Source organism: Ruditapes philippinarum, unplaced genomic scaffold (genome assembly GCF_026571515.1).
Source record: "Ruditapes philippinarum isolate M1 unplaced genomic scaffold, ASM2657151v2 ctg428_1_1_1_1, whole genome shotgun sequence".
NCBI lineage: Eukaryota > Metazoa > Mollusca > Bivalvia > Venerida > Veneridae > Ruditapes > Ruditapes philippinarum.
In genome coordinates, this window is record NW_026864380.1 from 54,696 (window position 1) to 105,634 (window position 50,939).

At 31.7% G+C, this 50,939-nt stretch overlaps 1 protein-coding gene across 2 annotated transcripts; it reads left to right on the plus strand.

Annotated features, from left to right (window-relative positions):
• Positions 1-2,266: 2,266 nt before the first annotated feature.
• Positions 2,267-39,292, plus strand: LOC132725393 (daf-12-interacting protein 1-like). 2 transcript variants are annotated; one of them, XM_060710498.1, is made up of 5 exons: positions 2,267-3,089; positions 32,016-32,069; positions 32,363-32,468; positions 34,387-34,404; positions 37,419-39,292. In XM_060710498.1, exons 1-5 carry the CDS (start codon positions 3,042-3,044, stop codon positions 38,351-38,353), a joined length of 1,161 nt encoding a protein of 386 aa, XP_060566481.1. In that variant the 5' UTR covers positions 2,267-3,041; the 3' UTR covers positions 38,354-39,292. The 2 variants fall into 2 exon arrangements, with proteins under 2 accessions (XP_060566481.1, XP_060566482.1); XM_060710499.1 differs by lacking the exon at positions 34,387-34,404 and having other exon boundaries at positions 2,268-3,089.
• The last annotated feature ends 11,647 nt before the right edge of the window (positions 39,293-50,939 follow it).

Sequence of the window (50,939 nt, forward strand, 5' to 3'; positions counted from 1 at the left end):
TATTGTTATCAGATCATTCAGACAATGTTGTTAAATGAAGCATTGTCATATTTTCAATTAGCACATTTTTCGCTGGTCATTGTCACAGATTGTTAAATAAACGCACAATGCCTCGTAACCGTCTGGCGATTTTTATATCTTTACAATCTCGTCGGTTCTCGCGGAAGTCCGAAATTTGAGCAATTTGACGCCATATTCCTCTTTAAATCATAAAATCGGCGCGGTAAATATGTATAATAGCTTTACTGTTTTATTTCACTGTTCAATAGGAGAATTATTTACACATAAATAAATGCAAGCTGTAATTTTATTTATTTCTGAAATAAAATGGTATAAGTAATATTACGGTTAGTTATGTGCATGTTTACAACTTCACACCCTTTTTGTATCGTTTATTACTAAATCATTGGTCCCACATTATAGAAGTACAGTTCCTCTCATTCTTGTACTATTTAATTACTTTGTATGGCAACTTCTAAAGGTTCTAAATTAAACACCACTTACAAGTATTATGGTGGCAGATTGTCTTTTAAACAGTACTGCGTTCAGCTTTTCCACCGTTTTTAACATCTCCTAAATTCGAAATTTTCTTTTTCTTTATTTACTGAACTTTAGACTTTGCTTACGATTCCAGAATGATTTAAAAACATATTTTTACGTTAGATGTTCATATATTGGAAATCACTTCTTCAGACGTGTTCAAATAAGTTTTCTAAGCACCAAACTCTTAACGCCCGGATGCACGGACATGTCACATTTGATATAAACGACAAGAACATTTGAGCCGCGTCACGACAAAACCAACGTAATGCGTTTGCGACTAGCATGGATCCAGACCAGCCTGCGCATCCGCGCAGTCTGATCAGGATCCATGCTGTTCGCTTACAAACCCTATAACAAGTAGAGAAACTAATAGCGAACAGCATGGATCCTGATCAGACTGCGCGGATGCGTAGGCTGGTCTTGATCCATGCTGGTCGCAAACCCATTATGTTGGTTTTGTCGTGACGCGGCTCAATCATGTTTTAATCTCTTACTAAGTCACATTCTACAAAAAGAAATCACCGATCTTTCCGTGAATAATAAATTTAAAAAAAGTTTTGGTTTTAAAAAACGGGCTTTTTTCCCCCACGGGGGATGATTATTCAGGGAATATGATATGTAATTTTTAAAATTAATTAGGGAATCTCATTTTTGTAAATTTAGTGCATTTTAAAAAAATTTCATCTGTTTGGGAACAACAAATTCTTGAATATATTTTCTTACGTTTTTAAACCTTATATAATGAATCCTTAATGAATAATCATTAGAAACATACAAGAATCGCCGAATAATCATGTATATTTCTCAATATTACTATCGATATTTACATTTAAAACTATACACTGTATGTTAATCAGTATAAATTTAATAGAAAGTAGAATGATTCATCATCATCATCATCATCATCATCGTCATCGTCATCGTCATATCACCACCATCATCATCACCATAATCATCATCATCATAATCATCATCATCATCATCATCACCACCACAATCATCATCATTTTTATTATTATTATTATTATTATTTTCATTTTTATTATTAGTATTAGTATTAGTATTAGTATTAGTATTAGTATTATTAATGAATCTTGTGAACATGCATTCATATATATTACCTGAGACTTATATTACATATTATATTAAATATAAATTTAGCTCTGTGATATTACGTACAAAATCATCACTAAACAATGGGAAAAAAAACATCTAAAAGTTTTCTTCATTTACATAGCTTCAAGTTAATGATTTTGTTAATATTAAATGAAATCTTATTTATTTTTAACAACTAGAAACAAGTGTTTTATTTTACCTATATGTATATAACTAACCTTATGTATAAAGTAATAATACATTTGTATTAAGAAAGGGAAAACAGTATAAGATTTTTAGAAATAAGTGGCGGGTTATCATATAAATTCTTCATTTTCTCGACAAAAACTTCACCTGTTAAACTTTATTTTCATCTGAGATAATTTCATTACAATAACTCACTTGTATAAACGCATCTACTAACAACTTAGTAATACATTAACGTAAATTACCTTGCTACAAAAAAAACAACAACAGTTTAATAATACAAATGCGAACACTTTAAAACAGCCAGCCAAGTTAAATAAATCTCGGTTTACTGTAAAATGAAGAAAAAACATCGTCTTCCGTAACTGAACCGTCAACGCTGAAAAATATATCATAAACGTTTTCTACTTTAGTTTTACCTTCCTTCCGTTTTTTTAGGTATCGGAGAGGTTTACCGTATCGGTTAGTGTAATTTTCGGTGTTTCACCATTTCGTGCTAGCGTATCTTACAATCAACAGTTCGGTTTATTGGAGTGGACCGTAGAGTTTAAATTACAACTAGTGTATTAATTTGGATGTAAAAGTGTTTAGTGAAAATACAAGATTGAAATTAAATTTAAACTTTTCGCTAATAGGAAAAGAATATTTTGATATTTTGCAATAAATTGCGTACAATTTGCAAACGGATTTACTATACTTTTGAAAGAAAAAAGAGCAAAATTACTTTTACATTAATTTTTGTGAAATTTAGTGTGTTTTTTTTTCTTTCTTTCTTTTTATGCAAAAAGAGGATTTCTTTTTTTTCTGAAGTGTACAGTATCAAAACCCAGACCATAAATCTTTGCTTTGACGGCAGGCCTTGCTTTTTTTGACTCGAATACACAATTTTATGACATTTTTTGATATATTAGAAACGGTTTGCCATTAAACATGGCATTGCTATCATCGGACCTGACATAAATTACGGGCGTTTAGTTTTTTTCCAGTTAAAGCACATGCTTGAAACATGGATTGTATATGACAGGTGGATTTTTATAAAATAAAAAAATAAAAACTTTATTGAAAATATGTAACCGTGAAAATAAGTTTTATTACAAGTAAAAACTAATGTTTTTTGGAATAAATCCTTATTCAAATTTGTGAAAAATTTATGATTCAATAACAATAATTGGATACTTATCAAAGAAGACATCAACATGAAGTTTTACGGACCATTTACAATTTTACTTGGCCTGTTTACCCAGGTAAGCGCTTAAATAAGGTTATTTTATTTTGTGAAAGAATCTTGTAAAATCTATTTTCATGGGAGGCAAACAAAAGCTTTCAAAGCACTGTAGATATTGAGCCGTATATCTGCGGGAAACCAGCCGGGGAAATTTGAAATCGTTAAATTTGTTTTTGAATTACAGACGATTTGTTAGCATATCTGTTTCAATTTAGTAATTTAGTTAAAAACAAGAACCAATTTGTTCCCATCGTTGCCAAGAGATTTTTACGGTGAAAATGAATTAGTTATGTCAAAAGTTTTGTCGGAGTCTCAGATTTTTGTTTCGAGAGGTTTTTTAAGTTTCTGGATAGAGACAAGAAAGTTGAGAATGAAACTGAAATATCTGATGAATCTTGACTTATTGATTCTTTAATCGTTGAGAGAGAGAGCCTCGTTCTTGTTCAAGTATGATGGAAAATGTAAAGGCTTTCAGTTTCTTTTTTAATGTAAGATAAAAAAAATAAGGTAGCTACATTTATGTATATATATGAGTAAATTGTACATAATTAGATAACAGTTCAATGATGTATTTGTCTTGAATTTAAGTAATAACAGAATGATGAAGTTGATATTCGACAGCAGTAGGATATAGCACTTCTCTCGTGCAATAATATTTTTGTCGGGAAAAAATAATTGCAATATTGATATCAAACAGATACTTATGAATTGAAGCTGTATGCACCACGTTTGTACAGGTAGCTTTAATTCTAAAGTTGATATAACATCAAACCTTGAATAGTGCAACTATTATCTAACCGTGGTTCTGCACGAAATAGGCAATTATTTCCTATCTACGCGGTTGGTCTAATATTTGTCGTCTGCTGCGTTGAACAAGTGTAAGAATTGCATAAAATAATTAGATCGTATGTCGCCAAAGGTCACAGGCACGCTTAACCCGTGCATTGTTGTGCATAATAAGGAATCCAATTGTTACACTGATAATAAATATCTTAAAACATTTTCGTATTTAACCTATTTATCTTTAATAGTATCTAAATTTCAAACAGAAAATATGTCAGATCCATTGTTTTTGCCTACTATAATTACTTATATAAGATAGAATACATACATTGGCCTGCTTATATAAATAGTATATATTTCTCACCTTATTTGCCAGATGTCAAATAATTCAAATTTTTTAACCTAATATGATTAAGTGAAAATAATATGTGGCGTTAACAAAATGTATAATGTAATTTCATACTCCCAGCCTATCCTTTCCCATTCTTAAAGTCAATCTTAAGTTGATCGATATATTCAATTACACTATAAAGGACACTTCATCTGATTGCACTCAATTATTTCATTCACTTTTCACTCGACCGAAACTTACTACATTAGCTTATTCTTGTTTTGATACTAATCGCTAGTTAAAGCTACATACACGATTCACATGAAGTATATTTGTACATACAATATATTTTTCTGGATTTCTGTATGTCGAAACATAGGCAGATCTGATCATCAAATATATTGAATACGTTCGGTTAACAGAACAGTTTTTCAAAATGATTTCCTTCATTTTGGAGAAAATATAAAAGATTTGTTTAATAAATGGTTAAGACGGACGCTTTAAATAAAAATTTAGCGTTCGTCAGGCGGTGACAGAGTTAAAACAACCGTGGCATCTTTATCTGTTGGGATCAACGAAGACGGCAGATTCGTATTTGATATTTATGCTATTTTAAAGTAATCTCATTAATTTATGTAGTGTTATGTATGGTGTTGAATAAATAAAAAGATAAAAGAAACATAGGTGAAAGTCAATTAAGTGTGGCTTTAAAAAAATATGAATAATGCATCATCGTTTGTTTTAAGTTTGAGCGGTTGCAGAGACAAATCATATTTCACTCGTCGGTGTTACATCATTATGAACAAATTTTATTGAATCAATTATATATTAAATTATAAAAACTCAATTAATTCAAACAATAACCACAGCTTCTTCGACAGTAGCAGTATTACTGTCGTCGTTTTTATTAGTTTCATCAGTATCGTCGTCGTTATCGCCATCATCATCATCATCATCCTCATCATCATTATCATCATCATCATCATTATCTTCATCATCATCATCATCATTACCATCATCATCGTCGTCGTCATCGTCATTATTATTACCATGATCATCATCGTCATCATTTTATAATTATAAGTATTATCATCATCATTATCATCACCATCATTATCCTCTAAAGCGACAGCTATATGAACACCCGAATCATCAAAACTATCAGCAAAAACTTCACCAACATTACCGTCCCAATATCATGGATAATCGGTTTGAGAAGAACACCTTTCAAATTTTCAGTATTAACATTTGATGTCGTATTGAAATGTCATCATTTTGGAGAAAAAGTAAGGCCATAGTTTATGAAATGCCAGCGTATGTATCTGAATACATTTTCAGTTTACATCACACGCTCTCTCTTCTATTCAATATATTTAAAACATATGACATTCCTAGGCCTATAGATATGTTAATCAATGGGGATTATTCCCTTCAACTTTCAGGTGGGCATGAAAATGCACCATTTAAATTGCACGCTTCATCGCCCTCTATGTGTGTAAACCACGGATGTGCACTGAAAATGCATTTATTTTCTATACGTTTTAATTTTGAAAAATGCTTTCTCATTCAGAATAACTATGCAGGCTTGAAACATTACCAGTGTAAAAACTCAGTGAAATGAGCTTCATCAATTATACCTAAACACGCGTTAAGTCTAAAATAAATCTTTACATTACAGCCTCGTAAATTCATGTTTTGTTTTAATCTTAATTTTGGTCCAGCAGTGACACTTTAAAAAAATGATGCTGAATTCCTTGGAATTCCTTGGAATGATTGAATCTATGAAAGTAATGTTTTACAGTCAATACGAATACGAATACGAATTTTATTAAGCATAAAACAAAATACATTGCTTATAGCCAATTTACAATGATACACATGTGCAGTGAGAAAAATAGCAGTTAACAATTATACACAAGTTTTCTGAAGAATACAAGTTCATATGGGAACAAATAATACTTGTACTTATCAACAATATAGTTTTTCAGAAAAAATATCAGATTAAGATATACGTTTATGATTTGCCCAATACAAAGAAGGGATACAGTCAAATGCACTATTTTACTTAGTGTAGTATTAAATAGAGTGTAAAATTGTATAATATCAATATTAAGATAGCCACAAAGAAAATTATTTTGTTATCGTTTTATTCTACACATGTCCTTTTCATATTATTTATTTACATACAAGACTTTTTTGTCCAATTTCAAAACGTGAACAATTGATTTCATTTTATAATCATTGCCAATGAATTTCTACGCTGCGTTTCTTTTTTCTTTCTCTTTTTTTCAAAATTTTTCTTCTTCTTTTCTTTCAAACCAGTTGTATTAATATAGCACGAATGATCTCATGGTTACTGCAATAACAATTACATGTTTTTGTAAGTCGTGTTCAGAACATGCTGTGTTAGAATAATGTTTGGAACCACATGCATGCGTTCCTCCAAACAGATGATAACTTTTAAAATTGATTTTCAGTTGCAAACCAGAAATTGGGGTTTATTTATATATCCATACTTCCTGTTTATAATTGAAGGCTTCATGCATTAATTCATTGTTTTCATGTCATACAAAACCAGTTCTTCGTCTAATGGCAATTTCGTTTTATAAATTACCAAGAAAAAAACATTGCGAGTAATTGAATTTTCCTAAAGGCAATGAAATATTTGTCAACTGAACTCCGCATTAACAACTAGTTTATGAACATAAAACGAGTAAATACTTCTAAATTGATCCCCATTTTCGTTAATTACGACCGCCACCCTTTGTCTTCGTATTGTTACAAAAGTGCCGTGAGCATATTCAAGATGAAATTCGATCTATTTGCAAAACACCGCTTTGAAGTAGTCATTGACATGGTCAAATAAACACGTCCCTTGCAGAGAATTTCATTCACAGAAGCAAAAAAATGAGGGAATAAAATAAATTTACTACAATTTAGAAATGTTTGCCGCCGACGGGACACAATGGTAATAGCTTTTATTAATTTCCGTAACCAAATAAAACGAAGACGCTTTCTTTTATATTTATTTAGGTTTATGTCGTATTACGTATGTCTTATCATTTAATGAGGCAGTTAGATTCTTAAATTAGAAAACAGTATCAATAAGGTTGGATAAATTGAATTGTTTAGGTTACCGAGATTAGCTAAAAGCATCCTTCCTCGTAAATTAAGTTAATTTATCCATGTTTTAAAGGCCCATTGAGTTGAAAAATCAGGATTTACATCCACACAGCCACTTATAAAACGTTTGAGACGGTTTTCCTGTAAAACTACTCCATTACTTTCTGTAAAAATTCAAGGCTTTGTTAATGAATGTACATCAGCCCATTTATCTAATCTTGTTCCTTCAATTTGTTTTACAAAAACATTATATGTACTTTTAAGTGGAGAAACAGATACAAAAAGATGGAGCAAAACAACTACAAAATACTAGCACCTGAACAAGTCTTTTTTTCTTGTCTAAACGTCACACAAGCAAAAAAGAAAACAAAAAAGAGGAGAACTTTTCTCATGTATGTCATGCCTGGTCATGAAGAAAACTTTGGTATTTGAAGCAAAAATAACCGTAACTTTAAGATTATGAAGTATTTTAATTTGACCTAGACTTTGAATAAGACATCCTTTTTAGGTGATATATTTGGCACAATGCATACCTAGTTAATAAAATATGTGTTATTGTACACCATGTATCAGTTTTCACAGCAACATTTTCTTTCAATTACTTTGCTTTTATATAAAGAAGCAAAAACACGAACTTTGCTGCGCATGCTTGTGCATTTATGAGATATTCAACACAAAAATAAGGCCAACGATTGCTTACTTGTCCTCGTTACAGGTTCAAAATACCTCAATTTGTATTTGTGTAACATTCCCTAGCAAATAGCTATAATTGTTTACATATAATTGACAAAAAAAACTTCTTCTTTTCCTGAACACACCCAGTACACAACCCTTGGGCGTAAGATTTTGTTATGGGTACATCTATATTGGACTTAAGGTACATCTATATTGGACTTAAGGTAAACAGCACCTAACATTAATTTATTTTGACCGCCTGATATGGATCGTGGAGCGGTTGTAAAAACCCAGGTGTTTTATACAATTTCGTATATCTTTTCAAACACTGTTCGGTAATTATTTACTAACTACTTCTCATACACTTGTCAACGATCATATTTTCCACCATTTTACATAATTTAAAACAATTTTACCGCTTTTAACGACAATTTAACTTGCTTTAATTTTATATAGGTGGCTTTTTGTACTTTTTCTTCACCTTCAGAAGAACCCCGGATTTCATGTGGGGTATAATAATAATAACTGTGGAAAAAACTGATTTATTAATTGTATTTTAGAAACGTCAGGATAAAGCATAAATAAAACCGGATGCCTGTTAGTAAATCATTTTCGCCCATTTGGGTTTTATTATCATTTTCATTGAAAGCGACGTATCTAACATTTCAACAGTCAAATATTTTTCCTTTCGGGGGTAATTTTATTACAGTGAATTCGTTTTGAAGCTTATGATCATATCATATTAATAAAAACCACTAATATTTCGAATGAACTCTTGCCGAGCGTTAAATTAGTTAAGTATTAAATTAATATAAAATCCCACCAATTTTATGCTCGACACGACGCCGTCGTGTCGTCGGTAACATTAAAAAAAATATTTTTCTTTTTTTCTTTTCATTTTTAAAAGTTAATTATAACATCTTAATTTATCGATTTTAAGGATTGAAATTAAATGAGGCTATAATTCATAAAAAGCATATTTGGTCAACCACAGTAAAGTTAGGCTATGTCGGGTACATACATATTTATCATTTAAAAATATAAGGGCATAGCAGTATCTATACAGCATTGTATGTTGAGAAAAAAGCAGCAATGTAAATCTACTCTAATGTCCAAACATCACCGTGAGTAAGATAAAATTGTTATGGTTTACGGTGAAAGCTGCTTCGGTGTGCATAAACAAAACAAAAAACAGCACATATATACTCTAATGCAATGTTTTGACATTTATGTACATGTATATCACGTGGTTTTCTAACATTCTATATACTCAAGTCCATCTTTTATATTTTATTTTTATGTTAAAAAAACGGCGCAGCATTGATGTTGTCTTGGCTTCACATATTCAATATTTCCTGAAAACATGGCATGTTTAGGAGATGGTCTCCTGTCGAATGCGAACTTGGTATGCCAGTAGTAATTTCAGAGGCTTACTTATTCACTACCTTATGGCGTTTAGTTATATACGTATGTAGACAATGGTAGAAACAATCGTAGATCAATAGTAAATGACCCATTTTGAAAAAAAGATAACTTTGCTTTTAGTGTGTGTTTTTCTACAAACACTACTACACATCAGGGATCATAGACACAAATCGATCTAAAGTGAAGAAAAAAGAACAAACAAAAACACGGGATATATGTACGTGATGTGTCATAAAGCACCATGTTGCATGTCGGTATAGATTTGTGACACTGCACTGTTAAGACACATGCAATTTGATCTATATTACCCTCTGTAATGAGTCAAACTATTACTCAGTTTTCCAATCAATGTTATTAATTACGACGTGCTATCTTTACAGCAGCACCGTATATTTACTATACGGCAGAAGATTGCGTTATTTGGTCCCGCGTTATTTCCTGCATCCATCGTACATCGGCCTTACAAATCCTTGGCATCAATTTTTATTTTCAATTACGCGGGCAATTATAAATCTTGAAACAATTCGTACACTTACAAACATGTGTTCATTATGATTTTCTAAATGGCTATTCGTCACGATTTTACAGATAGAGAATTATCTCTGAGGCCATAATTTATATCGTGACTAGAGCTAGTTGGTCAATGAAAAGTGTAGGCACTGTTGCATTTGAGAGGTCAGCAGAATGTGTACCGAGTTCAAGTTCATAAATTATCAATGTGAAGCAAGCAGTGCATTGCATGACGGACAAGAAGTAAGAAAACTTGCGGCATTTATAGGAAGTATTTACATGTCGAGATAATAACGTCGAGATGAATTCAAGCCATTATAAAAAAAAATATACCAAAAAAGGTGTTTTTACATATAATTTCACAATTTGATTGATTGGTTGGGAATGTTAGTCTGTAGGTTAGCGTAAAAAATAGCGATCCTTTTTGCAACACTGACGAATCATCTTTCCAGAGAGTTTGTGAAACGAAGATAAAGATGTGCCATACACTACCAAAAACTTCACGTATTATCGCATTGCACCGCTCTAATCAAATACCTTTGATGTTTCCAATTTTCCAAATTGATAAAATGCATGGGTGATGTTTTCACATTTAATTCCCATTTATTATCATGTGGCTGTTTAGTGGTTTCTTGGCTACTGGTATTCTTAGACCAGACACAGTAATGATATAGGTATCTCAGATGATCACGTGACCGAAAGTCCTGTCTGGTCTACCGATAATATATGATATAAATATTTCTGTTACATCTTCCAATGTAAATGCATTATAGGCTAAATGAAAGGTATCATAAGTGTTTAGTTGCGCAATTGTAAGTAAATGAATATATGGGTGCACTATCATATTTACTAATTGATAAATGTAAGATATACCCCGAGATAATGGTTCAGTTATTTAGATACGATCAGTAACTTTTGCATGTTTCAGTCGAGGCCATTCACAAAGATAGTAAAAGAACTGTTCACAATGGCTGCATGAAACTTTCACTTCCTGAGACATATCGGCAAATGTCATTCCGTGTATAGTAAATACTCTGATACATTGAAAAAAAAGTCACTAACGGTTTTGAAATGTGCGATTATAATATATCAAATCTATTGATTGTAAATGCAGTTTATGATCAAAAGAAGTGCATATCATAAAAGTCAGCCTTAATGTCCTAAATCCCTTTATGTTTAAAACATCTAAGTTGTCTTTGTAAGGAAAATTAACGTATATCTTCAGCGGATCTTTGATAGTGTGCGTAATCGTTCAATGCATGTCGAACGATTTATTTTCTTAAAGTTAACAAAAACTTTTCGTAGTAAGATTTATCCTCTAAAAAGAAGTATTAGATTTGCCATAATCCCTGAAAATAATCAGGTAATCGTTAAAAAATTAAAATAACATGGACACCCGGAGAGCAAAATATTTTTGCTAATATCAAACGCTTTTTGCTGATCGGTGTAAACCATAAAAGACGGAAATTGTTTTTTGCACGACCTCGTAAAAATATATCAGATCATATTCACTTTCTCTCACCGCCTCAATAATGCAAGAATTGTCAATGTACACTTTCGTTTCCATGGCGGGAAAGTATTTAATGTTAAAGGTTTAAGAATTTGTTTGTTGTATTGAAGTTTAAACTACAAACAAACTTGACACAAGACTTTAAAGATTACGGAATGAGTAAAGAAAGAAACGCGAACCAGAAATCCTCTTTTGGGGACATCTATCTCTGAATTAAAGAAGGATAACTTTGTAAACCTCGCTCTGAATTGTCTGTCTGCAAAATCGAAATAGGCTTAGTAAAATAGAAAACATATTAATATATTTACGTGTCAATTATGCAACTTGTTGCTGTACGTCCAATATGTTCTTACTGAGAAGTCTGCACGTCTATGGATGTTATCATTTATTTGACAATTCTGTGGAATGGAATTTACTCGTGGCCAATGATATTTGCAAAATTTAACTTTACAACCTCAGTTTATTATATAATATACATTTTGCTAGCTCGACCGAAATAGTTGACTAAATGTATGCTATCAATGTCAAGTGCTTTGGTGCTCGCTTGATATTACATAACAAATGAAACTTTAAGACTGTTTTTGATACTGTTTTATCAATTACTGACCTTTAAGAAAACTTTGAACAGAAGAATGTTTGAAGCTAATGTATTTTTGTAGTCAGGGTGGTGCACTGTTAACACGATACTCGAGTATTTTATCCTTATGTCCAATAAATCAGCTATGCAATGCACTCTCTATGAAAAGCGGCTGATTTACGTTGGATCCCCTGTCAAATAATGTTAACCTGAATGAGAAAACCATATCAACGTACTGTGAGTGCCGGTTGACAAAATGAATTTATCATACCGTTTATGCAAATACAAATCTCTCCCAATCTCAGCGAGATTTAGAGAGGTAAGGTGTTTAGAAGAAGAGGATCATCTCGAGTGGTCAAGTTTAAAGCAAATAATGGGGCTGTCCAGTTGTATGCTTAATCTGTCTGGCATTTATAACATAGATTAGGATACAAAGATAACCAGTTTGTGTTAATATTATCTTGAGTTATTTCATTCAATTCTATTTGAAGTGCTAAACACTTTTTGATAGTTGTCCCGCGGTATAAGTTGTTGGCCTCCCATCATGCAATACGAGTAGCACAGGGCATACATGTTATTGCATTAACAGTCTTATTTTCGTATGTCTTTTTGGGGATAATGCACCATTATCAACCGAAGAACACATCTCTTCAGGAAGTTTATGTAATATATCCGCAAAATTATGTTAATAGATTTAGCGCCATTTTTAAAAGACTGATATACGGCAAAAGGCACAGCAGTTGTTTGGCATTTTACGACATTTAACGACATTGCTCTGCGTCGGGTTTACGGTTACCTATATCATCTTTAATTTGTCGGGCGAGACAGCATTTCTGTTATTTGATATAGCAATATTTCAACTCAAAACTAGCTTCTGAGGGGATAATTAATTTTGATTTACGGCATGCTTCGTCATTTGGAACTAACCTATGGGACGTTTCTTTTGTCCGAGGCTAATTGAATGTACCGGCTGGGACATTTAATAAGCATTTGGACATAAGGCTTCCATACAAATGCGCCCAGATAAGACAGTTATAAGACAAAAACATGTAATTTGCGATCATTAATCGATTAACTTAACAGGTGCCTTTTGGCCTTTGTTCGTCTCTTTCAAAAGACTTTTTGTCAAAATTTGTTATAATAATTAACTTACATTCCCCCCACGCGAGTAACGATACTGTAATATTTTCTCAATGAATTGTAGTACTATAAAAATGAAGGGACATAGATCACAGCAAAACAATGGATCAATGAGATTGTTATGAATGAAGAGAAAATTTATATTTTAGTACTTAAGTGGGACGTAGTTTAAAGACATTTGTCGATGATAGAGGGCAGGAGGGACAAATTCTTAAATATGTAATTATATTTGTATAAATGATATTAAAATTGGTATTTATTGGCCACCACTGGAACCTGGGGATGACTAAAATCATTTCATTTGCCAATTATTTACGTAAATGACTAAGATAGTTTTAACCCCTTCACCGTTTGATTAATTGCATTAGGTTATAGAATAAATTAATGATTAATTTGGCTGTTTAAAAAGGATTTTAGCCACCACGAGCTGGTTAATGATTTCGAACCCCTTCGAGTTTACAACAATAAGTTATAATGAAAATAAATATAAAAGGAAGCGTAAATTACTTTTTAAACACCGTGTCTTACAATACATTCGGTTAGTTTGTGCTCTTGGGGGTTAAAATGATTGTAACAATGTAATTGTTTGAATTCCAGAAATGGTTTCTCTACTGGAAGTATGTTTATACTGCATTTCTTAAACAGTTTCATACTTTTGAATTATCATTGTTTATTGACATACGTTGTACATCGTATAAAACGAAAAGAAAATGTCAAAATGACAATAAAAATAATGTAAATAAGTTGGTTAGATATTGTCTACGTTTTTTGACAAGTACAAATTAATCCTGTTTATGGATTTCAATAAAACGATTATTCATTGTGATAACGCAATTGGAATTTCTGATCTGTGTGGCAATCAAGAAAAAAAATCATGCATCTATTAAGAGCTTTATATTACATTAAGTCAATCGAAACATGTTTAAAGGTTTCAAATAAAAGATATTCGCCACGTGTTTGTAAAATCTTATTTCAATCCGTAAAAAATAAAGTCATGTAACGCATGGGTATTGAAAAATAAATTAATATCGTTTCCTTTTTAGAAATCGTTCATTAACTGAAGGCATGTTGAGCATTTGTATAAAAAGAAAATTTCGTTTGAATTTTTTAGAAACATTAACCTTTCTTGACTTTATTTTGTTTGATTTAATGAATAATGCAAAAAAAATGTACAATCCCTTTTTACTCTTGTAATTTTATAATAAATCGATATCAATTTTCGATTCTTAACAAGTATGTACGGGTGTCCGGCGTCTGGGTCATTGTGACCACCCTTAAGCAATGGTTTTCATTACCAATATGAACAAGCAAAAATGACATATTTTATCAGGGCGATAATGAAAACTACTTAATTAAAAACCTCATAAATGTTGAACAAGAACGTAACCTGTCATTGTAATAAAATAAAATCTTTACTCATGGTTAACCATCTTTTTTGTAATGTCATTTGTTGCTGACGGCGAACGCTATGTGTGAAACAATTTTAAGTGTGTCGCAAAGATGACATCTTGTTATTTCGTTTATTTATAGATTTATTTCGATATGTGAGCGCGACATTTAAAGCAACAGCGTACCATAAAAGTAACAACACATATAAAGTTTAAATATAAACAATATAAACAAATGTGTCAGTGGAAACCGTGTCATTTGTCTGTAAGTTTGGCTGAGCGGTAAAATGCCTGTCAATTTGTCAAACACTGTAACAGAACATCTGTGTATAACACACGTTGTTGGCGCACTTGAAATATTTACAGAATGCTATTTTTGTCATGACATCTTCATATCAACATATTCTACCCTTGTTCCCACTGTTGAATATGTCAGGTCAATTCAATATCACATTTATAGAAAGCAAACTATACTTATTGTGACAGGTACTATTTTATCACGCGGAATAAAATTTAGTATTATTGAGTGTTACTTGCCGGAAAGACATGGTCACAAATTGAAATTACAAAAAGGACACTTCCGGCTAGGACAAACTTACTGAGTATGATACAGAAAAAATGGCTAAATATATGAATAACCGACATAAATGAAATAAAATAGTTTATATTGAACAAGAAATTATAATTGTTTGGTTTCTATCATAGTACAATGGAGTATAATTAACAATGATCAAAATCACACAAATTAAGTCGATCTCATTGGCACTGTATGCCATTTCCAGCGGATGTAACTGAATTGAAAATACTTCTCCAATCTTACAGAAGTCTTTAATGAACATAAAATATACAATGTTTTCTTCACCTAGCAGAGAACATAAAAAACACAGTAAATCAAGTCAAGTCCCGGAGTCATTTTTTTAGATGTATAAACTGTGCACATTACATTCCCATTGTAGCATGCCTGTAATTAACTTTGTGATCTTTATTAGTGATTTTTTTCAACATCTGTCAATAGAACATCTGCTGCGAATGTTAGCGAAATTACATAGGCACGTTTACCTTTCAAAAAATGCAAAACACAATTTAGATACACCGCTAAAAGGCATAAGTTATTACCAAAAGAACAACACTGAATCAGACGATTTTTTTTATTTGCCTGATAAAATATTTACATAACAAACAGCAAGTAAGTACTCATTAGACAAATGACAAGAAATTCATTAAAATTGTATCATACAAATTCATTCTTCATAAACTGGTGAATATTCGTGGTACTTCGTTTTTCTCCGGGGCGTATAATATAAAGATTAAATAATCATCGAGTTGACGTGGAACAATAAATATCTGATCATTTTAATTGTCTTTCAAATTAATACTTTATAAATAAAGAGACACAACCTTTGATTGGAATTTTACGATTCAATTATGGAGGGATACCTTAAACTTCTCGTTAGCAGAGGATGCTATTTAGATTTGACTTGTGAACAAATAAAAAGTCAATATAAAAACATACACTTCATACCTTCGAGGTACATAGAAAAATAAATTACTCTTCTTGACATTTTTTAAATTGTATTCTTAGTAATGTTTGTTCTCAACAAATGTAAGCAATTAAATAAAGATAAAAGTGCTTAGGGAACAGCAATATTATTATAAACTAAAACACACAGAATGTCTTTTCTAATAGTATTGATGATAAGTTTTTTTTGGGAGGAAAACATGGCATAGGTATATTTTGACTTATTTCTACATTTGTTTTATGAACATCAACGTCAAAAGTGTAATATTAAGAACATGGCCTTCAACATTATAATATAAGAATCGCTCTGTTCATATGCCGAATCCTAATTTTGTACCATCTGCCGAACATATCAGTAAAATGTATGGGTTACTGGTTCAGATAAGGGGGCTAAATGGAAAGAAACAGACCTCTCGCAAAACAGAAGCATTTCTGTGTTCGATTTTTTTTCTGAACCAAACTAAATTAGTTTTGGAACTCGAGATAAGATTGTGGATCGGTTGTAAATTTTATGGCAAAATCTTTTGTGAAGTGCATATCAATTTATATTCTATGGTTTAATAGGCAAATTTATTGTAATGTTTCTGCAAGCGTTTAACAGAGGTTTGGAACACACAGTTCATTTACTCTTGAAATGAGTTCGCCCTTTGAAAGTGTGTGTTTTTATTTTGCAGAATAAATTCACTTTAAACAGGGCGTTAATTCTTTAAAGACTTAATTTGTTTAAATTGATCCAACCTTAAACAAAATTAAAGCCAACAAAGGTCTGTATTAAGCAATCCTTTTTGCTGACGTGACAATTCTTTTCGTTTTTATTCACCTGGTAAATTCTTTGGGTGTCTTGTTGTTATTTTGTTCTTTTCTGTTGGTTTTTTCTGTCTTTCTTACTTTTTTACTTTTCTTTCTTTCTTTTTTTAAGGAGGGACTGGGGTGAAGGGGGTATAATTATTATGCCTAGTAGACGCTTTATCCACAGTATTGATATTCCTATGTTACTGTGCTTGTAATAAAGTTGTTATCAAGAATAAAAACACGATATAACATGCGGGATTAGCTGCAAATTGACGGATAGCATAAGTACACAGAAGCCTGCCAGTCAATTGTTATTTGATGATTTTTTTTCTCTGAGATATAATTATCTTGATGGTTTGAAATATTTTTTGTACGAAAGCTGAAAAAAATGAAGAGCTATTACAGACGTAGCAGACTCACGAACAACATTAGTTAGATAACTCCAATCTGACATATGCATTACTTTGCCTGAATTTCTCAATATGTTCGATAATACTCCGTGTAATTAATATAGATACACGTGTTTTTGCTTTTGTTCTTGGAGAAGTTTTTTCATAGTATTTTCATACGAAGCACCGTTTCTCATCAATCAATTACTTGTCTGCTTCTAACATTTTCATTGCACTAATTGGGGGGTTTATGTAAAAGTCGTTACACAGTCCAGCGATATATAAAATGGCTGCTGGCACGCGCGCTGATGATGCGGTTCGTGACAGGTTATTGTCTTAGCTATCACTTGTTTCACAATTATGATTATTTATGAGCCATAATATTTACCCTTTCACCATTTGTTAAACTAATGAGAGATAATGAGTTGGGGGCGATTCACTAATCACGTGACACATAAATGATATTCATTCTGCTGCTAAAATATGATGGAACATATTTTTATGGTTTATATATTTAAACATTTTGAACATGTACGTACACGTGTCTATCAAGGTTTTAAATTATTTTGGCACCATAACTTTGTACAGTATTGTACGGGTTCAACGTTTTCATTTGTTTCTTTAATTTACACTACTTACACCTATACATTTATCAAAATTAGACACTTTCTTGACACCGATGTGATATATTATAAATACACAAGAAGATTTACATTTCATGAACAAATTTATTTGGTTAATATATAATACGACTATCTAACAACTCGCCCCACCAGGAATTCAATAAATCAGCCGTTAATCTATAATCCGTTAACCATTATGTCCAAACAAACCAGCTTCCAGCTGGATGGCAGACAAGTAACAAATAAACTGCTATTTTATAATAAATAAACGGGCCGCTTAAATCAACAAGAAAACGGAGCTTAACGTAACATTATGGAGAAAGTCTTTCAGCATTTTGGCGGCACCATAAAGTCAAGGAAATGATGTATGTGTACACAGTTTACATTTTGTATAAAAACACTGGGTTGTGAAATATGACAAATTGGTAGAAAAAACGGAGTAGTAACAAACATTAAAAGCAGATCTTTGATGGATGTTTGCGGTAATAAAACATTTAACAGCAGCATGTTTAGTGAGAACTATATTTTCCAGCGTTCGTTTTTTCATTCATTACAAGCATTTGGTTTCACTCATTCTGTTCTCTCCTTTTTGAATATTTATTGGATATGACTCGTAAGGCGTTCTGCATTATCATTTATTATTATAGTTTAAAACTAATTATCTTTAAAGAGGACTGCCACTGGAAAACTGGGAACAAAATTCAGATACATTCTATTTTTTTATTTTTAATATTTTTTCTTATTTTTAGATAGCGTTATTGAATAAGAAGAAGAGTTAAGAATTTAAAGAAAAGTTGAAGATTTAATAAATAAAAAATTAACATCAAACTTTATAAAACAAGTACATGTGTATTTATAATGCAAAAAAGATATATAATGTTTATCAATGACTTCTATAAATTGTAACTTTTACGTTACTTTAATAAACCTTGTCTGATCAAAGAACGATAGAATAATGGCGTTTTCTTGGAATTATAATTTCGGCTCTTACCAAAATATCATCCTTTAACAATAATTGCAAAAATATGACACCTTAATTACAGATTTATGATGGACTTTGCACGTGCTCGATTACAACGTCTGCTGTTTGATAAATATAGAAACATATATCCTAAGTGCAAAACAACGTAGAAACACTAAAACCCATAACTTCTCACAGATTTCCCTGCATTAACTGCCAATATGGTTTCAGTCAAAATAGAATTTCACTGACAAGTTATTTTTCGTTTTTCAAAAAATTGTGGAACTTTTAGCGTCTTTTGTTTTTGGCACTAAAAAAATTACTGACCAACATTGTCATAGTTTCAAATAATATTCGTTTCTTAAACTGTTTTTTTTTTTCGATGTTACTGTAGCGTTTGTCTGTCCCATATCAGCAAAGGCCGATCATTTTGACATCAATAAAGAGACTGGGTAAAGGCATTTCCCTGATATATTTGTTAAGAAACAAACATTTAAAGGCTATGACAACTCCTCGGGGTAGTTTATGTTCACCAACTGCCTACTAATCAGGTTCAGTCTCGGATCCGCGATTTATTTCGAACAACTGTCTAGTGTGGCGCCGCACAAACCTATCTGATAGATGCAAAAATCTACACACTCCGTGCATATAGAAACATGTGTACTTATCAATTACAGCTCGTGAAATTAATTTCGACAGGACTGTGACCTTGATTGACCTGTGTGATAATAAGTCGTAAAGATCAGCCCTGATAAAACCCAGCCTCAATGAGATCCATTGTCTGGACTTATACAAAGACTAAAAAACACTTTCAACTTTCCTAGACTTAACAGTTAAATTTAATTATCTCATAAGATGCAAAAATTTTAGTACCGATGTTTAGCTTAGATTTATTTCTTGTTTATGAACTGTTTATTTTTTCAAGATTTCAAATTTCAGTGACAGTTAATACCGGTAGGGCATTGTGAACGCTGTAAAAGAGAATTAATAAGTGTCAAAAAATTAAAATATTTCAGTAGATTACATTAATATAGATTATTTAGATACTTGGATACTGAATCTTGTGTTAAGCTATCTAGTTACGATAATTTACATTAGAATGTCTCACATCTAAACCGTTGCCTGTTGCTCTTTATTAGGAGTTTTAGTGTAAATTAATAGTTTATTCATAAATCAGCATCTTCTGTAATAATTTACGCATAAACGTATGACAGTAAAAGAACCACGAAGAGATATGCTGACAAAAAATAATGACAAATTTTACGAGTTTTTAATATGGCCCTGTAATCATGTATCTCAGGGAATTTTTATGCTGTACCATTTCAAATTATCTTTTAATAATTTGATTTTTGAAGTACTTGAAAGTCATATGATTTATCAGTCATATCACACCGTCGTATTAATTTGAAAGATTATTTGAGACATTACTGCAAGATTTGTCGATATACCGGCTTGTTTTATTGTTATTACTTCACCTCGTCCCTTTATCTTTCTTTTCATCTGTTTAGAGCAGTTATTCCTGAATGAATCAGAATTTATTTCACAACTGAATGTCGTCTGGTCACCTCTTGCCGCCATTATTGTTTACGACAACACTTTTTTGTGCTTTTTTAATTCTAGAGAGCGATCGCATGCGAGGTAACTCTATTGTTATAAAGCAGTTTATTGGGTTTTAAGTGCAATTGTTGTCGAAAATTCAACAGAGCAATCGATTAAGACTTCACCGAAATAAATGAAACAGTATGAGGTCTCGGCATTTGACTCGCATTGAATAGATATAAAAACGATATTGTAGTAAACTGTAGACAAGATTTCATCCAAATGTGATATCGTCATTTTACATTCAGTTTTAATGACCGAATTTAAACGACGCCATGCATGTTACTGGAACTTAAAACGAATCCAAGTATGCCAATCTTTTCGTTATTCTATGTATTTTATTTACCGAAACAGTACTTTCACCGGAAATGTTTCGTCATGTCAGAAATAAAGATAGATGGTCAATATAAAACAATTTCTAATGACGATCAAAAGGCTTGCTATATGATGATATTCTAATACCTAGCTTGCAGTTTGTCAAAATCTTTAAAATGTCACCGCCATACGAAACTTTAGTTCACATGTGAATAGAAATTTAGCACAGTGTGGTAGTACATATATGCCTCATTCTTCACCATACATCATCTTACAACATTCCGGCCGTATTAACATGCAGGGCATCACACATGCCGCAGTTCTCGCAACATAAATGTCAGAAAACTTTCAAGTTGTGCAAGTTACTTAGGAATGCATGAGAAGTCAACTGTTGAACTCTCATATTATCTAAATGATAAAAGTACATATCTGACGAAAATATTTAAAAATTTTAATGTAAATAAAACGAAATGGCATTTGTATTTTCTCACGGTTGTTATCCGAATGAGGCATGGCATGGCATATATGTGTACATTTTAATATCTGAATCCACCATTACAAGTGCTTTAAGCCAATCATGTGTCCACTGACCGCTTTCGACAGACGCTATAGACGCTATCTCTATTATGTGTAAAACATATGTATGCAGAAGTATCGTTGAAAGATTGACCCGTTGAATATTTTATTTCAAATTTTAAACCTGCGTTATATAAGATTTACAGAAGACATGTGAAACTTTAAAGTGTCTCCAGCCTAAAGTGATAGTGTCATTTAGTAATGTTTGTGGTCTGTCGCCTAATATCTTTTACCGTGTTTTGCTTTATATTCAGTCAAATTACATGTCTTTTAAAAATTGGATTTCTTTTTTGAATATTTTAATCTCCTTTTTGAAATCCGACGAAATTTGCAGCTATTACGTGCACCATGGCGCTGAATTTAGCGGTAACACAAGCTTCTTTTGCTCATATTAAAAAGAAAACGCGCGGGTGTTAATAATTTCTTTCTTTCTGAAACTTGAGTCAGTTTTGTTCATATCAGAAATGCTTCTTTGAGATTGGGTCTTTTCTTTACAAAACTTGGGCACACCGTCGAAGGCCCCCCGCAGTGAAGAATATTATAATATGTATGTCCTCATGAAACACTTAGATGCCGTCCCAGCATGAAATTACGCTACTTTTAGAGAGTTTAAATATTTTCCAATTGTTGTCAAAAATTAGAAATATGATCTTGAATATTTTCAACCTTCTTGAACGTGTCAATAAAAACAGATTAACGTGTTTATATTGTAAAAGCCGCGGTGAGAGATTTATCTGTAACCCGCCAGGGGTCGAGTCAACGCATGCGCTGTCACTCAGATAAAGATAAATTGGAACAAATTTGTACTAGAAGAGCTAAAATGGCGCTGTTTGGAGGACCTTTGCTACTTGACGCGGCTTAACTGCATGTTAATATGCAAATAACATAGTCTGAAGGTCTACGTTAATATGAGTGACTGATTAAATAACATGTTACAGTGCTATTTACTTCGTTCACACCCCTGTGAATAACGATATATATTTTTAAGGATTGCGATGATTAAATTTTGAGAATAAAAATATAAGTAATCGAATAAAAAACATGTCCCCAATTAACTCTTTATACAACAGTGCTTACAAAATCATACTAGAAGCTGTCTTGAGTTCCGTTAATTGTATAAATAATTTTTATAAATTTAAAAAGTAATCAACAAAATTTTTGCAAACGTTCTATAATATTATAGCAGTACATTGTAATACTCAAAATTTTACCGTTTTCTTAACATACTATTGTTAGATAAATAAAAACGTGAAATCAAATTAGTATCTACTCAGAATATAGGAAAGATTTAATCTCTAGAAGAGGGATGCAAGAGAAATAATCCAACAGTTGGCATCAACTCAAAAAGATTTACAATAGAAATATGACAAGGCTATTAGAGAATAATATAGGGTGGGGTTAACCATCGTCATGGGAGATAATAACATTTAATTTTACATCACGATAAATTATTCTACTCGGGCCTCTGAGATATTATTTTGATTAATATTATAAATGCGCGTTCAGTGGTGTTCCGTTTTCATCTTACGAGAAAGAGTCGCCAATAATTTCATTGGTCGATTTCAAAAATGACTAGAATCGATAAAGAAAGACCAAAGCGCCAAAATTAAAATTGATGCACGCTCGGTTTAGTGGACGGTAGTGGTAATTGCAAGCTACCGTCCACATACTTTTTTAAGAGTCGCTGCTTTTGATTGGACGAGTTATCAAGATATATCGGTCTATCAATACGTGAAATAGATATGTTAATGTGCTTATTATGAAATTATATTTTAATACTCAGAAAATATCAGCTAGTCGTCAATATTTATTTTCTCACGTGAAATGATAATGTAATATATGTTGAATTAGATTAACAATTAGCCTCTAAATTGAATTTCCTAAGTCATGCGGCAATTTACACGTACATGCGAAGACGTCTTGGCGAGGTTTTCATATTTAGAGCATGATTATTGTGTATTTTGAAATAAGAATAGTTTTACATGCCATAAAACATAGATTAAACCATTTTCTTTCTTCTTATCGTAATAACAAGATTTGCCAGCCTGGTCCCATACAGCGAGATCATCTCCCGGATCTGTATCATGAAATGTTAATATGTGCCTTCTCATTTAAAACAGCTAGTTGGGGGTCTTCACTTCTCTTTACTTTCCTCTAACATATTGTTATTTAGACAATATTCTCTCGTCTGTCAATTTAAAGATATATTTACCCAGCCCCTCTGCCGTTATGTATTTAATTTCAAAGTCAGGACATTGTATTGTACACGTCTGGAATTAATGACCGGGTGTTTTCAATTAGAGCAGACGTAAAAAAATTCATGTCATCAAATTATAATGTCAATTTAGCAAAAGGAATGAAAAAAAATAATCGAAGTAGGAATTCATTAAACTCTAGTCGACCTAGTTTGTTAGATTTCATACGTAATTATGAAAAGTTTACAGAGGGTCGTATTTGATTAAAAACGAATGTTATTGTGTGTGTATAGTAGATTAAAAGATTTTTGAAACGATTCGAACATTAATACATTGATTTTGTACGTAAAACGTCTTCGTACATTTGTCGTTTGTATCTTTTTTATTGTGTTGATTTTTCAGAATTATTTTTTTAAAATAATATGGGTTAAGTGGAAAAGATGTTGCGCATCCAACTTTCTTCCTAAAAGATCAATTTGTTGTACATTACTTTTTTCCAAAATAATGAAAAGTTTGAAAATAGTTACGTACTTTTCCATTTGAAATATTTGATATTCCATGTTGTAAAACATAGAAAAAAATCAAAATTACGGTACAACTTCTTCTAAATACAACATGGTTTGTGCTTATTTCTTAACAAATCGATTGAGCTTTAAATATTTATTTTGACTCATTATCATATTCCATTGCATTCCTTTTTACTTAGTTTCCCAATGAAATGTCAATTCAAATGACAGACAAACTTCTGTTTTAACCTTTCTACTTATATTTTGATCAGAAGGAATTTTGATATGCTTTTAATATTTTCATTACCAAAATATGCAAGGGCAATGATTATTAGTAATATTCTGATACGAAGAAGAAATAATGGTATGAAAGACAAAGATGAATATTTAAAGTGTAAAATCATGTTATATAAGAAATACCGTATTACTATTAAATTCTGTTTATGCAGATGAGGAAGCCTGGGAAAATTCAAAGTCGATCCGTAAGGTTAAAGAACGATGTGGTTAATTTACCTTTATTGTATAATATTCACTAACTTATAGAAACCTTTCACATGGAATCACTTCAAACGATATTTTTCAGTAAATTGTTTAAATAATTGCTCCAAAAATAGATTACTCCGCCCAACATTTGTGTCAGAGTTATTCTAAACTAATTATTCTAAGCGTTTTGTTTCTATACAGAATTTGAGATGAAATATCTTTTCTTTTTTAAAGATTCATCTTGCCACACTTAGTATTTAGGCACAGGTGTTTTTTCCTATTACTTTTTCTTAAATGTGTTGTAAGTTGATATATTTACTTACACTCAAAACATTCTGTATAGGGAGTGATTATCACGGTAATGAAATCTTACAGGACAGAAAACATCGATTCAATGTGTCAGTGAATAATGAAACGAACGAAACGAACGAAAAAAGGGACAACAAAACTGTCGCAATTACAGTGTAGAATTTGTTCACGGTTGTAGGTTAGATTGTGTTTTCTAGTTCTCAGTATATAACAGCAAGATATATTTCATCAGAGCTGAATTATAAAACTATGGGTGGCGTAGTCATGATGTGCCCCAGTAAAGATTGAATTGTACTTGATATATAAATACATTTCAACCATTAAATATGGTAAATGTAGTGCATATTTAGTGTCTGTTTTATACGGTTTTGATTGAATTCAGAATTTTAACTACACAGGGAGCTTTTTATGTTGGTAATAACCGCTTTCACTAGACCAAATATAATCTATCATTCACTATTACATGATGATGCATGCAAAATATCCGCTTCATCATCAACATTTATATGTTGTTATTGTTGTTTTTTCTTCTTAACAACATCAAAATTATCATTGTCATCTCCATGATAACAACTATAACGTCATCAACAATATCAAAATGATAATTCAAATGATAATTAAAATGATTATTACTTTCACTATGTTACTGTTATCGTCAATATAAACACCAGAAACATTGCTATTAGTAACACAAGCATAATCAGCAGCGCTGCAATAATTTAAGCATAATTATTCTGTTGTCCAAGATAAATATAACGCAAACATCTACTTTAAGAATAACATTGTAAAAATGTTTGGCAAAAGGATTGGCCGACAAGTTCTATCAATATAAGCAGTCGATCCATAATTTATTGCATCACCATCGTACTCGTGATCATCAACAACAGCAACAATAATAGTGAAATAGCAGCGTCATTGAAAAACAACAACATCACTGTTATCATCAACAACAGAAATATTATCATAAACTATGCCATCGCAACAACAGAATTGTCCTTTTCCTTCATCATTATTATCATCCTCGTCATGATCATCAACAATAATAACAACAACAATTACAACAACAATGAAAGAGTGCCATTTTACTTTCATTACCATATACAACATTATCATCATCATCATCATCACGACCATCACTATTATCATCAGCATTTGCAGAAACATTAGAATTTATAATTACCATCTTTTCAAATATAGCAATGTCATCGGCAGCCTATATAGATTTCCATCATCATGTTTCTTTACTCACAGCATTTTATGAGATTTAATTAACCTTCTATATTTATGTCTAGAGTCATCAATAAACTATGAACTTTTAGCAGACGAGTAATAAGTGACAAAATCTTCATCTTTAAACATGCCTGTCCCGCTTTATAAAATGAGCCGTGTCATGACAAAACCAACATAGTGCGTTTGCGACCAGCATGGATCCAGACCAGCCTGCGCATCCGCGCAGTCTGATCAGGATCCATGCTGTTCGCTATCAGTTTCTCTACTTGTAAAAGGGTTGGTAAGCGAACAGCATGGATCCTGATCAGACTGCGCGGATGCGCAGGCTGGTCTGGATCCATGCTGGTCGCAAACGCACTATGTTGGTTTTGTCGTGACGCGGCTCAAATGTTTTCTCATCTTAAAAGATCTTGCCGATGACGCAGCGTTTTTCGTCTTAGTTGAGAATGAAAACCGAACTATATTTCAGTGAATAAGATCTATTCACTTTAAATAAAGGCTCATTGAACAGGTTTCTATTAAATTATATATATAAGAATACACCTTTTTGCGCAAAATTACTGATCAGTCATTTGAGGAGACCATATTTACTTTTGCGGGTTGTAGGACGTGTATGTGTTTGTAATAGTTGTGGAAGAATATCAAATGCTTTAGATATGACAGGCAATTTCTCTGCCTATTCAATAATTTTATAAACACTAACATTTTTGCGGCGGGTTCGGTTGCCCAGCTAACCAATCCGAGTCTCAGGGCTCCTTTCTGGAACGTGCTTGTAAATAGATATACAATACTTTAAGTTCTTAAGTTAACAAACGTCGTACGAGAGATGGTATTCTTTTCTGAACTAGAAGAAAGGGGAAACAGAAGGAATGCACAGAACAGTTGAAATTTTCTATAGTTAAATAAATCAACAATGAAATTAGATATACAAGTTAACCGCAAGATACTTAAGTACTGGCGGCTAAAAACCGCATAATTCTATGCACGAGATAACGTGCGACAATATTCTAATAATTATGAGGACGTTGTAGCTAAATATTAAGATCCAATTTGTCTTAAATTATATGATACTGTAAATACATTTACAATGAAAGTTACAATTGATATAATAAAGTTGATAGAGAGATTTAAGGTCAAACTCGGATCAAATAGTTTTCGGGTAGTATTTATAATAGATTATCGTGAGAAATTGCTCTTTTTACCAAATATATGTTCGTCAATTTGGCCTCCTGACCGTTCGTCTTGTCACTTCATCTTGTTCAAACTCTGATGTTTGAATTATGACATAGCAAAAATATATCACAATGCGTTTCATTACTATAATATTTACACTCTAAATGTACATAAAAATAGCAGAGGATTCATCAATATGCTCGTTGCGAAATAATACTTTTCCTTTCTAAAAATATTTAAAACTTTCAAGTCACTTTTAAATTTTGACAGTGAATATGCACACAAGTTAATGAATATATTTAGGTCATATTCGAAACTATGACGAATTAAAGCAAGATAAATGAGCAAGGCGGTTAATCATGTTATAAAAGTAAACAATTTCTACGTATTCTCTCACATATTTGCACATATTTTGTGCCAAGCCTCTCGTATAATTTAATATGATGTATTGAAAAACCTTTTAAAACCCAGTCACATCGCGTGTAAATTTTAAAATAATTATGGATAATTATTATTTACGTTTCTACGTAAGTCCCATATGCAACTTTGTCTCGTAAATTTTATTTTCAACTTTAACAGGGCATGTGCGGAATATATTATGAAATTTGTATGATTTTAGAAAAAACATGTGTACATGAGAAGGAAGATTAAACTCAGGTCAGCGGCATGACAGTGCGGAATTTCAAACCCAAATAGTTTATTAAATAACAGATGAAAAATGACAGTCATATACTGCGATTATTACGTATCATACAGTGTTATTGGGGGTTTTAAATTCCATTGTCAAATTTCAAACTTCAATATTATCTTTCAGTAAATAAACCTTGCGTGAAAGGAGTCTATATTTGTATTATATTAAATGATCTTTACGTGTAAATTGTGTAAATTCTGCGGGTATTTAAGGGCTTTCAACGAGTGTTGTGTGTGAAGTGGGTGGTAGAAAGAGGGAGGTTAACAGTAGCAATGCACTCGAACATTGCACAGTCCTGGGTTCAAGTCTCTGGCATTCATGACAAATTTGCAATGAATTTTGTTTGATCTACCATCTCGAAATATAATTTTTTATTATGGTTGACATACCAATAGGCTAAAAGCAAATGGATAACATAAATGAGTTATGCTTAACCATTAATAACAAAAACTTAACAAACTCGTGGTTTAATTGCCGTATGTCAGTTATTTTTGTGTAACTGTTGTTTGTTTTAAATCGTTTCTATTCTTTTTTCATATACGACAGACTCTTGTTTTTCTAGTAAACGAATAGGTTTTATTAACCAAAACATTGTGCTAGACACATACGTTTATTTAACGAGTGTTTTTTGTGTACACAGTGAATTATTAAGTATACCTTTCAGTTATTAATTACACGCTTTTTGACGTCATGATTTATGGTTTCTTATCAACGTCATTCTCGTGAAGAATCCCGTCGTGTATATACACTGATGCCACAATTATAACATCCGGAAAAATGGTAGATTCATAAAGGGCAATGATAACAAAGTTTAAATATTAAAAATTGCAAAGTCTGTTTTTGTTTGAGTCAGTTTGTGATAGTTAATGGAAAGTGAAACATCTTTCACACCCCCCTAGCACCGGCTGGTCACCCTTCATTACAACTTATATCTGTTGGTAGTTAACTTTTGGTATATTGATATTGAAATCCTTTAAAATACGAATGGAAAGCCCTGCAAGAAAATTACACTAATTCAGTATACGATTTTTTAACATATGACTGTCGAAGAATTTCTTTACGAATGACACGCAAATTCATTCAGATGAACAAATTCCAAGCTCATATCATTCTGACGTAATTTGATATTGGCCTAGACAACTATAATCTCCGTTATAACGTAACGAGGCTGACTGATGAACATTTATAACAAGGGGTCTCATTTGCTCAAGCTCATAACTGACAGTAAAAATCCTGTTATAGCAAATAAAGTCAAAATGGATGAGGTAATATAGTTACAATATGTCATCATATGTCCTGTTTTGTATAATCGTATTACATTTAAAGTCAAAGGGCATTGATAGATAGTCATATTTTTTCTCTCTCAATTGTCTGACTCGTGATCTCTGAAATTTATTTTTTGACAGGTTCGTACAGTGGCACTTGTATTTGATGAGGGCTTTAAATAACTTCTTAAAATGATAATAATAGTTCATTCCATTTTGTGTTAGACGACTGTAAAAATAAAAGTCATGATTTTTAAATTCCTTATGTTGTTATTGTGAAATAAATTTAGAATATGCTCGAAGAAGACACTAAGTATATGTTAGTGCTCAACAAAGCTCGTTTAATCGACCTATTCAGTTTTGCAAATGCTTGCTACTTTAGCATTTGAAACAGTCGATATACTAGATTGATTCAACAAAACCGATTTACAAAAAGTAAATATGTCACGATTCTTTTGCATTACTATAATCCTAGTGGACAGAATTAAGTAACTTTAGAGGCAGTTTCGTTTAAAAGACATGTTCTTCCCGTTTTATGTCGTCTGCTGTAAAATACTGATTTTCATAAAAATGAAAAAAAAATATATAATTTCCGAAAGTAATATAATCTCGTGACACGATTTGCTTCGTTTGTTTGACAGGTTTTATCAATGAAAAAAAAAACTGAGCCACTTAAAACCTTACATTATAATAATGAACATTTTACCGGCATTAATGGCGAAATGTTTCATTTCAATCAAGTAAACACTCGTTATAAATCAAGATTAATCAAGTTTTACCGAATGCAATGAAGTTGATAAGATTTTTGTTTTGGCTCATTTAACAGTTTTATAGATATTTTTAAGAGGGAATATATTATAAATCTTATGCTGTGAAAGGGTTCTATTTTGTAGGTAGGGATCTATTTTATGATATTAAGGCTCTTATCAATGCTCAAGAATGTGACCCTACTTTTTACATAACACTTTTTTGCTGTTTTCTAAACATTATTTTGAAATAATAATTAAAAAAAATCTACGAACTTGTCGAAAGTATATCTAAATATATCTTCTAAGTTAAAGCCAGTTATAACTTAAAACATTAACAGTTGGTATGCCAATTCCATTAAGGTCTACTCCTCGGTGCCTTTTGGGTGTCCTAGCGGTGTGGCTGGATTGTGTCGGGGGCTGCGTTCTGTGAATGTCCCATTGCCTTGTTGATCTTTGTTCTCATTTTTTTGTCTCATAAGAATAATTCATTCAATGCTTCAACTCAGACTGAGTTAAGTATGCAATATTTAAAAAGTCCGCGCTAAAAAAATACATGTTAATATGTCAATATAATATTCTACTTATTTGTTAATATATCTCTACTTAATACTTCGGACAATCCTGAATTCCAACGGCTCCAAAATCAAACGACCGAAAAATAAACAAGTTTAAGTAAAATAAACATAACGAATAGGTTCGAATTGATAATAAATCCTTTTATTTGTGTAAAATAAATCGACAACATTCTGTTAGCCAGATTGTCCATTTGATATGGAATGAGAATTTATTTGTACGCTTGATAGCTAAGACAAAAATGGTCAATACATATCGTGAATAGTGTTCGTAAATGGCATAATATGTGTTGTTGTTTTTTTTTCTCCCCAGCAATCTTTTTTATGTTATTAGTAATTTCTTTGTCTTGTCCTCATTTAACTGCTATTGATGAACAATTTCTGAAAGTGGAGCATAAATCTCATGTCTAAAAAGCAATTCTGTGAGGGAAATTTTTGAATTGTACTTACAAAAAAGTACACCACAAATCGCACTCTGCTAGCAAGGTCTTACTTTTTCTTCCTAACGATATGTTTAGTGTTTTTCCCGCTTTTATTACTTCATTATATTTGTAACACATGGCATAACGCGCTGATTTCCTGTCGTCTGCTAATTTCGGAACAGTCATGAAATATTTTGTATCAAATTTGATCAAAATTAAGTTAATATCGGACCAATTCTAGTGCTTGTTTAAATTAGGAAAGAAAATTATCCGGCGTCTCGCACCTGTTGTATTGAACCGCCGTGGTCAACAATGTAAATTTAATAGAATTACCTACTTTAGGGATAAAGACATGTTCTACAAGTGGTCGTAATTATGTATACAACAATGGACAGTGGTGTGATACACTTGAAATTTCACGTCGAGAAGTACTTGTCTGACCGCCTGATTACCCTATACACTAGTATTATAAAATTCTCAACAACGTGAAGTTTTTGGAAGATTATATTATAGTGTTTTTTATCAAAACATAATCTGATCTACTCCTAGTATGATTTGTATTAAAAACACATAATCCACTTTTATATTCTTTAAATGTTTGTTAACCGCCACTTTTCAAAACCCAACCAACAAAAATATGCCAATAGTTGTAACATAGAATTTATATATTACAAAACTTTGTGCCATGTTCAATGACAAGTGTCTCAAGGAAAGAGCAGATCCGCCGATAGCATTGATGAATAAAAAAGTACACATACCTGGTTTTAGTTGATAATGGAAAGAGAGATAATGAAAAAATATACCTCATGCCCCCCCCCCCAGCACCGCTTATAATCAGCATTCAACACAACACTAAAAGTTTTCATATCGATGCTTTCGAAGGGCAATACATTTTTTCTAGAACAAATGTTTGAATTTGTTATTTTATTATCAAGCAACACGTGGTAACTTGACATATGTAAATCTGCCTGTAACCAATGTTGTTTTAAAAATATCAACAACTACAGTTCATGATATTTCTTAACTATATAATGTCAAATAATGCATGTATTATGGTCTAAAAGAGATGTGCTAGGTAACACGTTAGTTATGGTTTTCATCTCTTTTTTTTCAGGTGTGGGGAATTCCAAGAATAACGCTAGACGATGATGCTCAAGTGTTGTGTAAAGTAAGTTTCAACAAGTTACATTGATTTGCAATAACATTTTTTATGAAATTAAATTAAACATTGTTTGATTAAAATTTTGAAAACTAAAACTTTTCTTTCAAAATATTTCTTTAAAATATATCCGCGAATGATTTAGAACAATTTGTAATAAAATCCTTAATTTTCAAACTTCATAAAGATACAAAACTATCTTACATAGGTAATAGAATAAGTGTTTAGTTAACTGCAATAGAAAAATAGAAATGCTTATTATATTTTGAATTGATAGCTAAATAAGTTTTTGTTTCTTTCAGAAATATAAAATGATGTGTAAAACTGACAAAATATGTGCCGTTCAACACTTTGATTGGCCTAATAATATCACCATTCCAGTGTGTATACCACTTTCATTCGTCCCAGGTATGTATATATAGTCTACGTTACGTTATCTTACACGTTGCCTAGTGTGCAAAATGACCTGCGTAACAACATATCAAAATCTCTTATTGTACATAGACGTATTAATCAGTTTAACTATTTTAATTGTATCCTCGAAACATCTTACCTTTAGTTTATCAAAGAGTGATAGTTAATAAAATTATTTTCCAACAAAACAACCGTTACGCACGTAACTTAGTTATTAAAATCATTTTCCAACAAAACAACCGTTACGCCCGTTACTTGTTTATGTTTATATAAGCTTCACCCGTATAAATTTATGTTTTAACGCTTCGCTTTTTATCATTTGTTAGTTTTATTTTGCTTAAAGAGAATAATTAGAAATGTGTAAGTTCGAAGTTAATAAGAACTCTTGAAGAAGTTTTTGTATAAAATTCATATATTAAAATTTATTAAGGTCTATTGATAAATATTAAAGATTAGGCGTAGAGAATCAGAACTATATCTTAAGGTGATGGTGCATTTTGGTAGTAACATATTAATGAGAAGAGCCAATGTAATTATATATACGCATTTCCCCCCTAGAATACATATATCCCAAGAAATATTTAGAATTTCTTAATTTGAATTACATGCCAAAGTATACAAAAATATTTAGTAAATAATATATTTATGTTGTTTTCCCCATTTGATTTATAGTGTATTTCTTTCTAGAAAACCCGCTCAATTTGGCCATTTTTAACTTCTGGATAGATGTACCGAAATAGCAATTTGAAATCTAATGATTTTACACTGATTTTTTTTCAATTATTCTTCTGATAAAATTTAATTGAATTATGATAAGAACCCATATGTTTTCCATTATAAAATATTTAGTACGTTTTTCGGAAACGTAGTGTATATATGAGCCGTGTCACGACAAAACCAACGTAATGCATTTGCGACCAGCACCTGCGCATCCGCGCAGTCTGATCAGGATCCATGCTGTTCGCTATCAGTTTCTCTACTTGTAATAGAGTTGGTAAGCGAACAGCATGGATCCTGATCAGACTGCGCGGATGCGCAGGCTGGTCTGGATCCATGCTGGTCGCAAACCCATTATGTTGGTTTTGTCATAGCGCGGCTCATATGTATGTCTTTGTGTGTTATAAAAATCAGTACCGCTCATTTAAAAACTCATAATTCATATGACACGAAATTTACGTGCAGATGAAACATTCAACGTGAACTTTTTAATTAAGGCTGGCCTATCAGGAACATTAATCTCTCATTCTTAATGGGAAAACAATTTTTTGAAGTTTGCATTTCCTCCTTTACCTTTGTGAATATACAATTACCATGGAAAACGGAAGCCTCTTTCAATACATGGTCAGATATATTTCTGCATTCTTTTTATGAATATAAATCATGTTTCAGAAAACATAAAGATTATTTTAATAACATTATATTGCTTTTATTGCCGAAATAATGTTATATTTAATAATGAATACACGGCAATATCTTCTATGACACGTTTTAATAACTATTCAACGAACGATAAAAAGGAATACCATATTCATATAGAATGTAAAACTTGACATTGAAATATTTTGACACTGAGGCAGTCGCAAGCTGGTTTTTTCGCAATAAAACGAAATAAAAAAATAGCTGAAATAGACGTCTCCCACGCATTTAAGTTGTATGCAACTGAAGTGCAATTTATGGAAATAAGTATACATGCATAGTTAACAGGACAACTTATTTGAATTTTAATATGATTGATCGAAATTTGCCTGTACTTTATTTATGTTTTTAATTAATTCTATTTTTGTTTCAATGTTTTCTTACGCTTCACCGGACAATTAATATATATTTATTTCTTTCACCAAGTTTTTGTCCTGCTCATGTTTATGTTATTATATATGTGTTTAGTTATTTTTTTGTTTTTGTTTTATTTTAGCTGAATATTCACATATCGGTGAGTTCAAAGCGCACAAGCAAAAATACGTTAGTTTTTAAATGGCTGATTTATATTTGATTATTACACCAGTGGCATACTGTACGCTTTCTTACTATATGTATTATTGTTTGTAGCCAGATGCTGAAGCAAAGCAAATGTATGTTTTCCCTCGCTTTTTATTGCTTGGTGTACGCTGCTCGAGTATTGAATGCACGTGTATTTGGCCTGCTTATGTTTTCATCGCATATAGTATTCTCATTTTCCATGACATCCATCAAATGTACTTTAATATTTTATTGTTTTAATGCAAGCCTAGAAGCCTAGAAGTCTAGAAGTCCGTCGTCTACAAATTATTTTTTGCGTAAAACAAAAATAAAATTTAACAACTGAAAGAATTTAGGTCAGCTAAAATTTGGACAAAAAATAGTGTAATGGAAATACACGTACTATAAAATGTAATGACTGAGTATTTTCGGATCCTCTTGCTTTCTTATTTTTTGCAATATTTTTTTTTTTTCAATATTGCCTCAGAATTTATATTTGTAAATGCAAGCAATTACAATAACAACACATGTCAGCACAAAAGTCATGAGACAATAAAGTATGTTTTTTTTTTCTTCATGACGTAAATGTAGTTTGTTTGTTATGACATAATAATACTGTATGTGTGACGTTAATGTAAGTTTAATGTTAAAAAACAACATTGCTGATGGATTAACGTAGATTGTTTAAGAATTTAAAGCGAGATTAACACACAAACGTTCCTTTATAGTCTTTACGTTATGTCACGTATGTTACAGATTTCAATCTATATTACGTTACCTAGTACACATAATTGATAACCCCAATTAACGCATCGACAATGATGGTGGAGTAACTGTCAGTAACGTACATACTTCCCGCTCTTCTCAGTCAGTTCTAGCACGAGATACACGAGATCAAGACATATTTAAGCAAACAAATATTTTGTTTTTATCATCGCCAGGCAAGTTTACGGCGCATACAACAACATTACGGAGATTGTGCTGATTACAGTGCTAATAAAATGCGATGTCAGATAATTCTCGTTCTGATAATGAATTAATGTTTCTCGAAGAAACTGTTTCTTGGTGTGAAAAATTTTGCTTAAATGAATAAAATATTGCAACAAGATGTTCCGTTATGTCTAAATGTTACACATTGAAGCCCCCATTATCTTAGGGCTGGGAAAGTAAGATCAATCTTATAGTGACACATTTAAAATAAATTTACGATTTGCGGTACATAAATAACGATATTATCTACATAGAATATAATGTTAAATCATCGCACTTCGTGTGAGGGTATCATATATTTAGTCATCTCTTTTTATATAATTGCCAGAAATGAAATTTTATAAATCTTGAATCGGAACATCGTTGAAAATAAATGGCTTTGAATTTGAATCTTACATAACTGAATTCGTATGATTGAAACTTGATTAAATCTATAAATTGCAAAAATCACGCGAATCTAGCATTTTATTGGTGGATTTATGACAAGAAAATTTCCATTCGACCAATGAGTTTTATTACAATATTTGACCTCGTTTTTTACAACATATCTCATCTGTCTCATTGTCCTGTAGCGTTGTCCAGTATGCTTTGTGTTTTGAAGTGTATTTTATATAATTATATATGTTTGATACAATTATTTTTCAAATCAATACAATACAACCATAGTACTCAAACAAGAATATCCACTTCCTAAGTATTTGTTTATGAGAACATATGAACTTGTTATATGTTATATAATGTAAAATATCAAAAGCACAGTAAATGCACAACTTCAGTGTTTTTAATGTAAAAATACGGTAACAATACGAGTATCTATAAAACGTATTTCATAAATATAATTTGGCGTAGAGGGCTTTTTAATATCATATGTGAAATAAAAATGCAAATACATGTAGATTATTTGCTAACCCAAAATATGCTTTCCCAAACCTTACATAATGGTATAAATCATTCGTGAAATGTGTTAAAAAATGTATTGAATTTATGGTATTTTAATCACAATTTGATTTGTTTTATTTAATCAGACGCAAAATTTTAATCCTTAATCTTTAAATCTTAAGACTTTGTTAATCGCAGGATAAGAAAGACTTCTAAATCTGTCCAAAGACATTTCGATTTTGTCAAATGAACTGTGCATATAATCTGGTAGTATTCCAAATATTTGTTGAAAAAAATGTTGGGAACTAATTCAAAGATAAATTATATAAGAATGAAAGAACGTATGGTCAGACATGTAAAACAAATGAAAGTACGTTTTGTCAAAAATATGGTCAAACATGCAAATCTATTTTTACTACTTTTAAAGCCTAAATTTCGGAACAGATTCAAGTTTCTTGACTTTTATTCAGTCCCTTTGACGAAAAAACGTCAACCATTATAATAACAAAATTTGTAAGGAAAATAAACCTAGTAAAATCTAACAACCTCAAACTTGATATGTTCCCAAACTGCGTTGATGCTCTCACGGGTCTTGCTGCTATGCTGTTACAATGGCCAGTTGTCATATCAGTCTAGTGTATGATAAAGATAGTTTAATAATTATTTCCAAAGAAAATGAAATAGAAAAAAAGCAAAATAAAATAAAATTTGCCAAGTGATATCTTCGGATTATGTGTTGCAGTGTGCAAAGTGATTTACTAAAAAGTCTTAAATAGATAACTGCAAAACGTTTTCAAAATATGCTAATGTACTGTACAAGAGTAAAAATGATACGTTTATCTGATACCTGATCTGGAGGGTCGGGCTGGTACAGTCTGTTATTACACTCAGACACGCAATAGAAGTGACCTTACTGTTGAAACAGACGACATATCGGGACATACTTCCATATCACGACTTTCGGCGTAATAATTTAATTTCCTTAAGGTTTACTTTACATTTAAACCATGTTTAAATGTTGAGAAATTGTAAAAGATGTTTCAATAAGTTTAGATTGTGAAGAGAATGATCCATTCTGAAAGATACATGATATATATCTGCTGTTTTGTCTCGTTTCAGTCCGCAACAGAATCTGCCAACAACCGCCTGCAACTGGAAGATGCCATGCGCGTTATATTCGTTGGTATTATAATATTCACGCACAAGAATGCAGTCATTTTCAATATGGCGGCTGTGAGGGCAACGGTAATAATTTTATGAGCAAGCGAGACTGCGAGCAAACATGTATAGCCACGCCTACGATTCGACTTTACGAAGGCGGCGAAAGTCTACTTCAGCCATCTGTCATAACAGCGCCGATATACGAACCGCAAAAAACCAAACAATACGAGGCATTGAACTCTGTTCTGGAACCTTCGGGTAATTATGATAGGTATGAGTTACAAAGACACAGAACTAATAGAATCCGAGCAGATGAGGCTGCGACCAGAACGAGACGACGACTTGACAAGGAAAAAGAAAAGGAAAGAAAGCGGCGTGAACGAAGGAAGGAAAAGAAGAGGTTGAGAAAATTGCAAAAGAAGGAGCAGAGGAAACTTAGATGTAAGAAAAGGCGCGAGCGAGGAAAGAGATGTAAAAATGATAAAAAAGATAGAAAGGGAAGAAAAAATAAGAAAAAGAAGATGACTGATAAAATAGATGATGACAATGATGTGTCGTCAGACAAAAACACTGACGTTACAGGAAAAACAAATCAGGTTGTAGAAGAAACTAAAAATTTGATAACTAGCGAAATAGAAGCGGTAGAAGATAAAGAAGAAAAAGATGTTAAAGAAACAAAACGAGAGAAAAGAAGACGGAAACGGAAGTTGAAGGAAAAGCGTCGGCTGGAAAAGGAAAGAAATCGGCGGAATTTAAGCAGTAGGAGTCAGCAAAGATATTCTGAACTTAATAAAAAATCAGAATCTTATTCTGCAAAACTGTTCTCTATATTAGATCAGGGTAGAAACGGATACAAACATCAGAAAAATAGTTTGCTTCATACGCTTTCATGAGTATGTCAAAACATTTCGGTTGATTAATTAATTAATTATATATTTAATTAGTTATTTATCTTGATAAAAAGCACTGACTCCAAAGTTTGAGGAGCTAAAATCTTCAAAACTTTTTTTGAATACATGTCAGATGTATCGATACAAAATGTAATGAATAACGTGTTTACTTTGATATATGATTTTATAATGATAGTAATAACACTGCGGCTGAAATCTTACTGGTGTAAAATAAGGGAGACCGCTTTCACCCCTTTTATTTTCGTACGAAAAAAATCATCCAGATATTGTCGCATAAGATATAAAATACCTTTGAAAGAATTTGTTGACATTTGTGTTAATGACGTTGTATACCACGGGTAAGTTAAAAAGTGAAAAAAAGATTAAATGTTTTGGAAGAAAATATGGAGAAAAGTTGGTTTTATATGTTTAAAACAATGGCAATCCCCATGAAAAAAGGGACTTACTTACACTAATTTGTCTTTCGAACAAATGGAAGTCCTCAGTTTTTGATGAACAAAAAGCTTAACAGCTCCGATTGTATCACATATGGATGAACAGTGACGTGTTAATGCATTGTTACCGAGGACAGACATTCATTAGTGGGACACGTGTTTAAAGGACATGCGTCAGAGATCACGTGGCTGAAGCACACGTGGTGACAATTACATTGAAAGATGCAAGTAGATATAAACATTTATAGATTGTCGTATATTCTAAAATGAATTGTTATGAATCCATATCATACATAGGTCAGTACGGTATGTAAATTACCGAACAAAAATACACATTTTGAAGTTGTAGAATATACCTTTGTTCTACTAGTATATGTTAACTTTTATAAAGTGTATGTATAAATTGAAATCACGTTGATGTATAAAGAACGTGCGTATATGTTAGTTTGTTTAAAGTGGGTAGGTCTACAATGAGCACAGTTTCCATTAGTATATCAAATATTGATAAAAAATAGAAATGTATCTTTTCGGTTTTCTTATAAAATGCTGCTTACAAAAAAGTTGATAAAGTTTTCAGTGATTTAGATTGACCATTTATGTGATGAATAATTATATTTTATAACACTTTATCATCTGCTATATAAATATATGTACTATTTGATAATGTATTTCAAACTTGCCAACAACCTCCATGTATAATTCTTTAGTGGTTATTATGCGTATTACTAAATACTATCAACGAAATTATTAATTTTTTACAGACCTTCCATTATAGACCAAATCACTTTAAAGCTTTAATTTAAAAAATAGTGCAAAAACGAGTATGAATATGATACTTTTGATTGCATTAAAAAGCAAAAAAGAAAGAATATCTCAAATATTTGTACGTTTACGATACATTAGAACTGGAACGTGAAAATTATTATTTGTATGTGTAATTTAAACATGATTTGAGCCGCGTGACGACAAAACCAACATAATGGGTTTGCGACACTTTTAAAGGACTTAAAGTTTTGATCAGTCTGATCAGGATCCATGCTGTTCGCTATCAGTTCCTCTACTTGTAAAAGAATTGGTAAGCGAACAGCATGGATCCTGATCAGACTGCGCGGATGCGCTGGCTGGTCTGGATCCATGCTGGTCGCAAACCCTTTATCTTGGTTTTGTCGTGACGCGGCTCATTTATATGTGTAATTTAAACATGATTTGGTGTAAATATGACAATTTCCTTTAGCTACTCGTGTACGTTTATTTATATATAAGTAGTCATACTGTAAATAATTAACCATATAAACATGTGATTCTATCATATATATGTTTTTGATACATATGTATTCATTTGTGAACTGTTGAAATAAACAAGTCACGCATAAAGGTTTAATGCAACGATTATAAAGGTCATGACAACTAAAACACAAAACATAATTTTGTAGGAAAATAACATTTTTACAGATACTGTATTTATAGCAAGACCGTATTACTTATGAATGTTCCTTCTTAGATGCGCATGAACATATTAGAGCTCAGTTGTGTAAAATTGTAATAAAGCAAACCGTTTTTTTTTCTGCAAAAGATGCTACCTTGACAGTTGTGCTTTTGAAAATATCCATCCTAAATCAAAACTGATTTTATGCGGTAACGTCTAAATGGCTACACAAATTAACAAACGTTCAAACTTGAAATAATCAATACCATTCTTGTCATTTCTCAACTTTTTTATTTATTTATTTTTACTAGTTTGTTAATTTTCGGTACCATTTACACATGCTTTTGCATGTTCATTCAGGACATTTTTTCTAAATGCAACAAATTTAATTATATTATCGATAACATGAACAACTTTTCCTCAGCTGTAGAAATAATCTTGTTAAAATCAAGAAAAATACCCTAAATTAACATAATTAGTGACATATTTCTATTAATTATGTTATTTGATTATAGATGAATGACTCTCTTTAAATTATTTTAAAGAAAAATTAAAGGTCTAAATTTCGAGAATATGTTGTTATTTATGTTAAACGTAATCCTCTGTTTAAACTACATAATATACAATATTATAGTTTCGAACGTTTATATGCAACACAATATTAACGTTCTAGATTTTTTATTCTTATCATAACTGCGTTTTGTTCAGAGTTTTATTGTTTGTTATAATGTGTAGATTTTCATATTTTGTCATTATTTCTGTAAATTATCAATAAAATCATTGTTACCATGGCAACGTTGTTTCAATTATTTAACCGTTTAATCTTTTGTTTTAACCGCAAATTTTAATTATTCCTGGTAATTGTGTCTATAATATCGAAATGCTATCAGGAGTAATGTATATCATCTGCAAAATAATGAGAATGATTATACAGAAGATGATGTTTTCCTGGTGATGATGATGATGATGATGATGATGATGATGGTGATGATGACGACGATGATGATGATAATGATGATAATAATTTTGCTGAGTATAATAATATTTATTGTAATGACAATGGTGATGGAAAGAAAATAAGATAATGATGATGATAGTGATGGTGAAGATGATGAAAACATAAGATGATAAGAATGATGATGATGTTGATGTTGCTGCTGCTGCTGATGATGATGATGGTGGTGCAATGCTTATTGTACTGATATTACGGAATAATAAAATTGATTCCATCATTGCCTTAGATTGGAGAAATGATTTAATAAAGAAGTTTTAGTTTATCAAGGTTTGCTAATGGAAAATTAATCATGGATTGTTGAGTAATATTGATGCATGATCTAGGTAAAGAGTCAACCTGGATTTTACTTACGATGCCTGACATCTAGATTAATCTCGCTATGCTCCTTGCAATTACGATGAAGGAGTTTGTTTATTTTTAGATTTTATAAACTAACATAACTGGGGGATTTATTAAAGTTTATAATAAGTAAATTATCCATTTGGCAGATACGCTGATCAGACGGACTGGCACCTAACAACCTGGTCTTGAGCCACACACGTTTATTAACTTTTTGCATTTTGTTAGTGATCCTTGTAACTTACACAGCTGTCAGATATATACGATAAATATCTACTCACCCCTTAAAACATTATCTGGCATCAGATTTGATATGTTTTACGAGGAGAGAAACAAAAGTGTACAATTCTCTGGCCGCTCGCTGTTATCTGAAATATGTTTCAAAGGGCCTGTGAGTTTTGAGTATATTCTTCCAAAATTAAGGAGTATTTCTAATCCTAAAATTGACACGTAGAAAAAAAATCGAATGATACTTTAGATATTTAAAAGCTGTATATTACGTTTTTTTTTAATAAAAAGGACACATGTGTTAAGCAATTTGCTCAGCAATTACAACAAGATTATTTAACCAATCATGTACGGTTTTCAGACCACGTGCCCATACATGTACAAAAAACAAGCCACGTGCCCCTCCATGCCCCAGAAATCAATTGAATCATAATATTGGCTCCAGTTAGCAGGGATCAACAAAAATACAATTTTTCATTGTGTTCTTACGAAACACGCCCGCCTGAAGAATACATAAATATGGAACTTTATATCTAGAGGTGCGCTCGTGATAGTCTTCGCCAATGCCTACTATATGAAGTCAAGAATGTATTGGCTGTCAGTCCACAAGTCTGTCCGAATAAGAAATGCACATATTGTATATAACTAATTTGATACATGTTGCTACATTTATGATAAATTATTTCACATTAAACTTACTTTCTTCGTGTAATACAAATCAAACATTAAATTCTGTAAAGTTCATGTTGCCCTTTTTTAAGAAGTAAAAATGTATTCGTTTCTAAGAAATAATATGCCTTTGAGTACACAAAGGGGCCATATTTCATTCTAAATACATGCATTTGACAGTGACCTTCGATGCTATTTCCAAAGACATTTAAAAATGCCTTCAGAACTTTGATGTTACACAAAATATTTAAACCAAGAACTTTTTAAGTTAACAGTTATCAATCAGTCAAAAACCCATGGTTGACTTGTTAGCCTTTGACAGTGACCTCCAATTATGATCACAAAAAGAAGTTTAGGTTTCAAATAGACAACTTAAGAATAAGTACTGAAGTTTGATGTTTCACTGATTTTTAAAGTTCAGAGGGCCATAAGTTAATAATCAAAATGCATGCAAGACTTATGTGCCTCGATTTTAAAGACATGCGTAAATGTATGTCGTTGTACAAAAAGTTGCACGCTAAAATTTAGCCCATGCCAACACCTACTCCCGGGTGAGTTCGATAGCCCCGCTATCTTTCAAAAGGTCAAGCTAAAATTCGGTTATACATTTTTTGGATAAAATTTAGGTTTATAAATTAAGAATGTTAAATATTCAATTTAATCAATCTAATAAGTCTGGTTGGTAGTCAAGTGTAACGCTCATCTATTTAAGGGATTGTTAATGCACCCAACTTAAAGTAATATTACTGCAATTTTAGGAAAACCCCGTAATAAATTTCAGTTAAAACCCTCGTTATATAAAAAATTTATGTAACAAATTGATACAAACATGACATTATATCATCTGTATTTATAATCTTTTCCTCCATTTTTGGTGTCATATTCAGATTCTAAACGATGCAGTTTTACATATGTAAAGCATTAAGTTAAGAATGAGTAAAATAATCAGAAACAATATGTGAGAAATTTGTTATTTTTTCAATTACAATATTCTATCAAAAATACGCATTAAGAATTAAACATAATAACAAACAAGAGGACCACGGTGGCCTTAGATCGCCCGTATGAGACCCAATGCTAGAGAACATTTTTAATGCAAAACTAGGTAAATACATGTACCATTTAGATCAATATTAATTAATTGTACCTGAACTGTACCTAAGGTTCAACTTAGAAATCAAAGCTTAAACATTCAACAGAAGGCCAGTATGTATAGACAAACGTTTTCAAATTATACCACATATAAAACCATATATGTTGTCTAAATTATAACGTGTCATGTCGGTGCAATAATGAAAGTATCAAAGAGTGACCATTTTTCACCAAATGAAGTTGTTTATAAAGGACCTTGGTAGCAACAAAGAACTTAATTTTCTTTTTCACGTTTTCGTCCATTCATAAATATTTAGCAAGAATGATTTTATTACGGGGCAATAACTTAGATAAGTGTGCAATATTTCAGATTTAAATTGGATACAATGTATTTGCACGGGCGTAATGTTATAGTACATGCGTAATGTTTTAGTACGGGGTGCAATGTATTTCCTAGAGAAGAAACACACACGCACAATAAATATTCGAGTATTTTCCGGTGATTGTACTTAAAACGTGCACTTTTACATTAGACAACAATTGATCATATCTTATCATTAACATCTGAATCTGATGTTATCTCAGGAAATTTATTGTATGTTTTTATTACTGGTTTTGTAATTTAATATTTTAGCAGAGTTAATTATGTATCATATTTTAACCCATCTTCAACATTTGATAGGGTTAAGAGCGTATGTAATTGGAATTTTTTGCATTTAGTGATTTATTACGATTAATCATACCATTCCTTTAAAAAGTCTCGTACCAGTGATGTTTTTTAAAAAAGATATCTCATAAAAAGTATATATGTCACAATCAACATAATTTCACATTTTTTTCCACAAAAATCATAATATTTTGATAAATATCACATTTAATATTCTAGGCAAAAGCTATGAAGAGCAAGTGATATCACACTTGACCAAAGGCAGTTATGTTCTTTACATGTTTTAACAGTATCCGTTTAATCAAATTTTTCTCAATTTCGTATTTTACAAAGCTTTCGGTCATGGGCACATAGGAAAATGCAGACAAAATGATGTATAATTTCTATATACAAAATGTTAGATTTTGATGTCTTTAAATACATGCATATGCCAAAGCAAGGATGGAAAACAAATGAGCCGCGCCATGACAAAACCAACATAGTGCTTTTGCGACCAGCATGGATCCAGACCAGCCTGCGCATCCGCGCAGTCTGATCAGGATCCATGCTGTTCGCTATCAGTTTCTATACTTGTAATAGGGTTTGTAAGCGAACAGCATGGATCCTGATCAGACTGCGCGGATATTCAGGCTGGTCTGGATCCATGCTGGTCGCAAACGCACTTTGATGGTTTTGTCATGGCGCGGCTCATTAATGAGTATGACATTTAAGATGTTTGTAGCACTTTATGGACGGTTTCTATATCCAGATACCATGCATATAAAATTATCCAGACATCTTGTAGCTTAATTAAAATATGTCTATTTATAAAATGCAGACGTGTGTAAGAAGTTCTGGCTATTAAATCATAACAGTATGTGATGAAAGATAATAACACATGTATTTAAATGATGTACTTTTAACATCAAGCGTGCAATATGTCAAACTAAAATAAATTTCAATTTATAGATATGCACCTGACAACAAAAACACACTCTGTCGAGAAATACAAAATAAATGTACAAACATATATTTGTATCAGAGTACGAAACAAAGGTTTGCAGTTTTTTCTACAATTCTTATTGTGAAACCATCGTCACTTAGTGGATCGGCATTTTTCATAACATTCTGTCCCCTGATTTTGTAAAATAGACATGTCCTGCAATAAATTTACTCGTAAGGTTTAAACGTGTTTTAACAATAAATATTACACAGCATCAATACAGTTATTGACAATGATTGAAACCTTATAAATGCCATCTTCCTAACTTGTATTACAATTAGTTGATATATTTATTTTACACAAAAGTCGTTCTGCAAGTATATAGTATCAAACTAACGGTTGTCGCCTAACACCATCATTGACCAATGACAGACATGATAAACCAATCAAAGATAAATTAAAAACCATCAAACTATTTTAATATCACAAATAGACTTATCCGCCTTCAGAATGAACAAAAATACACTATGTAGTTTTAAGGAAAATTTCAAAATGTTATCATAAAGTGTTTGAACAGCGAACAGTGCAGACCATAATATAGAGAGCACGAGTGTACTGGCAGATCTGGGTCTGCACGGGTAACATGGTTATAATTTGTTTCCCCCTCCACCCACCAAGATAAGGGTTTTCTAATGGCGAATTCAATTTTCCTTAATACACTAGTCTAAATATTTTTAAAATGCTGTACGATTCAATTGCAAAGCGATCAGTATTCAATTTTAATATTAGTGAAACTTTGCTAGAACCCCTCCCTTAAAAACATCAGATAAATAGCAACCAATAACACCTTAAATCAACTTCAAATTAGTTACGGCATTAAATTCCATATCACAATTTAAAAATACTTGCACAACCTTCTTTTACCACAAATTACATTTTTGGGCAAAAACCATGAAATTTCACTTCTACAAAATTAAATAACAATTTTACCTTTTAACTTTTAATTTAACTGCACAAACATCATATATTCCTTGACAGCAATCAAATGATCATAAACAGACAATTAAAATATTGTACAATTGATCATTAATATTTTATAATATTCTGTTTTATTTCACATATTTCAAGTTATGTCTTCGTCAAAATGATTTGTTGGACAAATTCTTCATGATATTTCGTTTCAAGGTTAATATTTAAATTATAATCATACATAAAATTAAAAGTCTATATATGATATAGAATACATCCGAGAATGCATGAGCGGTTTACAGACAATGTTAATGACCATGTGAGGTCGGGGTGGGTGAGGGGCGGTGGCCAAGTGGTAGCGGTGTCTGCCTCTCACCTCATTTGGCACCAGTGCTGGTTTGTTCTAGAAGAAGGACTCGATTATTGGTAACAAGTCAATTATCTTATGTTCATTACAAAACGTCTGAGCATTAGAAACCAGTCCATCATACTGTGACCACTATAGAAACACACCCGCTATAAGAAATTAGTCCGCTATGTTGTGATTATTAGAAACAAGACCGCTAATCTTGTGATCAATAAAAACTTGTCCCTTATTTCGTGATCATAAGATATATTTCCGCTATGTTGTGATTATTAGAAACGAGTCCGCTAATCTTGTGATCATTTAAAACTAGTCCCTTATTTCGTGATCATAAGATATATGTCCGCTATGTTGTGATTATTAGAAACGAGACCGCTATCTTGTAATCATTAAAACCTAGTCCCCTATTTCGTGATCATTAGAAAGTAGACCGCTATGTTGTGATTATTAGAAACGAGTCCGCTATCTTGTGATCATTAAAAACAAGTCCCCTATTTCGTGATCATTAAAAACTAGTCTGCTGAATATTAAGTGTTAAATATGTGATCATTGTAAACTAGTCAAATAAATGTTTGATCATTGAAACCAACACAATTCATAATTAGAAACCCCGCTAATTATCTTTTGATCATCAGAAACCAGTATAGAAATATATTCCAGTAATAAGAAATATAAAAAGAATACAAAACTAAACTTGTTACCCTGCTAAAAAGATTCAACGACCGAACTGTCCCTTATAAATACTCGTGTATGTTACTATGTGATAAAATCGAAAAGCCAACATTTTCGAGTCAGTTCTGACTCCGTGGACGGCCAGGCTGGCCTGGGTCCGGCTATACAGACTGTACTGGCCGCTATACCATTCGAACGAAATAATACATGTAAGTTCAAAGCCTATATTACAATTCAGGTATGATATAAAATCCAAGTTAATGAAATCATTGGCCGTGGTTTGCCTACAAGTCTTTATTACCCTTTTAATATATGTTATACATTATGATATATTCGGTTGACATATTTAACTTACAGCTATTGTTGTCCTGCATATCTTTCCCCCCCAATCCTTTACAAACATAAAAATGGTGTTAGGTAATGCAATAACGTCTTCGTAACAAGCTCGGGTTTCGCTCTACCAACATTAGAATTGAAATTAACGACAAAATTATTTCAAAAAGCCATTAGACTAACTCTTTATAATACATTTTTTACAGATCGGATGTATGCCAAGTTATAAATTTCTATTTAATTAACACAAGACGAAACTGGATATGTTTTAATATGGCATAAATGCACATCATTCACCGAAAGGCCAGACTAAAATCCAGCGTACAAAAATTAAAAATGATATTAAACAGGTTAAAGACATTTTTCTCTTACCCTCGGATAGTTCTTGTTTTGCAAGGATATATTTAATTTCAATATTAATGTGCAACTTTAATGGTTCGATTCGACAAGTGTAGTAATTAGTGACTGAAAATTTGATACATGATAGTGCACCGCTTTACCTAACACTGTCTTAACACGCAAAGCTTCACCAAAAGTCACCGCAAACATAATACTGATAAACTGGTGATTTATTAGCACCCGACATTCTAAACCTTTTCATGTTATATTCCTATTATTTTTTTTCTAAATTGCGAAGCATGAAATAGTCCCGTTTAAAAGGCGTAGAGTATCGTCAGTTACTTAGTACGGAGAAAAATAAGAAGAAAAAAAACTTAGTCGTTTATCAAACACTAAGTGGGGATTTGACTGTTTAAATGACTTTAGTCAGAAACCATTTATTCTTCCGGATTTTTTTGATCAAGTGACTTATTCTCGTTATAGAATACAAATATGTCTACATCTCGAGCACGACATATCACATTTGATCGTCATCTTAGTCATATAAAAAAAATGAAACAATGTAATGTACGACTTCAAATATATTCTTATGTCCTTACATGGCATCCCATTTCCTTCCATGTTTGAACCGTCAACATTGTCCACGACCTCCTTGACCTCCTTTGTACTATATATACATACATTCTAAATAAGGAATATGGTTTTAAAATGTTTCAATGCTCTTTTTGTATTGTTGATTTTTTTTCAGTTTGAGTTTTTAAACAAGTAGATCCTGATTACCAAACATCGCTATCAGAATAAGCACAAGTGGCTGTAATCGTGGTTCGTTAAAACATTTTTATATGTGGCCCATTTATATAGTACAGACCAAGTTTCTCACATGAAATTGTCTCTTTTACTTTAGATTACGAAAAATGGATCAACCAAAACCTGACTTTAAACTAAAGAAGCAGGAAAAAATTGATAGAGACCCAATTAAGATCAAGTTTGATGATTGATTTTTGGGGAGGCTATGCCGACCCAATGTTAATAACTGTCTGTCAAATCTTACTGCCGCGGTAATCAGGTCAAAAAATAGTACCTTGATTTTTTCTAAGCTGACTCATCACTCATCACAGACATTTACAATATGAAAATATTTTCATTCTTTAATTTCATATCTGCAATTTGTAAAGATAATAATTCTCTGAAAAAGTCTTGATTTTTGTTTAAATCACTACTCCGTGACGTCATACTGCCGCGGTAATCAGGTCAAAAAATAGTACCTTGATTTTTTCTAAGCTGACTCATCACTCATCACAGACATTTACAATATGAAAATATTTTCATTCTTTAATTTCATATCTGCAATTTGTAAAGATAATAATTCTCTGAAAAAGTCTTGATTTTTGTTTAAATCACTACTCCGTGACGTCATACTGCCGCGGTAATCAGGTTTAGGCATACATACGTACGTCTGTAATAAATAGTTCTGGTATGAAAACCCTTCAAAATAATAACTTTATCAATATTTTTTTAACAAAAAGCATAAATGAAAATTTATAAGTAAATGCTTTAATTCAGTGGCAAATATTCTTTATTATTTTTGATAACAATTTTCCAATTAATTACTACGCAGCGACCAACTGTTTATGACGGGTCATTAACTAGAACGTTGCAACACCGTATTCTCAATATCATGCATGTTCTTTTGTTGTTATAAACTATTAATAGTCCTTAATATTTTTTAAAGACAAATAATTGTAAACTGTCGCTTACATCAGAGACATGGATCATGCCATCGTCGGATACCCACGATTGATAAACATGTCACATAACATGCAATCAGATAAATGTTAATGGTTCGGCCGTGGGTATCCGACGATGGGATCATGCTTGCGTGATAACTAAGGAAAACTAACTTATTTGTACACCCCAGGAGGCTGTACGCGGAAAACGCTCATAAACCGCTAAATCATATAGCTGTTTAGTAAATATTTTGCATACATTTAACTAAAAATTAACTGATGGTGATGAACATATAGTTTGAAAACATTATATTCTTTAACCATTATCGCCGAAAAAAAAATATTTAACTACAAAACCCCTAAGGACCTCCGACAAAATTCCAGCACAATATTACATTTTACATTAGCAAAATAAAAAAAGCAATACTTATATTTTCATCTTACATAATTCATTAATCAAACTTTTAACATAAAAGTATCTTTGGTAATTGACAGATCCCTACTCTGATCTTTTATTTGTATAGGAATAAATTTAAACATGTGCTCTTTTTTTTAGGAATATTTTGTAGTGAAAGTCTTATATATTCACTAATCTCATAATTAGAATTAGACAGGTCAGGAATTTATACAAACAGTTGTTTAGTTAACTATGCTCATTTTAATCCCAATAGAAACATTCAAATATTTGTGGTAAAAAACATGACCAAAGTACCTAGTAGTCGTTTACCCGGTGGTGATCCCATTAAACTGATTATAGATTCGAATTGATTAGAAAACACAAATAGAAACATGTGTTTCCGTACAACAAAATCGGAAGTAAAGTGAACAGTTAATTGACAGAAATATGTGGTCAAATATGTTTTAACAAGGAAATAATTATTTCAGAGAAAGACGCAAAGATCAGTATGACCCCGTATTGTGTAATTAGAAAGTTTATTCAATTCTAGGGCATACATCATAATTTGATAGTCCATGTGTAATAAAATTCAAATTTTCAATACAGATTATGAGATACATAAAAAATATTAAAGAATAAGAAGCTTTAATTAAAAAACAAAAACAAAAAAACAAAAAACAAAAAAAACCGCATACATATACATGTACAAATTACTTACAGTCGAGCATCGGGAAGTCATTAACATATCTTACGAAACTTTAATTTGAAAACGATATTTGCGCGCGCTGAAGTGATTAATGTTTATTTGAAAAATAAAAAAAAAGAACTTTTATGGTTGTGTTCTAAAAATAATGGGCGGCATAAGAGGAATTTCTTATTCATTTTACAGCACTTGAAAAATTACTACAGAAAATGTGTTGTTGTTTTGTTTTCAACAAAAGTGTGTGTGTTTTAAGTTTATTTATACTCGGCGCC

What these genes read in the sequence shown, in the direction of transcription:
- LOC132725393 (XM_060710498.1), top strand. Translation starts at nt 3,042, where the DNA reads ATGAAGTTTTACGGACCATTTACAATTTTACTTGGCCTGTTTACCCAG. An exon ending in TACTTGGCCTGTTTACCCAG is followed by an intron (nt 3,090 to 32,015) that starts GTAAGCGCTTAA and finishes CTTTTTTTTCAG; the next exon opens with GTGTGGGGAATTCCAAGAAT. An exon ending in ATGCTCAAGTGTTGTGTAAA is followed by an intron (nt 32,070 to 32,362) that starts GTAAGTTTCAAC and finishes TGTTTCTTTCAG; the next exon opens with AAATATAAAATGATGTGTAA.